Here is a 71,168-nt window from a genome sequence, read left to right on the forward strand (position 1 = left end):
CTAAATGCATGGTGGAAACTGATGTTATCTAGACTATGGGGAGAGTGTTGCGTGTGTGTGACTTGGGTGTGTGTAGGGTGAGGGTTGTGTCGACCAAGCTGGAGTATATGACGAGCCTGGGGCAAGTCTTGCCATGGGGTGCTACCTGGGCACACCTGGAATGGATACCTGTGGTGGGTAAATGGTATATGAGGTGGTCCTGGGTGTGAACCTATGATGAGAGGAGCCCGGGATGGAGGTGCTGTGGTGGCACGATAAATGGAAACCTTGATGGAGACATTCTAGCTTGGTCAACCCTAAGGACTTACTAGTACTTAGATTCACCGGGAAGCCTTACGTACCACTCGCCCTATATGGTGCGGGACGGCCAGACTACTTGGTAGGATATTTGCCACTACTGCTAGGTGGAGAGCGGATAGTGTAAGGAGGTACGGGGCACGGAGGATTCCCCCACACCCTTCTGAGACTTCATGGAGACCTTGTGGACCCGGCTCATGACTCACAGTTTTAGCCACCCCAAATTAGACTTGGGGTGTACCAGGGCTGAATGGTAGAGTGGCATATCCTAGGCTAGCAAGCGGACGGAATCAGCCCAGTTGACGACGGTCAGCGAAGAAGGTAGATCTTGTGGTTATGTAAAACCTCTGCAGAGTGTATGGTTGATCGATTGATACATGTGCCGACTTGTCAGCTATGGACCATTCCTGGGTTTCACTTAAACTAGATAATGAGATGAGTCCTTCTCTTCTTCGCCCGTGAGAGATTGCCGGACGTAGCTAGGGGCTACAGGCCTTGAGACAGTGCTGAGAGGGAGTTGGCCTGTCGACTGAGCGATGGTATGGTGATGGTGTGGATGGTGGTATATCGATCCTAGGATCGAAACCTGACTTTGGACGGGAATAGGGTGGAGTGTGTGTGGGAATGCTGTTAAAACTTGACCAACTATTATTATACACTTGATATGCTAAAATATAGGAAACCCCAGCCTTATAGGTTCCTTTTGATTATATCCAACTTGCATCCAATTTCCACAAAGCAATGCTCATAGGGTGGAAGTGGCCAGTACAAATCGTACTGATAAATTTTGGCACACAGCTTCTGCTGAGGAGTATAGCTCCGAGGAGTTTGACGGTTGAGGTGTTCGTTCCTACGCTCGAGTTTGGCGATCTTATCTTCAGGCTGTTCTGAATGAATGCTACTTTTGATTCCGCCAATGCGGCGATGTAATAAATTATGTAATTCCGCACTATTTGTACTCTGATATTATCGTTATATGGATGTGGTATTCGACTGGAAATTTGGGTAATATGATCTACAATGGTCTTATTACACTTCGACTCTGTAGATTTCCCTTCGCGGAAATCGGGTCGCTTCACCTCAGGGCCACGGAGCACATACTGGTAATTGTATCATGGTCCATGGCAGTTGGACCACCATGCTACTGTAGCATGTGAGCTCAACTGTTTTTTTTCAAAAAATAGTGTTTATAATCTGGTGCTTAGCAACAGACAAATTCGATGATGATGATTTTTCATCTTTGGAACCAACCGTCCATTAGGGGCATCAGATTATAGTTGCTATCACTGGACTATAAGCGTGAGTTTTAAAGTGCCCATTAGGGGCTCTAGACTAGCTGTTTAGAGACTGGCAGACCAACCGTCCCCCCCCTGTGGTTGGACCGCTAGGCACACAGAAAAGTGTTGGACGGGTTAACGGATCTATCTTCCCCCTCGCCAATCTATAAATGGTGCTTTGCTTGTGGGGACCCTTCTTGGCCATTTATTGAACTCCATACATCCCTCTAGAGTTGAGCAAACATCCCCACTCTCTCTCTCTTGACTTGCAAACACATTTGTGAGAGATTGGATAGCCTCTAGTGCATTACCTTTGAGAGTTGCATCTTTGTAGCACTAGTTGATTGTTGTAGCTTGGGTTTTCTTGATACTCTTGGTGGTTGCCACTACCTAGACGTATTGGAGATTAGATGATTATTGAAGGGGTTGGTGATTGTCTCCACCTCTAATCGTTTGATTTGTGAGAGGTCTTTGTTCCTAGCACTAGTTGATTGTTGAAGCTTGGGTGTTCTTGATACTCTTGGTGGTTGCTGCCACCTCGGCGGCTTGGAGCTTAGATGATTATTGAAGGGAGTTGGTGATTGCCTCCACCTTCTATCGATTGATATGTGAGAGTTCTTTGATCCCACGTCACGGGGTGCAAAGGGATACTCTAATGGATTGCTTGTGGCTAGTTGGAGTGATCTTGGGATTGATTCTTGTGCCACCTAAGTTGTGGGTATAGCTTGTCACACTAGTGAGCACACGAATCACTCACCTTGGGACTCGCCACAATAGGGATTAAGTTACCTACAAGCAACTGAACCTCAGGAGAAAAATCATTGTGTTCATCTCTCTTGCTATATTCGGTATAAGCTCAATACTTTTATTTACATTCATAATTTGCTTGTGTTGTGCTTGTTGATTATGTAGTCTTGTAGTTGTAGCTCTCTAGTTAGTGTTAGTTTTAGCTTTAGAGTAGCTAGATGTTCTTGTTAGTAGTAACTAGTTATAGTTTCTCTCTAGCTTAAGCTCTCTAGTGTGGTTGTGTAGCAGGCTTGCTTGTTTGAACTAGGGCCAGTGCTAGTAGTGGCTACTAGGATCATATTGTGCTCTAACCACTTGCTCTAGTACATGTGATTTGTAGAGAGAATTTTTATAGGCTATTCACCCCCTCCCCTCTAGCCATCTAGCTAGGTCCTTTTCTCCTGTAACCTATTGATTTCTTGAGGCGTTTCTTCTCAAACCCTAGGGACTCACAACTCATACGCTAGTGGGCTTGTAATAAGTACAATAAGACAATAGAGTGCTACGTCACCTATTGGATGCAAAACAATGGAAGAACTTCGACAAGTCTCCATATTTTCATGTGAATCTAAGAAATATAAGGTTTGCTTTGATTTTCGATGGAATGAATCCATTTGCTAAAAGGACCAACACACATAGCATATCGACAGTTATCCTAACAATTGACAATGACATCCCTATATATGGTTGTGTCAAAAGTGGAAGTACTTGTTGCTAAGTATTCTAATATAAGGGCCAAAATAACATAGCATTGACATAGATATTTTTCTCGAGCCTTTGCTGCAAGCAGCGGCGGATCCACAGGGGGGGGGGGGCTGGGGGGGCTCCAGCCCCCCCTAATTTCTTGATTTCAAGCCTAATTACTGTAGCAAAAGCTTGATTTCACCATTAAATCTTCATGCAAATCAACATCTCCATTGTTTTAGCCCCCCCTTATCCCGCATCGTGCATCCGCCACTGGCTGCAAGATATGAAAAAACTATGGAGGTATGGAGTCGATATAAGGGATGAGCTTACGCAGGGTGTCTTCAAATGCAGAGCAATTATTATTATTACCATTATTGACTACCCATAACTTTTTTCCTATTGGGACATATCAAAGGCTTCACGGGGTGCTCAGAATGCTTGAATGACACTACATTGAGATTGGCATTGAGATTTATTAACCTCAAAAGGTATAGTTATAGTTCCCTCACTGAAAATATATTATATACATTAGACTTACTTGGTGATATTGGCATGCTTGGGTGTCAGCTTGCATCGACGTCTATTGATCCAAACCACAAGTTTTATGTTGAATCAGATGATCTGGTGAATAAAGAGTCCTACCAAAGGCTTGTGGGAAAGCTTATCTACTTATGCCATACAAGACATGGCATTTCCTATGCAATGAGCCGGTATATGCACTATTCAAGAAGTGGGGCATTTCGATGTTGTTTATCAGATACTATGATATATGAAGAGTTAACCCTAGAAAGGGACTCAAGAGTCATGACCATCTAAACGTAGAAGGTTATTGTGATGCTGATTGGGCAAGCCATCTTAACTCAAGATGTCAAATAGCAGACTGTTTTACTAGGAATTTATGGAGTGTAGCAAGATGGGAACGATAGATGTTTATTATCCATCTTGGAGGCGGAGTGTTGGGCTATATGTAATATATGTGTGTGAATTGGGCCTGGCCCATGTATTGTCTCTATATGTATAGACCGAGAGATTGTGGTATATTTACTATTCTAGAAATTTCCCCACACATCGAATTCTCCTCACAAATTCAGTCTGATGAAACGATTAGATGAATTGCTCTCTTCACTTCAGTGATGCTGCTCCTCCTGCCATGCACCTCCTTCACCTGCAGCAGACAATCCAAGAACACTTCAGAGTTCAGAAGCACACCTGCGCGCAATCAAATCTGTCACTCAAAAAAACAAAAGGAAGGCAATTCTCATGATACTTCCATGGCGCTAACCTTTGCACGCAACTCTGCAAGTAGCACGTCACCTGCTGAGGAGGCCTGGACGGAGGTGACCTCCAGCCGGAGCTCCTGGTGCAGCGCCTGCATGACCCGGAGGAGGAGCCCCTCCCTGTACGGGCACCGGAGCTCCAGCAGCGCGTCGCTCCCGATGATGGACACCTGCACCTCCGTGTCGCCGGCCACCGCCGGAGGCTCCACGACGCTGCTGTTGCAGCAGCTGCCGCTCGCCTCCGCTGATATGCCTGCTCGCGCGAGGTAACCGCCGCCGGTGTGATGACCTCTCTTCGTCTCCATTGAGGCTGCCGGCGGCGGCTGCGCCGTCGCCGTCTTCGGCGCAGCCGCCGCCGTCTTCGGGTTGCTGTCAACCAGCCGAGCCCGTGACTCGAGCTCCTGGATGCGTCTCCGTAGCTCCTTCACGTACTCGATCGTGTCGCCCAGGATCGACGCCCTGTCCATCTGCCAACAGGAGAAAAAAAAGAGTTGCTTGCTGTAGCTGTAGGCTGTAACACGAGTACACGACTGTCTTGCTCTTGCATTGCTTCTCATTGTTAGATACGCACCTTTGTGACGAACGGCACCAAGGACCGAAGCATGACGAACCTCTCGTTGAGCTTCTCCCTCCGCCGCCGCTCCTTGAGAACATGGCTGGCACTCAGCTCTGCCTGGACAAGAACCGGCACCGGACCTCTCCGAGACCGGCTCGTGCCTTCGCCGTCGTCCCTCGGCTCAGGTGACTGGACGGCGTCTCCTCTGTAACTCCAGTGACTGCTGCTAGGGGCACCGAGCAGGATAATCTTGAGCATTCTCTGTGGGGTGCCTTCGTCAGGGATCAACATGCTCTGAAGATCATTGCTTGCTTTGTGGTTCCAACTGGTCCAACTTGAGAACGACGAGTTCTTGGAGACTGCCAGGTAGGCTTTGGTGTTTGAGGCTGCTTGCGTTTGCCGGCACGCATTGAACCGTAAGATTGTCAGGACCGTTTCGACGTAGTGTGCGTTTTCCGCTAGTACTGCTTGATCTTCTGCCGCTGAAAATAAAGAACGAATAGACGTAGAGGGTGAATAATAATGGAATGGAAGTACGTGGATTTCCGCCTTTTGTCTTCCTATATTGACCACACAATATTCAAGTTGTTTAATTTTCACATTACAAGACTAATATCATGACTTCGTGATGGATTAATAGGTCACCAGTTGGATGGTGTTTATTTCCTCTGTACAACTCTAAAATTTACTCTTTCTAGTTTCTTTGTCTCTTTAATGTCTCACCTTAATTAAGTGTTTTCAAGTTGTCAATAAACTATCGTACATTTTCAAGATCTGTTTGTTAGATTGATCTTCACCAGTTGGCCCAACGGCTAATTCGGTCATTGATCCGTGCCCTGATCGGGGGCGTCCAGCTGTTCTCCTGGCTGATGGGCCCCCGTCACGTAGCACTATAAAGAGTAAGGTGGGGCCGGGGCGCAAGGTATGAGGTTCACCACAGCAGCTAGCGCCCCACCGACGTTCTAACCCTAGTCCGATCGAGAGGGCGTGCTGTGAGCGACGGGAAGCGCCACTGCCTTCGCCGCCGCCACTGGACCGCACCTCCACTACTCCTTCGACACCGCCGCCGGACTCCACTGCCACCCCTTCACCGACACCGTCTATTGGGTTCATAAACCCGGGATCCCTAATGGACCCGCTTTTCTGCAAAACTCAGCCCAACAGGCGACGCAACGACCGCATGTGCCTGGGTCGGCCCAGATACACAATGACAGGTTAAGACCATGATCCGGTCCCTGACTGGCACCTCCGGCCGGAGATCTGATTGGAGGTGCGACCGGAAGGCCTAGCCGTGGTGGGACCGCAGTTGGACTCCGACCCCCTTTCTTTGACCAAGAATACGATAGGACCTCTACTCACTGCTCTTTTCCGACCGACACGGTCGGGGACGTCTGGGAATGACCGACCGGGGATGCCCGCTTAGTATGGGCCCGGGGAGCAGGCGGAGCAGATAAGGTAAGGCGCTCAAGTCAACCGCAATACCAAGGATCGTACCCTGCCATGCCCTACGCACCTGCAGGATGGTGCCGTCAGGGCATGTCAGGCGAACACGGTAGAACCTGCCAGGCGCGTTAGAGCATAAACAGTATTATGGGCACCGTCGTTTGCCGTACCTGGTGAACACGGTAGAGCCTGTCAGACACATATGAGCATAAACAGTATTGTGGGTGCCGCCATTTACCATACCAGGCGAACACTATGCAGCCTGCCAGATACAACAAAGCATGAACAGTAAGGTGGGCGATGATGACCCTCCTGTAAGCGATGGCGTAGGCTACAAGACTAGGCAGCGCCCGTATGCACTCTCTTTCTCTCTGACTTGTAAGGCCATCCCCTTCAATTATAAAAGGGGATGCGCTCTCTCCTACCAAGGGGGCTCGAAGACTCGAGGACTCGAGGGCAACAGCACAATGGCTCTAGAGCTCAACAGCTATATAGTCTACACGCTCTCAATAGCTAATAAGCTCGGTCACACACAGCATACACTCCAATACTTAGCGCATATTTTAGCATTTGTCACTCTCTTCCACTCGGTTCAGAGTCCGAGCAAGACCTCTAACACCCCCTTCTCATTCCTTACTCGTTTGTAACTCCACAACAAACTTCGAGCACCTGGGCATAGGGCCTATTGCCTGAACCAGTATAAATCCCGTGTCATTGAGTGTTAGGCCACATCCGATCATAACGCACGACAAAACTATAAATATTTACTTGTTGGTCATATTTCACACCAACAGTTGGCGCCGTCCATGGGGAGGATACCGTGCGTTCACGCTTTTGGTCATCGGATCACCCACATTTCCACCATCTTCGGCATGGTGGGCTCGAACGATACGATTCGCTTCGGCTCACTAGAGTTTCCCACACTCCCACTTGCTGGCATGTGGGTTCCTCCCATCTTTGTGCCACTCTAGACCTTCCTCTTTGAGAGTCTGGACTTCATCGCCGACTAGCTCAGCGTATTTTGCCTCTGCAAGAAGGCGCTTGCCCCGGTGCCCACTGGAGGAGGAGCGCCCTCTATCGGCCTCGGACCACTCGACGACCTCAACATCAAGACACTCGTACTTCGCCTCGAGCCCATGCTGGGCTCAAACCCCATGGTGAGTGATGTATATATTGTTCTTTACTCACTATTTAACACCTTCCACCGACTCTCCGGAGGGACCCCGTTGTCCGCACCGCGATCGCCGTGCAACCGGTTCCCCTACGGCTTCGCGCCCCTCATGGACACGTGCGCACAGGGACTCCGAAGGAGGCTGATGTCGCCCCCTCTCATGTCTAAATTCATGGGGATGGCGGGCTATGCTCCTGCCTCCTTCCATGACCTCATCGATGACAAGGTCGAAAGCGATGGCTCCAGCATCGATGACATCATGGCACCTGGCCACCCTCTATCCTAGGAGTGCGCTATGGTGGACACCCTGAGACAGCCACCGAAGGTAGTGGAGTCTCTACAGACTCACACCCCTCCGAACCCCCATGCACAGGCCCTGGCACGTGCGCAGCAGCACGGCAAGGAGTTACGTCAAAGGCGGTAGAGCTAAGCGCCACCTGCGCCGGAGCGCCTAGCGCATCACGCTACGCCACATGCATGTAACCTGATGAGCGGCGCTCGGGGTCATGCCCATCAGGTCTAGTGTAACATACTGGACGAAGGAAATGACCCCCTTAGTTTGCTTGGGCTGGCCAGAACATCCCTGCTGCGGCGATACTTCTGCGCGGCCTCCCCGGTCCTACCGACCCCTAGAAACAGGCAATCCACCGGAACCTCTGGGCGCTAGTGGAGACCACCACCATTCAATAGGCGAAGAGCTCCACGTCATGACACCAGCTCACGGCCTCTTGACTAACCAAGGGATCGGGGCCGCACCAGTCGAATTGCTTTGTCCACACACCACAGTAGTTGTCAGGCGTGGAGTAGGAAGTCGTGGCTACACCACAGCCCAACCTGGCGCTCGCTCCACATCGACCACATGTGCACAAATGGCTCAGGCCAAACCATGACGCTCGTAGCATCATCAACAATCGACGCCGCGGCCAGCACGATGATAACGCCCATCGAATGGCGGCGAGAGCAGGTGGCATAGGCCCCGGCCTGACCATCGAGGAGTGCGAGGACACGCACCCCAGGCATGGTGGCTGACCAAATGACTGGAGCCCCAGCCTAGACGGCCTAGGGCCATGGGCCTTTGGTCATCGCATCCAGAAAGCGTCGTTACCATAGCACTTCCGATCACCCACCAACATCACCAGGTACACTAGGGAGACGAACCCCGGTATATGGCTCGAAGACTTCTAGCTCGCCTGCCGAGCTGGAGGAGTGGATGATGACTACTTCATCATCCAGTACCTCCCCATCTATGTAGGGGAGCATGTTCGAGCATGGCTCAAATTCCTTTCGCTCGACAGCATCCACGACTGGCGGATCTCAAGAGGGTCTTCGTCAGAAATTTCTAAGGGACGTATGTCCGTCCTAGGAATTCTTAGGACCTCAAGAGCTGCCAGCAGGAGCCCAATGAGTCCCTGTAGGATTACATCCATAGGTTCTCAAAGCAGTGCAACTCTCTTCCTGATGTTGTCGATGCGGACATCATCAACGCATTCCTCTCTAGGATAACCTACAAGTCCTTGATCCACAAGCTCGGCTTTGTGAAGCCCCATACCACCCGCGACCTGCTCGACATCACCATGAATCACGCCTTCGGCGAGGAGGCTGTCGGGGTGGTCTTTAGCGATGGTCGGGATAGAGGCAAAGCCAAGCGCAAGGACCAAGGTGAGTGCCCCTCCACACAAAAGGGCAAGAAGAACAAGAAGGTTCGGCGCAGATCAGCCAACCTAGCTTTGGTCGCAACAGCTGACCGAGCGGGCAAGCAGCCCCAATAGGGCTAGCCTGGACACTTCGACAAGCTCATGGAGAGTCCATGCACCAACCAAGCCTATCCTATCAAACACCTCTACAAGGACTACGAGCTCCTCAAGCACTTCCTATGGCAAGCCGCCAAGCCAAAGGAAGGGAAAGGCAAGGAGGAGGAGGCCAAGAAAGGAGGCGTGATGGGCAAGGATGAAGACTGCTTCCATGACCCCGAGGAATGCCTCATGATCTTTGGGGGATCCAACGCTATCCACTCCAAGCACAAGCGCAAGGTACGCTACATAGATGCATGCGCCGCCGAATCAGCCATCCCTTCTTTCTTTAGCTGGTCAGACTCCCCGATCACTTTTGATCAGAGAGACCACCCTTCCCATGTCGCTCGACTGGGTCGCTACCAACTCATCATCGACCCCATTGTCCATAAGAAGCACCTCATCAAGGTGCTGATGGACGGTGGCACCAGCCTCAACATTCTCTACGTCGACACCCTCGACGCTATGCGCATCCCCCGATCAGAGCTCCGCCCAATGAGCTCTCCCTTCCATGGCATGATCCTAGGGACATAGGAGTACCCACTCGGGTAGATCTACCTGCCCTGTCATGTTTGGTGACCATGCCAACTTCTGCTCGGAGGTCCTAACCTTCAAGGTAGTGGACTTTTTGGGGTCCTACCACGCCATCTTAGGGCGGCCATGCTACGCCAAGTTCATGGCGATCCCCAACTACACCTACATCAAGCTAAAGATGCTAGGGCCGAACGGCATCATCACCGTAGGTAGCACCTTTTCGCACGCCTACATGTGCGACCGCAAGCATTACGAGCTCGCCACCACCGTCATCAACTCCACCGAGCTCCCAGAGCTCAGGAATTCAGTGACTCCGGTAGTCCCCGACCAAGATGGGCAGACCTCCTCGAGCACCTTCCATCCGATCGAGGAAACCAAGGTGGTGGGGATCGACCCCACTGACCCAACCAAGATGGTGCTCCCGGCCAAATAGGAAAGCAAGCTCGCTGACTTCCTATGCACAAATCACGATGTCTTCGCATGGAAACCTTTTGACATGCTGGGCATACCGAAGGAGGTTGTCGAGCACGCACTATGCATCGTCTTGGGCTCAAAGCCCGCTAAGCAACGCCTACGTCACTTTGACGACAAGAAGCGTAGGGCCATAGGCGAGGAGATCACCAAACTTCTGGTAGCTAGATTCATCAAAGAGGTATATCACTCCGACTGGCTAGCTAATCCTGTTCTCATGAAAAAGAAGAATGGAAAATGGAGAATGTGTGTTGATTATACTAGTCTCAATAAGGCATGCCCAAAGGACCACTTCCCTTTACCACGCCTAGATCAAATAGTCGACTCCACCTCAGGGTGCTAAATCCTATCCTTCCTGGATGCCTACTTAGGCTACCACCAGATCGCGATGAAAGAATCCAACTAGGGTGCGACTTCATTCATCACCCCATATGGTTCATACTGTTATGTAACCATGCCTTTCGGTCTGAAGAATGCTGGTGCCCCCTATCGACGGTGCATGCAGCGATGCTTCATCGACCAAATCGACCCGCCTGACCAACCTGACCAAGTCGAGTGGCCAAAACCAACAAACGTCGTCTATGTAGATGACATAGTAGTGAAAATGGCTCAAGCTAGCGATCTGATCGCAAACTTGGCCACAACATTTGCAAACCTCCAAAGGTTCAACATCAAATTGAATCCGAAAAATGTGTTTTTGGGGCTTCGAAGGGGAAGCTACTCGGATACATCGTGTTCGAGCATGACATCGAAGCCGACCCCAAAAAAATTGTGGCCATCTCCAACATGGTATCTATACACAATGTCAAGGGCATACAGAGGCTCACCGACAATTTGGCCACCCTAAGCCAGTTCATCTCATGACCTGGTCTATGGGGGATGACTCTCTACAAATTCTTAAGAAGACAAACGCATTTGTCTGGACAAAGGAGGCACAATAGACTTTGTAAAGCCTCAAAGCATCACTGACATTGGCCCCAATCCTCATCGCTCCTGAACGAGGAGAATCCCTCCTCCTCTACATCGCGGCAAGCAACCACATTATGAGCGCCACCCTCATCGTCGAGAGGGAGGAGCCGGGACACCCCCTAAAGGTCCAGCAACAGATATACTTCATCGGTGAGGTACTAACCGATGCCAAATTCACTATCCCTAGGTTTAGAAGCTTCTATACACCGTGCTGATGGTGACTCGGAAGCTCCTACACTACTTCATTGACCACAAGGTCACGATCATCACCTCATACCCACTCGGGGAGGTCGTCCGTAACCGCGATGCCACTGACCAAATCTCCAAGTGGGCTCTCGAGCTCATGGGCCATGACATCAGGTATGGGCCACGACGGAAGTCTAGCTCTCGACCCTAGACGTCACCCATGAGTACTGGACAATGTACTTCAATGGGTCGGTCATGGTGCCTGGCTTGGGGGCTGGAATGGTTCTGATCTCCCTGGATGGGAGCAGGCTCCGCTGTGATCCATCTCTATTTTTTAGCCTCGAACAACACCGCGGAGTACAAGGCCCTCATCAATAGATTGCGCATTACCGTCAAGCTCAGTGCCACACGGTTGTATGTATGTGGTGACTCAGAGTTGGTCATCGACCAAGTCATGAAGGACTCCTCCTACAAGAGGCCTCTCATGGTAGCATACTGCCAGGAGGTGCCAAGCTCGAGGACATGTTCCAAGGGATCAAACTGCACCATGTCCCTTGAAAGGACAATGATGCCAATGACTTCCTCACAAAATTGGCGGCTAGATGGGAACCACCCACTGAAGGGGTCTTTGTAAACAACCTCCACAAGCCATCTGCCCGTATCTGAGAGGATTTGACCTAGACGCGCTCCAACACCAATCTAGCACTTGGGGGCTCTGACCCCTCGACGTGCCATGACCCCGACCGAGCGCTTGGGGGTTCCAACCTTGGCGCCTCCATGGCAACATCATCGGGCGACATCGTCGTGATGGCACTTGATCCGGTCGACTGGAGAGCACTAATGCTCGCCTACCTCCTCGAGGAGGTTCTCCCACCAGAAAGACTGAGGCGCGATGAATCGCTCAACACACCAAGATGATCATTGCCATTAGTAACGAACTATACAAGCGAAGTCCGTCGAGAGTGCTCACGAAGTGCATCCTAGTCGACCAGGGAAAATAGCTTCTCCTCGAAATCCATGCTAGAATCTATGGACATCACGTGGCCCCAAGATCGCTGGTTGGGAAAGCCTTTCGCTAAGGTTTTTACAGGCCCACTATGCTATGAGATACAGAGGAGGTGGTCCGCAAGTGTGAAGGATGCTAGTTCTATGCTCGGCAAACTCACCTACCAGTGTAGGAGCTTTAGACCGTCCCCATCACCTAGCCATTCGTGGTCTGGGGCCTCGACATGGTTGGACCCCTCAAAAAGGCCCCGGGTGGATTCACTCGCCTACTCATGGTGGTGGACAAGTTCACCAAGTGGATAGAGGTGAAGCCCATCACCAATATCTGCTCAGAAGAGGCAGTCAAGCTCTTCCTCGAGATCATCTATTGGTTTGGTGTTCCTAACTATATCATCACCAACCATGGAACAAACTTCACCGAGAAGAAGTTCCTAGACTTTTGTGATGGATACAACATTAGGATCGATTGGGCCTTGGTCGAACACCCGCGTACTAATGGTCAGGTCGAACAGGCCAAAGGCATGGTCCTCCAAGGATTCAAAAAGTATGTTGGGTGTTGGGTTGTAGAGGTCCCAACGACCCTCTAGAGCCTAAGAACGACACCAAATCGATCCATGGGGTTCACCCCTTTCTTCCTAGCATACGGAGCTGAAGTAGTGTTGCCATCTGACCTTGATCACGGTGCCCCAAGAGTAAAGGCCTTCAACCGAGACCGAGCCATAGAGGCTCAGTAGGACACGGTTGACCTGCTTGAGGAGGCTCGTGAGACGACCGTCATTCGCTTAGCTTGTTACTAGCAAACTCTCCATAGGTACCATGAAAGAAAAATCAGGGGGAGGATCCTCAAGGTCGGTGATCTCGTACTCAGGATGACCTAGTTAACCAAGGACAAACATAAGCTCTCTCCACCATGGGAAGGACCGTACGTGGTTGCTGAGGTAATCCAACTGGGCGCCTACCGGTTAAAGGACAACAACGGCACCAATACATGGAACATCGAACAGTTACGTTGTTTCTTTCCCTAAAACTCAGTATTACCATTTGTTTCAATTCAATGCTTGCTCCTACAGTGCCCCAGCCCAAGCACTCTTGGCCTGGGTCGCTCGGGGGCTCCACGGGGTGCGATACCACCCTTCTTCATTTTTACTATCATATAGTAACACTTTTCACCCAAACAAAAGGGCGTCGCACAAACAAAAGGGCATTCTATTCCTTTGATTACAATACATAACTTGCGCTTTAACCTCCCGACCGATCACACCCTGCCATGACTTACGGTTATGAGCAGCTGAGCCTCGCAGGCCATGCCTGGGTTCTTAAGGTTGCAGCCTATGGGTCAATGGGCAGGTGCGAAAAAGAAAGGACAAAAGACAAAATTACGCAAGGATAAAAATAAGGGCGGACGGGACAAAGCTTCCCCTCACAAGTGATTTCATCCCAAAAATGAACTTAAAATATTCACGAATGTAAAACTGTTCACACGGGGGCTCCCCCATGAATTCATCTTTTACATAAACTGACTATTTCTACTCTAAACTCTATTGTGGCCCCCTAGCAGCGTCGGTTGATGGTGCGATTGGTGAGGACGAAGGTAGCTCGGTTGTGGTTGGGACGACGGTGCTCGTCTCGGCTGTGGTCGGGATGATGTTTGGCTCAATATGGGGCAGGACGACACTCGCCTCTGACCTAGCCTCTGCTGCCTCCACAGGCTAGACCACGTCTTCTCAACACACATTTGCGGCCATGGTCGAATGGTGAGCCTCCATCACCCACTGCGCGGTGACCTGCTCAGCGACCACCTATGCGTGCGGCACCAAACTTTCCCCAACGCATGGATCTTGTCTACGCTCCACTCATTGGCATATCCTCTATAGATGGCCGCAAAGTCTAGATCGGGGTAGTGGGTCACCACCAAGGTCAGGACCCCCGACGTCCCATAGAGCATGCCGTCGGAGATGAGCGCCCAAACTTCATTGGGGACCTCCGCTAGTTGAACGGTGGGCGTACTGGTGCTTGGTCCTGACCCGAACACCTTGGAGACCACCACCTACGTAATGTTGCGAATCTAGTTGAGCTCTCCCTTGAGAGCGTGTCGCTCCTCAAGGGACTAGGCTAGCACCTCTGTGTCCTGACCGACCGCTGCTTTGACCATCTCCAGCTCTTGCTCTAGAGAGCTGATCTTTCCACCCAGTTCTAGAAATAGACGACAAATTCAGGAGCAAGGAAAAGAAAAATTCAAGGCATCAACTGAGGGTAGAACATGTACATAGTGAGGTGGGCGCTTTTGAGAATGGAGAGCCCTTCCTCTTGCTGGGTCACCCACTCGAGCAGTCGAGTGTTCGACTCATCTACCCCGAGCATCTACCTCTGAAGCACGATGACCTCCCACTCGACGTCTGACCAGGCCTTCCACTCTACTTCTAGAGCCTCTAGGGACATCCTAAGCACTACCTCGGTCTCTGCCAAGTGGGCCTTCACTGCTCAAGTTTTTGCTCGGCAGCAGTCACCCACTCGACCACACGCATCTCCATCGCCCGTGCTCCCATTGCCTTGGCCACCCAGTCTTGGGACTCATAGTGGGTGGACTCTAGCTGGTGCCTGAGCTTGTCGACCTACCATGACACCATCACTTCTTGCTTTATCCAACCATGCTCCTCCCAGAGAAACTAGGACTTACAGATCGACATCATCTCTAGGTCCAGCATGACAAGAAGCAGGCATGCTGAGACAACTATTTAAATACCAAGGAATCAAAGACAACACTAGGAACATAGAAAACTTACCTCTATAATGCATGGTAGGTCCACCATCACGACCTGATGGAAGAGCTCAACCCTCTCCAAGGCCTCCTTGAGCCTCGCTTTGGTAAGGGCGAGATCAGACTCCATCGACAGTCCTCTCTCCCTGACCAGGTGCCAAAGCATCACCTCCTCCTCATCGTGAAGGATGAACCGGGCCTTTCTTGGCTCACCGAGGCAAGGCCACACCAGCTCGTGGGTCGCCCCTGACCTACTGGAAGATCCAGCCATCGTAGTATCAAGCGATGACTGGATCATCACCAACTCCTAGGATGGCAAGATGGCTGGCAGCTCCACCCCAATGACCTCCTTGCCATCGAAGGGATGTCCACCACCAGGACTCCATGGCTCACTGGCGGCTGCTCTACCTTTGGCTTGGCCATCGTTCCTCTGGACCCCTCCAGCTCTGACTAGGCAGGCAAACCATATGCTCCTCCACCGGGCGAGATAGGGAGCCTAGTTTCCCTCCTCTCCTCCTCCACGACTGGTAGGGGAGGGACCATGAGATCCACCTCCGACCCGGCCTTCGCCGTCACCACGGGGATCACCACCATCATAGTCATCCTCATGCTCATGACCAGTTGGGAAAACACAACCCCCTTTAAGGAAGGTCTACCACCACCAGCCTGCTTCCCCCTTCGCTCATCACAACCCACCATAGGCTGGGTCTCCACTCTTCTTGCACGAGAGGTGGGGAGATCCTTAGTCCTACCAGCTCTTGGCCGTTGCCAAAAAAACCAAGCGCAGGTTAGTCACACTCAAAAACTCAACTATGAGAACAAAGGGAAGCATGAATACAAACCCAGACGAAAGCGGCAGAACCTTGAAGCCCTGACCAGCTGATGATGAGCTGACCAAATGAGGATCGCTCGGGGGACATGACATGCACCCTCTCCCATCAACCGAGGGAGGGGGTGACCCGGTTAGTCCCTGATTGGCCCATGAATGGCTACGACCATAGCTCCTGGTGAAACCACCAGAGCAACTATTGGGGCATCTCCACATTAGGGTCGCACATGCGCATCGACCCTAAAAATGTAGGGGAATGATCACGTCCCCCCGACCAACCAGCGTGCTTCGCCACACTCAGAGCATGGGCTAAGAAGCCAACGGCGCCTCTAAAGGGCGTGGCGACCGTGCCCGCTTCGCCTCTCGTTCAAGGGTAGCGTCTTCACTCGCGGTGTGCTTCCTTGACTCAGGAACATCTCCGCACATCTCCATACCATGCCCGCCACCGACGGGCATGGCTGCGGGCTCACGGTGCTCCACCAAGGTCACGACAGCACCCCTATCTCCCTCGTCCTACAAGGTACTCATGTCATCACCCATCTTCATGGGCTCCTCTGACTCGAGTTCTACCTCCATGTCACTCTGGCTCTCGCCACCCTAGAGCCACCGGTTGATCTCCTTCTCCTTATCAAACCTCCTTCAGACCTTCTTAGCTTTCTTCTTCTTCTTAGCAAGCGCGGCTTCCCTCCATGCAGCTTGCCGAACTGTGCCTTCTGGCCTCTTAGAAGATGTGGCCGGGATTTATATCCCGTGAGTCCCATTGAAATGGGCAACTCAAAATCAATCAAAACATCAAAACAAGAAGAAAAAAGTCATGGGAAAAAAGCATACCAAATTGGATAGCTTCGTAGCATGAAGGGGTTCGGGCGTCCCATTGAGGGAGTCTTCATCCCTCAACTACAGTGCCCAACCAAGATAACTCTAGACTTCATCTTTCGATAACTCCTCCGACGATGCATGGTCAGGATCCGTTGGGCCAGAATATTCCCACATTGGCCATGTCCTTTCCCCTAGTGGGGCAACCCGATGGTGAAAGAAGGTGTGGAAGATCCACAACCCATCGAGGCCATTCCGCATGAACTTCTAAAGCTCCGGCTCGATGATCGCTAGCTTTTTCTGTTGATGGGAAGGACCCCACATCCAACTTTCCCTCTTCTCCGACCTCTCCCCGATAACCATTAGGAACGACGCCTCCACCGGGTTCCTAATATAGAACCACTCACCATGCCACCCCCAATTGGAGTCACTAGGGGAGTACGTGGGGTAGGGGACCGACGACTTTGGCCTCTTCTATAGGGCAAACCCCCCAACTAGTGCGGTTCAGGGCAGTTTCCCCTAGGTCAGGGCTCGCCCAATGAATACTCGCCAGAATAGATCCACATGTGGCTCCATCCTAAGAAAGGCCTCACATACGGTGACGAAGCCTGTGATGTGTAGCACCCTAGTTAGGTTGAGGTGCTGCAACTCCAGGCCCCACTCATTGAGGAGACCGCGTAGAAACCAAGGCGCGAGGTACCCAAGCCCACGCTCATGGAAGGCGAGGAAGTAGACAACCTCATTGGCCTAGGGTCGTAGAACAACCTCCCCTGGTGTAGGAGCCCTCTAGTGCACCACCTCCTCCAATGGAAGCATCCCCTTCATGGCAAAGTCGGCCAGCACGGCCTCATCCACATTGGAAGGCCTCTAGTTTGACACCGCACCTCGGATTTACGAACAAATCTATGAGTTTTTCCTCCCCCTCACTCTGCTCTCCTCTCTCCTAGAAACCGCCATGGCACACAAGCAGGCTTGGTCAAAAGGAGGAAGGAGAAATGGCAGTGGTTGAAGAATGGCAAAAGAACGAGAGGAAAACCCTCCTCCTTCCCCCTATTTAATGTGGAAAGGCGTGCAGCGAGACGTGACCTGGCTAACGGGACGCGGCCTGCCCGACGGAACGTCGCCTGGCTAACGGGACGTGGCCTAGGCGAGCCCACCACTACCACATCTCGAGCATGGGAAATGAGGTGCAACCACACACAAATGACCCTCCGCCTTTCTAGGCAGGGTTTGGATGGGCCCACCGATGAAATCTCCATCAAAGAGAGGCCAGCGGGTCACCCAAGTCGATCGGACGGCTCAGGTGGTTGCCAAGAGACAGGTAAGGAGCAGTAGCATGCCCCATGTGGGTTATGCTGACTCTATCATGAATGATAGACCTAGATTCCACTTGGACATATCTGATAGAAGCTTCCCAAACCCGTCACTCCAGCCATCGAGGTAACTTTACAGACCCCCATTTTACTTTTCTAGTACATGAGCATACATTCGTCCATTCTCATGCATGCATTCATACATTCAGTCATATATTCATCCCATACATCCAAACATTGCATATGAATTGATGCATCACAACACTTCACATCACGTCACGAAGCGGGAGTCGTGTCATTCGATATGAGCGGCGACCGATCAGGGTTCGAAGGCCGGCCCGCGAAGGGCTCGAGGCCACCTTACATCAAACAGAGTCAAGGAGAAAACATAGATGAGCCCTAGCAGCCCTTGCCCAACCCGCTCAAGAGCAGATAGGGTCATCTCAACCTTCTATGTTCGATCCTGACCTTGAGTTGTTCCCACAGAATCTCCATTGAGGGGAGGCCATCAGGCCACTTGAGTCGCTCTCCAGAATGACTCCAGCATCTACCGGGAGGCGGGTTAAGGAGAAGTGGAGTGCCACATGAGGGCTATGCCAACCCCATCATGAATGACGGATCTGGATTCCACTCGGACATACCCATTAGCTAGCAAGCTCCCCAAAGCTCATCACTCGAGCCATCGAGGCAAGTGGCATTAGCTCAACCCCTTTGGTTATAGAAACCATGGATGGGGTGATGTAGGAAATCATGCGACCGACCCCAACCGACCCCTAGTGGCTTAGGGGCTCAAGCCGCCAGGTCTCGACTCAGGAACCCGACCGACCGCATAGGTTGTGGTCAGAACGGACACGGGCAAACACCCCGACTGGAAGAGACACAAGAGTCCACAGCCTCAAAAAAGAGTACCAAGGTGCTCAGCCTCTAACCTACTCCCTAGTCGACCGCAGGCTCAGGGGCTACATCGCGCCAATATCCCTCCGGTGTGCCTTCGCAGCCTTCGCTAGTCCTCCCCACAAAGGTTGGGCACCCGTATTCACTCAGCCCACCTCCACAGCGCAATAGGCACAGGAATTACAAAGCAAATACAAGCTTTCATTAAGCTAAAGACACGAGCCCTAGGCTTTTACAATAACAAGCAAAGCGTGTGTGAACAGCCCTAGGACTGCTCTACACCTTGGGGCATGAAGAGGAACAAGGGAGCCAAGATCCTTATTCTCTTGCTACAATGCTCTCCTCCCTCTCTCCATTCTCTGATCCAGAATTCAGGACAGGGGACCTTTTGAGACGTACAATGCTCTCTTCTTACGAGAGATCTTCTAGCATCGTACTCCCGTGCACCCTCAAAAGCGGCAACACAATAGCCCCTTCATGGCTTCATAGAAGCCCTAAAGGGGCTCAGGGGCTCCTATCGGGTTCATAAACCAGGAGTCCCTAATGGACCCACTTCTGTGCAAAACTCAGCCCAACAGGCGGTGTAGCAACAGCACGTACCTGGGCCAGCCTAGATACACAATGACAGGTCAAGACCATGATTTGGTCCTTGACCGGCACCTCCGACCAAGAGATCTGATCAGAGGTGCAACCAGAAGGACTGGCCGTGGTGGGATCATAGTCTGACTTTGACCCCCTTTCTCCGACCAAGAATACGACAAGACCTCTGCCCGCTGCTCTTTCTCGACCAGCACGGTTAGGGATGATTGGGAACGACCGATCAAGGACGCCCGCTCAGTATGGGCCCAAGGAGTAGGATTAGCAGATAAGGTAAGGAGCTCAAGTCAACCACAACACTGAGGACCGTAACCTCCTATGCCCTGTGCACCTGTAGGATGGTGTCGTCGGGGCATGTTAGGCGAACATGGTAGAACCTACCAGGCGCGTCAGAGCATAAACATTATTGTGGGCACTGTCGTTTGCCATACCAGGCAAACATGATAGAGCCTGCCGGACACGTATGAGCATAAGCAGTATTGTGGGCGCCGTTGTTTGCCGTACCAGGCGAACACAGTGTAGCCTGCCAGATACAACAGAGCATGAATAGTAAGGTAGGCGATGACGATCCTCCTGTAAGCGATGGCATGGGCTACAAGACTAGGCAGCGCCCGTATGCACTCTCTCTTTCTCTCTGACTTGTAAGGCCATCCCCTTTAACTATAAAAGGGGATGCGCTCTCTCCTACCAAGGGGGATCGAAGACTCGAAGACTCGAGGACTCGAGGACAACAGCACAATGGCTCTAGAGCTCAATAGCTACATAGTCTACACGCTCTCAACAGCTGATAAGCTCGGTCACACATAGCATACACTCTAATACTCAGCGCATGTTTGAGCATCTATCACTCTCTTCCACTCGGTTCAGAGTCTGACCATACCTCTAACACCCCCTTCTCATTCCTTACTCGTTTGTAACCCCACAGCAAACTTCGAGCACCTGGGCTTAGGAATAAAGTCACCGACCAACCTCAACTGGACGTAGGGTGTGTTGCCTGAACCAATATAAATCCTGTGTCATTGAGTACAGGCCATATCTGATCACAACGCACGACAAAACTACAAATATTTACCTGTTGGTCACATTTCGCACCGACACCATCCATGGTGAGCTCCGCATCTACCAAGCCCGCTGGTCTAATCCCTCTATCCCCCCCCCCCCTCTCTCTCTAGTTCATGTCCTAGGATGAAGAACTCTCTGTTATACTTTTCTAGTTAAGTTGCACCCGCTGATCTACTCCTAGTTTATCTTAAAGGTATAACAATGGTATCAGAGCCATGGTCCTAGTGTGTAGATCTAGTAGATTGGGGTACAAAATAGAATAGAAATCAAGAATCAAGTGATTCAAATCGGATCGGAACCCAAACCCTAACCCTAACCCTAGAAGAGAGGTCGGTGAGGGGAGAGACCTACCCGGGTTTCTCCTCACCGCCGGTGGTACCGCCGTCGTGTGGGAAGACCACGCGTGCTAGAAGAGAGCCGCTGCCTCGCCGGCGCTCTACGGCGTCACGTACACATGCGCAGGGTGCAAAGAGCACCACCGTGGTGCCACTCGATGACGCCGCGCGCGGCTCTAGCCGCATGCGTGCACTGGCGAAAGGGCGCCACGGCGGCACCACCACCTCCTATGTCGCGTCTACCCTTCAGATCTCGGGTGTAGCAGCTATGGTGTGTGGCGAAGAGAGGGATAGAGCTAGGTTTAGCGCGTATGGGGGACTAGGGCACCGTCGCCTAGACCACTCGACGACGGCGCACTTAGCCTAGGGCGAGCGCGCACGTCGACGAGGGGACCGACAGCGGCACCGCTGCTCCTTTCGTTTCTGGCTGTGGCAGTGAAAAAGAAGAACAAAGGTAGAAATAAGTTAGGGTTAGGGCACACCGCCGAGGTGACCGGGTTTTGATCTTGCGAAAATGAAGGTTGGTCGTCGGATGAAGATGGACGGCTCAGAGAGATTCAGGCCGAAAGTGGCCCGGACGGGGTTGGAAAATCCCGACACAGGCCCAGATTGCGGCCTGGGCGCAGGGAGCGCGCGCGGGGGTGAAGCAGGCCGCTGGGTTGCCACTAAACCATGCACGCGGATGCGCAGAGAAATGGGCCGCGCACTATTTTCTTGGGCCGGGCCAAATGCACAATAATGAGTGTGAATTCGTTTATTATTTTCAGAAGCGAATTTTGATGAGTTTTTCATCTCTATTCAATTTTGAACCAACATGATAAATTATTTAGAGAGTACATAAGTACACAGTAAAATGCTTCTGAAAAGTAGATAAATTATTTTTTCATGTTTCCGCTGCAAAGTTTAATGCTGATTATCTTCTAATTAAATTAGAACCAATGGGAGAATTTAATTTGAAGAGCAGCTACTTTTAGTAAATTATGATTATATTTATCCTCTAATTAAATTAGAACCAATGGGAAAATTTAAATTAGAGGAGTAGTCCGATTTGTTTATGTTAAATTATGGTATTGTTATTTTCTTGCCGACGTTGATGATAACAATATTATAATGAGTTTAAGGTTAAAGTTTAAATCTCTGATAAATTTTACACCAACATGGTCAATTTTTTAGAGAGTAGATAAAGACCAAAAAATGCTCCTAAACTAATAGAATGTATTTTATTATCGTGTTTCGCTGCAATGATGTTGATTATCTTCTAATTAAATTCGAACCAACGGAAGAATTTAATTTTGAAGAGTAGGTATATGTCTTTCAAGTTAATTTATGAGTTTTATGCATTAATTCTATTTTCTGCCCAACGATGATGTAGAATTGATGCAAAAGCATCTTGTAAGTTTTATTTTTTAACCGACGAGATCACTCAGCTGCATGCCAACGGGCTGCAATGCTGGAGTATGTAAATGAAAATGCTTGAGTCAAGCCAATTCAGCATGCCAACGGGCTGCAATGCTAGGGTATGTAAATGAAAATGCTTGAGTCAAGCCAATTCAGGACAATTTTTTATTAGTTTACTAATTTTCTGATTAAATTGGAACCAACGAGAAGATTTAATTCAAAATGAAGTATAAGTGAATGTTTTAGTCATTATTACTAAATTTTTTATTACGGTAATTTGTATATAGGTTTATCCCGCATGGGGAGAAGTTTGGCACAGTACTTATGCTAGTCAATCCTGCATGACGGGAGAAGTTTTGTGATGACTCATATGTTTTTTTATCCTGCATAGCGAGAGAAGTTTGGGTAGCTCTTATGTTATCCTAGTATTGACCATAGCATAATAGAAATGCACCGTCATGGTCAATATTAATCAAAGGACAAGAAAAAGATGCAAGCGTGACATATAAAAGTACAGTTAATAAAAGACATCATCGAGTTCTTGAAGTGGAATTAAGAAAGTGTACTACTATACGGATCAAGAAATAACTTTATTTACATGGCATAATTATGCGAATGAAGTAAGTCATAAGTGTCTCCTCGTTCACAGTTTTCTGAATAGTTCTCGAAATTATGGCAGTATAGTTCATGCCATATTTCGAGGGAGAGAATTGTGAGATGAATTAAGAGTAAGAATTAAGATCAATTAAGAAACTACTCTTCATTAAGAGTGAGATAAAGATGTTGATGAATGTGTGCTCTTCATTAAGAGTGAGATACAGATTTTGTAAGAAACTGAGTGAGATAAAGATTGACAAGTTCTTTGTCTAAGTTAAGTTTCACCCACTAGATCTGCACATAGAGGTCCTATAAATTCTATCACTGTTAACCCCACCCCCACCCCTCCCCCCTTCTCCTTGATGGTAAATGTCATGGATGGCCAAGGAAGCATGGCACATTATTTTGTAGGGAACTTGATGTTTTTCTAAAGGTATCAGAAACAAAGTTGGGAAAATACCTTCAAACAAGTCGAAAGAGACCCAAGAGGGATGAAGGTTGAAGTAAGGACCAGACCACGAGGACAAGATAAGAGATTGGAGGAGGATACGAACTGTCAAGTGAGGGTCCCACATGCCATGGCGATGATCAAGACCTCTATATGGGTGAAATTCCCCAAATGCCTACCGATATACCTAGAATACCTAGAATATAGTAGTTGGCGTGGGGAGACTTGTAATTATTTTTCTACCCCTATGTTTACTTGGCATGAGGAGACTTGTAATTATGTTTCTACTCCTATGTACTTCCTATAAATACTCCCGAAGGGGCTCTATAGACATGACATGAGATAATGCAATATTACTGTTTTGTCTAATGCAACATTATTGGCATTTTTCACATCCTCGGGACTGCTCACCACCTGACTAGGTGAAGCTTCATTTGGCCTCGGCTTTACAGTAGTTATATAATTACTTTCTGCTCTAGTTCGTAGCAGGGACGTGCACGGGGTGTGCGGGCTGTGCGACGGTACGGGCCGGGGCTCCAAATTTTTAGGGGCCTCAAAACATCGATCAGTAATCAATATTCAATACTTTGTGCTAACTTTTCTGTGCAAAGTTCATGATGAGTGCCTATGCCAACTCTAGGAACCACACAACATTATTTCTTCTTATTTGGCACTATGTAGTTTCATCTTCCATCTGACTACTTCGTCCTGATCCAACTCGCCAAGTCACTTCTCCGTTTGGTTGCTAGAGAGAATCTCGAGTCTAGTACTTGACTGCTAACATTAAAGTGCAAACTGCAAAGTGTTGGCGAGGGACACTGGGAGAAGTGTATTGGCAAGTGCCAAACTATATATCATAGTGTCATGGATCCATCAAAAATTTGAGATGATTGGTAGTACTTGGAGGCTGTCACCCAGCAAGTAAGTAATTCTTAAACATACGTAGGTAATTGACTGTTGGTCTTGTATTACCATAGAAAACATTTTTTAATTACTCGATGTTATAGGTTGGTGTTATAGAATATTGTATATGATTATCATTCTATTTTTCTAGACTGCTACCTATTTTAGAGTTTATATTAGAACAAGGCCTTAACTTTTGCCGGCACGGGCCCTGGTTCCTACTAACCTTTGATCCACTTATTTCTATTGGACAGTGACCTGCACCTTTACTTTCATCCCGAATTGAAGTTATAAGTTGTAAAGCCGATATCCAAATATCAAGACACTTAGACACGTGATAACACAGAGTGTCGATTGTGTCGATTTAAATAAGTGTAACGCCTTGGGGTAAAGAAAATGAGAAATGAGATTGATGTGCACTACTTCGATTTAAGATGGCACATGTATTTTAATTTCAAAATTGAATTTTAAAGTACTTACTGCAAGATTAATGTGTCACGGGTCCAAAAAAAATTACCTGGGAATTGCAGGTATTTACTGCTCAGGTCTTCGTCGAGAAAAACATGCCATGGACCAAATTCATTCTGCGCTACCAGATTACCGTTGTTCTGGCAAACCATAAGCACTGGGATCTCTTCATCCTCTTGCTTTGAACAACCATCTCTTACCCTTTCCGACGTCCCAGTCAGCATCAGCTCACTGGTCCCTGCATTGAGCGTTCCCTGCTCATTGCCTACACCTACATTAGTGTCCTGTGGCGAATGCCGGCTTGGATCATTTCCGGTATTGATCTCTAATAAATCAATTCTGTCGTCGCCATCTTCCATTTCATTATTGTGCTCGTCTCCTGAATTGAGACTATTTTTCTGCACATTTATGTCACCGATGCAGTTTCCCATTTTTGTCTGGAGTGGCTGATGATTGATGTGTGTGGTTGGGGTGGTGGAAGTTGAATGGCCTGAGAGGGTAGGCATTATGTGGGCGCCAATTTGATCCATGAAGATGCTCCTAGCATATTGAATTAAACAAATGTCTTCTTCTACCTGAAATGTATCCATAGATTTGTTAGATCCTATTGTTTTCAGACGTCTCCATATAATTGATGCTTGGTTATTATTAATTTCATTATTGAAAATATTAATTGACCTTATGTAATTTGATCAGTTTGCAGAATATTAACAGTTAACGGCTGTAAATTTCTAAAATGCATAATTTAACTCACTGACCTTCTCTGTAGTCCCAATTTCCAGGACACCATCGTCAACTGGAATGCATGCTACTGTCTGCATTATTAAGAGATCGAAGTCAACGAATAAGCATTAATTGATCGTATGCCTGAGATTCAATATTTAGTGGAAGTCATGCAATTGCTGAAATATTGGAAACTTAATCGAAAATAGAATAAGTTCACTGCAAATAAAGACTTATTTGCTAAAACGTTGTTGTAAAACTAGAAGTGGTTTATTTTAGTATTGAATGGCAAAACATTGATAAGGCTTATACAATATTCAGTAGTTTCAGAGGCGAATGTTAATACCTGGATACCTGCACTCTGATTGCCACAAATATTTGTAACGCTCCACATGAAAAGAGTAATAAAATGAGAAATTAATTAGCACCTTCAATTCTCTATCATGAGGCAAAGAAGGAAAATAAGACTTTTGGATATCTATATACAATTTGAGCTTCATGCTCATATCTTGAAAGGAAAATAATGTTTTTAAGTTCAACTGCTATCGCAAGCTTAGCTTTTGTCATGCATCGCTTGACTGGTCTTTGTGATAACTACTCCCTCTATTCCAAATTATAAGTTGTTATGACTTTTATAGATACATAACTTTTATTATGTATCTAGACATATCGTTCTGGGTTTTCTAGGTACATTATTTTTACTATGTATCTAGATATAGACTATGTCTAGATAAATAATAAAAGTTATAACAACTTATAATTTGAAACGGAGGAAGTACATTTTAATTAAGAGTTTTTTAAAAAAAAATTAGCCTTTTTTTCCCAAACTCTCTATAGTTTTCACACACTGCAAACTACTCACTAGGGTCAAAAGTACTTTGACCTTGTTGATTTTTTGCATTGACTTCTGGGTGCAACAACTTTAACAAGTATTATTTTCTATTGAAATATAGTTGTGACATCTAAATGCATGAGTGTAACACCCCATCCAACAGATCTATTCCAACGAGGAATGAGCCTGCATATACATAACATCTCTATTATATTGCCTTTCTCATTTTTGTGTAACAGGGTTAGCCTAGAGGTGCTAATATTTCAAAAACGATAAGAAAACTAATTCTATTGGAACACAACACATGGTCCACAGCATGAGGAATTCAGAACACTAATGGACTGGAGTAGTACTACATCTCGCATCCTTTATTACCGTGACCATGCCATGTTGTCCCCTCCACTAGCGGGCATGCATGTACTCGTGTAGCGAGAGTACTGGCTCTGATTTAAGTAACACCCTGTTCAAAATCTTCTTATGGCCCAATTCCTACATGGAACGAGCCGACATACGTATAGTGTGTCTCTTGGACTTTTATCCTCGCTTTGTATAAAAGGGTTAATCCAGAGATGCTATGTTAGAAAACAAGAAGATTATAAGATGACCTAGACCTATTAAAACTAAACAACTAAGATGGGACCAATTCCACTAGAATAGAACACATGAGCCACAATGTTCAAACCATAACACTTATGAACCAGGGTATTACAATGAGATTACACATATCATTTAATGCTCCACACAAATTAGTTTGAAAAATGATAGCCAAATTAAGTTTCAAGCATAGAACTTGATCTTAGTGAAAGCGCCAAATATTTGCAACAAGAAGAGTACCAAACATTTTTTTTTTAAAACATGGAAAAGAAGGGAGATGGTATGTGTACCCTAGCGAGAATTGCTCTTGAGAACACTTTGCTGTCAACTTTGTTTGCCCCACATAGCCACACATGAACTCTCCTTACAAATGCCTCCCCAGGCAACCTGAAATTTGAAAGCACTACACATGTATATGACTTATATATGGAAGGTTTTCTTGTTACAATGAAAAAGTACATTATCTGTTTTATATGAAATGTTTGTGCTTGCCATTTGATAATTTATTGATACATGCAGCATCATAAGCTATATGATCCTGAAAAGAATGTCAAATTAAGAAACGAGTTCTAATAGTATATATGAAGAGATTAGAGTGAATAAAACTTTGGTTCGAAATGCAACTAAACAGGAACAGCTGTTTGAATGTCGTGTATGTATATAATAGTTCAAAAAATGTGAATATAATAATTAAGTTTTAGTACCAAAAATATGGGCAATGCTTTCTTGAAATTGTCTAGCACACTTTTTGTGAGTGTGTGAATCATAAATTGGTATCATTTAATTTGAAAAGAAATGAAAACAAAGTGCGAGGTGACATATATGATAATAAAGAATGTCACTCTTGAAGCATAGGTCAGTGGGTTTTTTTCCCTTGTAAATTAAAACATTTTTGCATTGCAAAGAAATTAAAACATATATTTCAGTAATTTACTATGATGGCCATAATAGTTTTGCTAGTAAGATTTATCTCGCCAGGACAGTAATGTTTAGAGGGTTTGTTATGGTGCTTGGAAGGAACCTTTGGTTCCTCCCATGTAAAACAACATGGACTGATTTAAAACATACTTAATTTCTAGCTTATAAATTATAAAGAGGAAAAATGTTTCTTAGTCTGACATCACTTACAACCGTGCGATGGTAAACCAACGGATCCAGTCTCTCTCGTGCTTGTACAAGTTAGAGTGATGTGTCCAAGCACGGTGCAGGTGCCGATTCCAAAATGAATTAGAATATGGAGTGTTTCCATTGTTTGCCACTCTCTCTTGTACTCGTATGTGTTAGAGCAGTATATGTCGATCGTCCAGGCACACTGCCTGTGGAGTTTGATTCCAAAACGAGTTCAAAAATGCATGGCATATGATCATCGAATAAATCTCTCATACGCAAATAGTCCAATGACCACGCCACACGTTGTATGTCCTGTTACAGTGCACGGGCATATTTTCATGGTTAATGAATTAATTGGTTCACCCGTCATGGTCACTCGTCTATGTCTTCATGGAACCGAAGACCATCTTGTCTTCTCAAAGGTGTGTGAGAGACACAAGGGCTGGCCAATGCCCTTACAATCTAGTAGGATGGGGTTCAAGACCTCTTAGAGTCCTCCGTTCGGCGCCAAGGGACGTCGCTCCTCCATTGCCCGCTTCCTTGATTCCACGGGCTGACAGCTCCCTTCAACGCCTCCAATCCTTTCTCAGTCCTCCGTTCGGCGCCAAGGGACGTCGCTCCTCCATTGCCCGCTTCCTTGATTCCACGGGCTGACAGCTCCCTTCAACGCCTCCAATCCTTTCTCGGGGGCCCTTGGGATGTGAGGTACGGTCAACCTCGGGTGTTAATTAATTATTACTTCATCCCTGTTTTAAATTATAAGATCGTTTGGTTTTTCGAAATACATTGCTTTTACTATACATCTAGAGTACTCCATCCCCGTTTTAAATTATAAGACCGTTTGGTTTTTCGAAATACATTGCTTTTACTATGCGTCCACTCGGCAAAGTTTTTTATTTTTTTCTTCTCCTACTTTTTTTTGCCGAGTGTTTTAGATCTGAGCACTCGGCAAAGTTTTTTTCATTTTTTTTTTCTTCTCCTTCTTTTTCAGAAAAAAAAATATTTTTATTTCTTTGCCGAGTGTATTTTTTAACACTCGGCAAACAACCTCTTTGCCGGGTGTTTTTGTTTTAACACTCGGCAAAACGCCCTGTTTGCCGAGTGTTTTTTTTTTTTTTTGCCGAGTGTTTTTTGCGCGGCACTCAGCAAAGAACTTATTCGCCGAGTGCCCGAGGAAATACACTCGGCAAACATAAAAACACTCGGCAAATTTGAGGATTCCGGTAGTGGTCTAGAGTTCTAGACATGGAGTATGTCTAATTATATAGCAAGCTATAAATCTAAAAAAAACTAAAATGTCTTATAATTTGGAACCAGGGAGTAGACGAAGTGATCAGTCGTCTGTGGGATTTAAGCGTTGGGTTGGGTTCACGCTGTTGTGCTTGTGCAGAGCGCCAGAGCCGGTCTGTTTCCATCTCACGCCGTTACACATCGACACCTTGAGTTCGTTCCTTGTGCTCTGCTGCTTCATTCTGCAGATGAGGTAGCATGCATGCAAACTGCAAATACATGTAGCTACTCATAATATAGGTTACCCGACGGCAGGAGGGAAGCAGTAGGAGGCGCACATGAGGTAGAACCACTCCGTCTCCGTGAGGTCCTCGGGCGCCAGCGCCGAGGTGGGCCGGCGATGCGGCAGCGGCACCACCTGCTGGTGCTGCCGCTGCGCGCCGTCCCTACCGCCGCCCGCTCCTCGACCGCCGTCTGCCGCCTCCCCCGCCAGCGAGTCATAGAGCTCCTTGAGCTGCCGGCTGCGGCGCAGCGCCACCCGGCCGGCCCCCGCCGCCGTCACCGTCTCCTCCCCCTCCTCGCCGGCGCCCTCCCGGCCCGGCTGATGCACTGTCGTCTTGCGCGTCCTGACGGCGCCGTTGTAGTGGCCCTCCGCCCACACCAGCGCGCTGCGCAGCGCCATGCATGCATGATCAGATCGATAAAAAAGGACGAGAGGAGGGACGGTCGAGCAAGAAGCAAGAAGAAGCGTACCCTTGGCGCGGGCAGAGGCGCCAGAGGAGGCTGTACGTCCACCCCGTGCTCTGCGCCACCGACTGCAGCGCCTTCTGCACGGCCTCGCTTCCGCCTCCGCCTCCGCCTCCGCCTCCGGCCGCCATGGCTGGGAGTGGGATGTGGCTACCCGACCTGCAGCTGTGTGCTGCTTCGTTCAGTGATCTGAGCTAGATCGATCGAGGGAGACTGCGATGTGAGTTGGTGAGGGTTTGAGGCTTTAATTTGAGGAGGGGAAGGGGAAGGCAGTGAGTGACGCAGCGTGTCGTTGACTGGTGGCTGGGTACCAGACGGCCGGCTCCGCGCGCGCGCGAACTCATACACCTGATCGCGAGGGCACGTGGGGTGGGGTGCAGCCTGTGGCGAATGAACCCTGGTGCACTGCTTAAGTAACTTACACAACTTTATTGAAACATATGGTGAAAATAAGGCGTTGTTGAATGGCAAAAAAAAAAAAAATTACCCTGGTGTCTGTGCACCAGGTAACTTCAACGTGGCTTCGCCCCTAGGTGCAGCCATTGTAGAGTTGTAGTTGTAGCAAAACGAGCGACCAACGATAGAGGAGTACATGTGACAGGATTTAGGAGTATTTGGTTGGGTCGGTTGTCTTGTTTATTAAAGGGTGTTTGGTTCTTTAGTCGCTTCTAAAATTTATATCACATCGAATGTTTAGATATTAATAAGGAGTATTAAATATAGATTAATTATAAAACTAATTATATAAATGGAGGCTAATTTGCGAGACGAATTTTTTAAACCTAATTAATCTATCATTAGCACATGTTACTGTAGTACCATGTTGTCAAATTGTAGACTAATTAGGTTTAAAAGATTCGTCTCGCAAATTAGTCACAAGTTATGCAATTAGTTTCGTAATTAATCTATATTTAATACTCCATACATGTATCAAACATTCAATGAGACAGGAATTTTAGGAGCTCGTACCAAACATGCCCTTAGACTTTCCCTCCTCGCATCCCCAAAAGTCCGTAGTCGGCATTCAATGCCCGCCCCTCCAAATGACCGTTCTAACCCCTAGTCTTTTCTGGGAATTCAAGAGACGGCTGCGACGATTGCGGCAAAAACAAGGGAGGGCGGCTGCCGGCCGAGCAACTTTGCTAGATCTCTTTTTCTTTTTAAAAAAAAATCTACTTCAGAAATACAGGAGACATGTGCTCCAACAAGGTCAGTTTGGCAGACCTTCCCAAGCAGCTTCGAGGCTAAAACTAGGAGAAGTTCTGTCAAAAAGCTTTTTACTTAGAGGTGATTATTTGTTAATTCTGTGAAGGGACTCTTCGAAATGAACTAAGGTCCCGTTCGCTGGTCTGAAACTTAGTTGAAACTGGCTGAAAAACACTGTTCTGGCTGAATTATTATGAGAGAAAAACACTGTTCCAACTAAAAAAAGAAGCCGAACAAGCCATTTTTAAGACAAGCGAACGGGGCTTAAGAGGTTAGCATCTTAAAATGTAGCTTATCCTGATTCGCTCCATGCCCAGAATCACTGTATACATGTGCTTATCCTAGAGAATCATATAGAATCAATTTCAGCTAGAAAATCACTTCTCATAGAAAATTAGCTTCCACATAAAATCTGGAGCAGGAGGGGCTATACCAAACTGGTCCGAACCTTCATCAGCCTATAGCCTGTTCACTTGGTTTTAAACGATCGTAAATTTCTAATCAGAACAATATTTTTCTCTCACACCAAACCAGCCAACAGTAATAATTCACGATCGTATACGATCATTTCAGCCCCAGCCGAATAGGCTGTTAATACTTAGGGTGTGTTTGGTTGAGCTGTGGTTGTGGAAAAAAGCTGTGATGGGATGTGAGCTGTGGGAAAGCTGTTGTGGGCTGTGAGCTGTAAAAAAGCTGAAAGCTGTTTGGTTAAACAAGTATAAAATATACCTTCTATCTTTATCTCTATTGAAACAACTATAGAAGAGCTTTTTATTCCACTAATTTTGAAAAGCAGAAAGTCAAAAGTCAAAAGCAGAGTCAAACCCGCTTTCAAAAATGTACTACGAAAAAGCAGCTGCTTCTGAAAAAGCAGCCTTCAAAAACAACTCCTTTAGTTAGGCTTTTGATTTTTAGACCAAAAGCCAAAGTTAAAAGCCAAAGCCAAAAGTCCAACAACCTTAAAGTTAAAAGCCAAAGCCAAAAGTCCAACAACCTTAAAATTCATCTGTTAGTGAGAAAAAAAAAATTCTCTTCTGCCCTTCGCTCCTTGCCTTCTCTTCTCACAATACTAGAGGAGTAGAGGGCATGCAGCGGCGGCAGCCTGCCCAGCGCAAAGCTATGGGCTATGGTAGCCTAACCGGCGTAGGGCTCGCCTGCCAAGCGCGGGATTGCAGGGACAGCTCAAAGCACGCTGGCGCGGACCTCACCGGCGTGGAGCTCGGTGCGACGGGGAGCAGCGCGACACTCGACGCGATGCAGTGCAACGTGGGGCCCATATGCCAGTGACAGAGAAGGTAAGGGAGGGGGTTGAGAAAAATTACTGTCCCTCTATTTGAGGAAAAGAGGATAGATTTTGAGGGATTGAGAAAATTTTTGGAAAAAGGAGATCTACTGGTACTGTGTTTTTGCACCTCAATCTCCTTTATGTAAGAATATAGGGAAAAGGATCTCTTTTCTCAATCTAGTGGAGTTGCTCGCAGGGGTCAAGTGGACAAACGAGAAGGGAACGAGGTAAAGCATATCGAACAGCCTCAATACCTCTTCATATCCTTATAACCAGGGATTATGGTACTTTTTCTTATTTTAGCAGTCTCTTAATATCTTTTCTTTTTTGTGGTCATCAATATTTGTTTTATCACCCCCTCAAATAAAGGGAGAGTTGTATCTCTCCCGATAAAGGCATCCTCAACGGGCTTTCCAAAACGCTAGCTGAGGTGGAGTGTAAAACGATTAAAAAACTAAGAAGTCGCGTAGGTCTCGTTTGGCTTACCCAGAAACTGTCTTATTCAGCTTGTTTTTTCAATTGGAATAGTATTTTTCTCTTACAACAGTTTAGTTAGAACAGTGTTTTCAGCTAGTTTCAGCCAAGTTTCAACAAGCCGAACGGGGTCACAGTGATAACTTTGTCCAAGACTTGAAATTTTTTGAGAAACGTGTGAGCTTAGCTCTTGCTACCTCGCTAGCGTTGTGGATTTTTTTGTTTCTCTTTCTTCGTGATTGGTCAGATGCTCTCTTAGCTAGCAAGCTGGACAATGTTGGGGACGCCCTAACATGAGGCACATCCCAACTATTACTTTTTAGTATTTTTTTATTATACATCTGTGTACCCATCTTTTGCATAGGTATTTGGCCTGTTCGCTGGTTGGTTTCTAGGCTGGTTTGGACTGGCTGGTACTGATTTATTGTGAGGGAAAAATACTGTTGGCTGGCTGGTTTGGGCTAGCTGAAACCAACAAGCGAACAGGCTGATTATCAGAGATACATTGGGGTACCGCTGAACCAACTCTTCTAATATTCACAAAAGCAATATTATTAAGCTACCCTAATATATAGATATTGGGGGAGTGACGACTTTTGAAACCGGTGGACATGCTCTAGAGGCAAAACAGAGGATCTTCTTCTATCGCCCAAAGTGGACATTCATTGGCAGACCTCAGAAGCATACGTCATACGTGGAAATCTGACTGACCTCCAAAGCATATATGGCTTCTGGAATAGCACTGGGCAGGGATGTTTGATGTTTCTTTGCAACAGTACGGATGTTTATCACTTTTATGGCCTTGTTTGTTTCTCTTATAATCCGTACTTTTTAGCTTATTTTTTTAGCCAGAACAGTATTTTTCTCTCCCAACAAATCAGCTGGAATAATGTTTCAGCTTGTTTTTTCAGCGAAGCGAACGGGGCCAGTAACCAACGCATGGTTCTGTTGTGGTGATATATCAACATTGCCCTGTTCGCTTGGCTGATAAGTCATGACTGAAAGTACTGTTAGCTGATTTATTATGAAAGAAAAATATTGTTCGTTAACTTAAAAAAAATACGGCTTATAAGTCAAGCAAACATAGCTCGTCTTGAGACACCTTTTGCAAGGTCTGGCATCGTTTTCTACTTTTCTTAACGATCTTGCTGGGAAAGCCATCTCCTACCATGACTACGTACTACCACGGTAGCTCCAACTACTTGCAGTGCCTTTCCCTTGAGAGGAAAGGAGATTGATGTGCACCACAGCAATATCTGGAACTGGGAACGAGCAAGGCCCTAATTCTGGGGCTGCACAAAGGAGTAAAAGGACCAGGACTAGCTTCCACCCCCTCATCCTTCCATCCTGGGATACAGGGGTGCACCACTAGATTCTACTACCCCTCCCCTTGGAAGCAGTTTAAGGGGCTGTTTGGTTCCTTCCCCACCTCCTAAAATTTCTGTCACATCGAATGTTTGGACACATGCATGGAGTATTAAATATAGACTAATTACGAAACTAATTGCATAACTTGCGACTAATTTGCGAGACGAATCTTTTAAGCCTAATTAGTCCATGATTTGACAACGTGGTGCTACAGTAAACATGTGCTAATGATAGATTAGTTAGGCTTAAAAAATTCGTCTCGGAAATTAGCCTCCATCTATATAATTAGTTTTATAATTAATTTATATTTAATACTCTTTATTAGCCTCTAAACATTCGATGTGACATAAATTTTAGGAGCGCCTAGAGAACCAAACACCCCCTAATTTCCACAGCATTCCATTTCTGTCAGGCAGGCAATTGGTGCCTTCTGAGCCCCAACCAACCTGTGCACAAACTGAAACCAAGCAACTGGACTGGATGCATTCCATTTCTGTCGTCAGGCAGTTTTTGCTTGCCTCCATCTTGCAGCTCGACTTCAATTTGGATGCACATTCTACAGCAAGGTAAAAGTGATGTCATATCATATCATATCATGCAGGTCAACAAAGCATTATTATCTGCTAGCTAGACTGGTTGGCATACAAGCTGGGTTTATTCCTTGTTATTATGGTTGCCTCCGAGTAGAAAGCATATGTATATTTATAGTAGATAGACTCTAAAAGCATGCACCAGATTACAACACGGGATGCGCTCTGCTCCTCTGCCAATTTACAGATGATTTCAGGGCGGTTCATGCGAACACATCACGTCTCACTAAAAAAACAGAACGGGTGGAGCAAAACTTGGAGCTATAAGCAGCCAGGAAGATGATTCATGGAAAGAAGGTGGTGGTCTCGAATCGGACATGTCATTTGGCGATACAAGGGTCTGTTCTCAGAATGTCAAAATCTACAAATATCATGGATGTGTTGTCCTTGGTTCGCAAATTCCTAGCTTCGTTCAATACACGGTTGGCTACTTTAGCCGCTGAGGTGCTGTCACCAGAGTTCCTCTCCTTTCCCTGCACATTGTGAAATGTGAAGGCAAGCAACGATAAATTCCACTGCAGCTGCAGAACAATGACAGGAAAAAACAGTTGTCAGATCTTTTACCTCAACAACAAGCTGTACCGCCTTTTTCGTGCTGATGACATCCCAGAGTCCATCACTGCGTACATACAAAAAAAAAAAAAGACTAGTCAGCAGATGGTTGTATTATATCGCTAGCATTACCTTGATAGCATTAGGAGAACAGAAGTTACCTAGCAATAACGGCGAAAGCTGTGCATGCTTTGGTGATACGAACAGCTTGGCTCACATATGGTTCTGAGCTGAAGCGTGAGTCTTGCTCCTTAAGAAACTTGTCTCCAAACATCCTAGCAAGATTTAGTCCTGTTGAAACAACAAACATTGATTATGCCTCCACCGTAAATGGGAAAAGAATTCAATGGAAACGGAGCAAAATATCATACCATTAAGACGAACTTCCCCATCTTTCAGGGGCTGCCCAGTTCTTGCTATCCTAGCTCTTTCAGTTGCACTAGCTACTCGATGATCTTCAGTCATATCAATTGTCTTTCCATTGACACTGAAAAATCTTAGGTTGTTATCGGACTCGGAAACATGTTACTAACAATGTTTTCTTTTTATGGATGTTAGCAACAATGTTTGCAATTCTACACCATACAGGATGTTAGCAGGAAAAACTAACATATCAGCTGGCTTGCTTATATTTAATAAAAAATCTCTGCATGGCTTCAAGGGGGGGGGGGGGGGGGGGGGGGGGGAAAGGCAAACCTCTTACCTCATTACACAAGCAGAATCACCAAGATTAGCACACTGGGCAAAACAATCTTTATTCTGATCAAACCAAATAAGAAGTGCTGTGCCTGTACATCCCTGAGAAGGGACAAATAAAAACCGTAAGCCTTAACAGTTTGTATCAAGGTAATTCAAGGGAAGAGTATGCAACTACTACTTGGCAAAGCAACACAAATGACTAACGCATATAAGAGGACTCCGATTAGACTACAAATTTTCAGAAGCAAACAACCATTGCTATTTCTGGGTAGGCATTCAGACCAAGGGAGGATTCTTACAATATATGCTTACATAATAAGATCTCAAATCTGGGAGCAAAACTACCTAGAAATCTGTATACTAGAGATGAATTCATTTCAGTAAAAAGATTGGAAACCAGAGAAACCATTTCAATTAGGACCAAAACAACTTAATAATGTGTACTCAAGAGATGGGATCAGCAATCAGACAAACTGTGTCATGACTTGTGACCCCAACAGAAAAATAATTGTTGACATCACTACAACAGTAAGATTTCTTGATAGGACTGATATATCAAACATGGAAATACATAACGTATATTAAGTCGAGAGGGGCAGCTCTAAAATACTAAATATCACAGCCTTGCAAGTTGTGAACATATAAACAAACCTTTCACAAAATATAAAATTCACTTGGGTAATAGGAAGATAAGTCTGAACTAAAACTTCAACAATAGCATCTGGCACATGACAACTAGATAAAGGGTGAACCTCGTACTGATGATCGATTGCGGCTTCTGTCAAAGTAAAAGCATATCTAAGAACATCAGAAGCATCAGAACATGATTGCACTCGTTCTTTTGTTTCAGGATGAGACAAAATGTATCCCAGATTTTCTGGAAGAATCCTACAAATTGAAAGGGAAAACATCAGTTTTGCATGGTGAGATTAAAATATCCAAATATTAAAAATAAAATATATGTGCTGGTTCATTTGGAGTTAATTAATACAAGAAAATCCCCAGATACTAGGATGAAGTGATAAACTGATGCCATGCAATGCATAGTCATGCATCAAAGAAGCACAAATGACTAACTTGCTGACAGCTTTGGCAGCTCCATCCCCACCATGTCCATCAAAAATTCCAAAGAGCCCAAACTGCAACAAAATCAGGCATAAGAAAAAAAAAAAGAATAAAGAATTTGGAAGAACTATCTGATTACTGACATGTTCAACACCCTGCAGAGGACACTGGCAAAAGCTTATGTCTTCCATTGGAAGTTTCCTTCCACTTCTACGTGCCACCATTGGATCAGATGCCATACCAACACCAGCAGGAACTCGTTGATTTTGCAGTGAAATTTGAACCTTCAGAGGTAGAAACACAATTGACTTTTTTTTTAAAAAAAAAAGAACTAACTATTAAAAAATTGCTATGATGCTCAAAGTAAGCTGAATGTTAAGCACCAGAAACTTTAAGACCAAAAAACATGTGTATACTTCAAATCATGAATTCGGACCAGATGAACAGAAATCATTGGACATTGTGGTGGTTGCAGTGTTTCAACCAGCCCTCAACAAAGTTAGCTGAATGAAGCAAGCATCCATACAAACAATGATGATCAAGCATCACTTAGCAAGTCCAGTAAGCCAGCAGCTAGCATTCATTCAATGTTCTAAAACAGTCGCCTAGACCCACACAGGTGCTAGGCTACACAATCCACCCACACCCATCCTAGTATCACGTGACAGCTTAAGTGGCACCATGCCTCCTGCAGAGTTTTTCAGAACACTAGCTTTAACAACTATTCAATTTGTAAACAATATTGTTGACACTTGACACTAGAAATAAACCATTCATTATGATTTCTCCAATAACAACACACTAGACGAACTTTTCCCCTACTTATGGTCAGATACTCAGATGTGTGGAAATTCAATGGGTAATATATGACAATAAGTGGTCTACAGAGCCACATATGGGCTTGCAACAGAAGGGAACACCAGAGTCATGATTTTGAGGACAAAACCATTCTTAGCAAAAATGAACTCATATGCATAGATTAAGCTTATATACCAAAACTAGCCACAAGAGATTTACGGCACATCATATGGAATGAAAGTGGAAGAGCACACCCAGAAGCATGAAAAGAAAATCTCAATAACTATATTCCATACATTCATCAGCTATACGTGTGCTTTAGGGAATAGGTTTTAGATCCCTCATGATATCACTATTTTGATGCTGTTTTTATTTTATTTTCTCTTTATTTTCCCTTCTTTTTGGTGAATCATGTTGGATTTGATCTCTAGCCTATCCCAAGTTGCTTGAAACTAAAAGGTTTTGCTCTTCTTCTTGTATGTTCCATACAATCGCATCTGGTGAATGGAGTTCAGTAGTTTATAATAAGCAGTAGGACACAGAGTCTGTAATTTAGTAATTTTTTATATTCAGTTTGAACTAAATGTATGAGATTATAATGGCCATGTAAACCTACAAAAGATGAAGTGTTTCAGATTAAGACTTGTGAAGATATCAAGCATAAGGATCAAGACTTAGGATTTGGTATGAGCATATGCAACCAATTCTAGAAACATATCAACTCTGATCAATTCCAAAGGATTCAGACTTCTATGAGACATACAATGCAAGTTCAGTAGACTGTATAGTTGAACTACTAAAAGATCCATAAAATATTTTACCAAATTTGGAAGAACTAGAGATGCTGGAAGTATATTATGAACTTACAGATAGTTTAGATGAAGTCCCTAGAGTTATAATATCACCATGTGCAAGTTCAGCAGGTTCACCCCAACGCCTAGACTGAGCATTTGGATGGTGAACCGACTGGGAGTTCAAGAAAGTTCCATTCAAGCTGCCCATGTCCACAAGTTCCCATTTTAATGTCTGCAATATACCAATTATCACTGTTTTGGAGGTAAGGAAGAATTTTAAATTGTACTGCAGCACATAAGTAACTAGATGAGCGAAAGCATCTCAAAGACTGTAACAAACTACAGATTTGGTCAATACAGTAGACAACCAGATAACATTTAGAGGCTCTACCCTACACAGTTTTCTAGTGAGCCAATTATCAAGCTTTATCCAGTATGTTTCTGCTCACAAATAAGCAGCTAATGATATGATGGTGCTGACAAAAGTAAGCATGACTAACCTTGCAAGAACAGTTTCTGCCATGGAATTTTAAATTATTAGGTTTGAAACATGTACCCGTAGCATCCACACTCACAATATTGAGTTTTTGAGTAACAATTTTGGACGAAACATACACCTAAATTTTGATGATCACAAACATACATAATGGTACTTCTAAGGTTGATCGATAGCATCACTTATTCAGTTTTCAAAGCTAAAAGTACAGAAATGCAAACATTTCAAATCACATTAAATTGAAAGTACAATAGAAACATAAATAGTTCTTGAACAACTTACCTTTGCATTCCAGTTTATCTGAGCATGTTTCCCTGATACTTCAGAGTCCTTGAACACTAAATCACTAGGGGGAACCCTTCCAAGAGTTATTGGGAGCATAGAAGGTCTACTTGACTGCCGACAACAGCTTATTCCATGAGATGGACCAGCTATGACCTCTAAATTCAGGATGCTATCTGCACTTCTAACAAAAGATTGGATGAAATGGGCATATAAATGCCAATCTTTGCAAGCAATGGACTATTAGAATGTCCAGGTCAAGTTTGAAGGATAGCTTACGATATGTATTATCCTTCAGAGAAACACTTCCATTATGATTATCCTCTCCAGAAATCCTTCTTCTGTGCTTCTGATCAGGTGTTGGCCATTTTGGTGGTGTACATTTTAGTGTGCTTCCTAATCGAAACTCTTCAGAAGTATCATTTTCAACATTGATTACATGAGTTTCTCCTACAAAATCAGTAGAGATTATCAGTAACTGGAAAATTGTTTTTGTAAATCCATAATTGGAGCAATCCAACAAAGACGAGAACATAGCTGATACTCCAACAAGGCTACTAAATGGTTGGATATGATTATGCATACCTTGTGTAGCATAACATTCAGCAGGATAAATCCTCCCTGTATCAGTAATTGCATGACTTCTAGGCGAAGTGTTACTCCTATTTGTTTGAATCTTCGAAGGTTCTCCTACAGAACTTCCGAGAAAACTATTACTCTGTCTAGAGTGATCGCCCCTATTTTCAGAAAGAAGAGGCCTATCTATATCCTCATCCTGCAAGTAGAGAGTGTAAAGCATTGAGACACCAATACAAGTATATCCACATTGCAATTAAAGAAAAGAAGAGCTTGATGTAGATCGTGTAGTGGAAATGCCTCAGTGCACAATTACATTTCGTTATAACTAGTTATCATAAGCATTCCATGAAAGGCAAAGGTCAATTGATGTGGCTACCACTCCACAGAAATTATTAAGGAAAGTGCCAAGTCTATGTCTAAGAACATGGATCATTGAATTAGTTTTTACAACCCTTATGTCATGACTTTCAACACAATTTTTTTTTCTTTTTCTTTTTACTTTTATGACTGATCTGCTTGTGTGAGGAAATGAGTTACTGACAATAACCAAAGCTCCTGCACAAAAACATTGGAATGAAGAAAGCCCAAATTTAATATTTCTTTCAGATTCCTTATAAAATTAAGTGTCATTGCCTAGGTCACAGCATCCAGCATGTTCCCGTGCATGTAACAGCTCTGAGAGAGAAAAAAATCAGCTCAGATTTCTTATCAGGGAGTAGATGTTTTTTGTCCGCTTGGGAGCTAGATACTCATTATTCATCATGGTCCATTAACTAAGGAAATAATAAGCAATCATTTGACATCATGATCACTGAACAACAAAATGTAACAACAATACTTTTCTCCCACTGCTGGCCAATTCATAGCAATTGATACCAACGTAAGCAGCAACGACAGCCTAATCAACCTTAAGCATGACTCAACAACTCCAGTGGCGCAAATCAAACAGCCTCAAAACATCAATGCAATACTATTTATCTACAAGACTACAAGAAACAAGCCAACGGCCAAGAACAACTAGAGATGGACCTCAACACCGTATGAATCAGAATCACCAACGTTTGAAGAAATCACACAAAGTAGAGAAAATGCGCCACAGGACAGGCCCAAGAATTCTCCGGTAATGGCGTGGCAGCAAGGACCCCCAATCCCCCAATCGACCGGCGATCCCTGTGTATATATATATTCTTCCAAGAAAATACTGGGACCAGCGATTCGCGTAAAAAACATCGAGGCTTCGCATCTTGGCGATTCGAGGCAACAAGAAGGGGACAAGAAAGCTTGGATCTTGACCTGGACAGCGACCGGGGTCGGGGCCGCCGCCGCGGTCTGGAGCGGGCGGCGCTGCCGCTGGCGCTGCCCACGCTGCCGCCACCATCGCCGGAAGGCGAAGACGACGAGGACGAGGATGGCGAGCGCGGCTATGGCAGCAGCGACGAACACCAGAGGAGGGGCGGCCATGGAGGGGGAGAGGGAGAGGGGAGGGGGGGCTAAGATGGCTGCATCGCCATCGCCATTTCTTCGCTGTACGCGTGCGCGTGTGTTGTTTGCTAATCTGTTGTCCGTGGGTTTCTTGGGGAGCCTATTTTTGGGAGCCAAAGCACATTTTGGGGGTTTTTTTCGGTTGCTGCACACATGAATCTTGAGCGCCCACACTTTTCTTGCGAGTTTTACTTCTCAGTTTCTAGTTTTTTTTTATTGATTGTTCTTATTTTCGGAACCGGTTTAATTTTGGTATCATTTTATATTTCAGAGCAAGTAGCATATAATTGCTTGTTAGTTTTAGTCTAAGTTTTTTCAAGTTAAGGAATATGGTTCCATAATATTGAGAAATGTGGTTTTTCTTTGCTCGCATACTCTTTAAATCCATTTTGTTGCATATACATTGCCTTTAGAGGACTGCATCATCTTTGATAAAAATATATGTCTCATATACATTGTGTTAGAATCCTCCATGTAGCATTTAATTGACCCATTTATTTATTTATCTATTTTTTATGTAGTATTCTCGGTCAAGATCTTTTTAAAAATTCTTTAACAACTAATAAAAGAGGCGAGACATAATTTTTTTTAGTGAGATGGATAATTTGATGAATTAAGGCATCAGAGACCAAGTTTAATAATGCATAAACCATGAACAAGAGGCTTGATATATAGACATAGAGCCATTATTATTTTAGTTGTACAATCTTCTTCAAGAGACTGTATTTTTTTATTTCCGTGCTCAGATTTGCCACTAAATATTGCATAACTTAAAATGGACTCACCTCACTTCCTTGACCATGCCTGGTGGAGGTATAAAGGGGAAAAATATTAACACCTTTCTAAAATGGGTCAGATCCTTTTAAAAGAAAAAAAAAGTTGGTCAACTCATCATCTAAGACAAGAGCTCATAGAGCAATGATAATAAGGGGGCTGTTAGTAGGTTGTATTCTGAGTGGAGAAGGGAGAGGAGATACAAGAGACGTCGTTTGTAAGCCAGCTAACATACATCAACCAAAAAACACACAATAAATCAGAGTGAAAAGCTAACTTGGCGGAAAATCGATAGGAATAGGACGGTGATACGCAGTCTGTTCGGCTGGTGCTGATACGATTGTATATGATTATGGATTATTACTGTTGGCTGATTTGGTATGAGAGAATAATACTGTTCTGGCCGAAAATTTTTGACCGTTTACGATCACACCTAACAGGCTGAAGACGCAGCACTTTCTGGTTGCATGCTAGTAGTACAGCCTGCAGGGCAGGTGTACAGGCGGCGAGCTGGCATTGGAAGCCTTTGCGTGGCCAGCACAAGTCAGCGAAATGACCTCACTCATAACCACCCTGATCTGAGGGTCGCCGCCGATTGGCCGGCCGGATCACGGCGTGGGTGTCCTGCGACTGCATGCCAGTACAATGATTAGCTTCATCCGTCGCTTTGGATTTGATCTGACCCAATCTAGTACTAGCGCACGCAAAACTGTGAGCTAGTAGTTCAACTCTGCTTGCAAAGGCACGGCCTGAAATGAACCATCGAATCTTTGGGGGACGATGCGGATGAACGTGAGCTGAGACAAGCAGAGGGGCGACACAGATAAGGCTAAGGCCGACAGATCAACTAGCAAGAAGCAAAGCAGAGCAAGCGGCCAGATGAGAAAACAATGCTTAGATTCTACTCCTACTGGAGCCGTCGATTAATTCGATTCAGCTCAACCACCCACCTCGGCTTTTATTTCTAGATCATGCACTGCTGCCACGAGTCTCTTTCCGCATTCATGCCGAAGCGTGACACATGAATGCCATCACAAATTTTCTAAGGAATTCATCAAAGATAGAATTCATAAGGCACTGAAAGGTAGTAGGTGCATTGGTAAGTCCAAAGGGAGTGACTGTGTACCGAACATGACCATTATGATTTTTAAATGTTGTTTTGGGTTCATCTACAGGGTCCTTTCTTATTTGGTGGAACCCAGACTTCATGTGTAGCTTAGCAAAGCACTTGGCCCCAGCTAAGCTCAAACAAGGTCTCATCTATAAGGGGCATAGGGAACTTGTTCTTTATAGTAAGTTCATTTAACTTCCTATAGTCCGCACATAAACACACTACAAGAAATCTTGGTTTCTGTGACAATAAGATTATGACGATGAAAGCCTGTTTCATGTCGCAGAATGCATTCTATGACACTGTAGTGACAATGTAACTGTCATCATAGAAGGTATGTCACTAACCAGCTTCTATGACCACCAGAGGACACTGTCATAGATATAGTGACAACAATTCTTCTGTCACTAACTAGTGACAGCAACATCTATCACTAAACTTGTCACAACATATGGTGACATGTCACAACATATACCATCCTTTTTTGAACAAGGATAGTTGGAAAGGCAAAAGGACTGATACTTCTAGAGATAATGCTTGTGGCCAACATGTTCATAACTTTTATTTCAATCTCATCCTTTAAAGTAAGGTTGTAGTGAGCATGGTCTCTTTGTCAAGCGATATAGTCAAAGTGTTTTTCTGTATTCTTCAACTATATGAGTTTGTCTCAGAGTCAATTGTAGTGAGGATGGCCCCCTTATCATGTCCTTAGTAGTTTTGGTGATTGAAATGACACAAATGAGCAATAGGACTAACATGTGTGCCAAAGTTTACTTAGATCCTAGGGGTGGAAGGAAAGAAGTGGTTCAAAGTCTAGAGAATAAACCGCAAATAAATCAACAAACAAAATATTATGAACACCTCACGATTTGGCGCACAAAAATAAACTCATCAGACTATTGGGCGTTCATCAGGTAATGCGCAGAGACAAGGCACGCACTATGTAGATTAACTTACTAGATAGTCTGGTGATGGGTCAACAAGGGTGTCTGATGATTGGTTGTTCGTTTGACAACTAATAGAGGCAAAAGGTTCTAGGGAATATTTGTGAACACCAAACCATCTGGTGAGTGCAATTTTTGTCAGCCTTTGCCAATGGATATATTTCAATGGAGATATATATACCTCATACGTCTAGTCATTTGGGGTGGTGGAGTACCTTGAGACTAAAGGAAACTAGTTCAAGGGTTAGAATACTCCATCCACCATATATGAGTGCTTGGTGATCATATATAAGGCTTGTAATATTTCTTAGGGATTTATTACAAGTGATTAGTCTTTAGCTTGAGAGCTAGAGTACATGAAACAGGGTGTGTGCCTTTGTAATCTTGGTATATTGGAACACTTGGTATTACTCTGGCAAAGTTGACGACCCTCCTAGATTTGTGTGGAGTGGTGGTGACTTCATGTGCAGGGGCAAATTAGACCCACCACTTAGTGGAGAAACCATAGTGGATGGTCGCACGATGTCTAAGAGAGTCAAGCAGCAATGGTAAGCCTAAGGGCCTGTTTGGTAAAGCTCCACTCCTAGATTTTCTGGCTTAGATCCTTAATTCTCTAGTGGAGTGATTCTACTTGGTTATGGTAGGGGAGCAAGGTGGGGAGCAGAGTGATTCTTGTGGACTTTGAACAGGGAATAGTGGAGAGCAGGTTTTTTTAACTCCCACCTTCCAGTATAATGGAGAAGTGATTCTTACCTGCTTCCCACCTGAATCTATGTGAGATTTAGCTGTTTGGCATGGGAGGTGTGATTCTCATGAAGAATTTGTTCCAAGGAGCCCTACCAAATGGCCCCTAAGTGGCTTACGACACTTGCCTTTGTTGGTAGGAGCCTTTATGGCAAGCCCAATATCATGGATGAGAAAAGGATCAGCATGAACTTACCTCAATTGAGCTCTAACGTGGTCCGAGGGTTGCATTTTGTCAACTAACATCACAGTATGCCTTGTCTTGACTTGCCTTGAGAGTTTAGACCTCCTTGTTTGAGCTCTTTACTTACCAAATTTATGTTTCTACACGTGCTTGATTGTGTGGCTTTACCTTTCCTATTAGCTTAGGTTTTTATAGTATTAGCTCTTTGTTACAAATCTTCTTGGGTTTAGGTAAGTAGAGAACATCAAATAAACCTAAGTACACATCTTTCTAGGTAGTTATTTTGGTTTATAAAGTAGAAATTTAAAGAGAACCCTAGGTTATGTTTTTAGTGACCCAATTCACCCCTCCATCTTGGGTCATCCACTCTAAGGTTCCTCTCATCAATAATTTTAACATCTTGCCCCTATGGGTGGTCACTTCAAATCCAGACAATATCACCTTCTGAAATTGCTCCCAACTCTGAAACCTTGACACAATCTTGTAAGACCGATACTATTTGGTAGCCCTATCTATCAAAGACATTGAGGTGGTTGTGACGTGAAATGCTTTAGGAATTTGATAAATTGTGAAATATGCATGATCCTTTACAACTAGATATGCACATCTGCCCCATCAAACTTCAAGAAATCCATTTTGGAAGCAAATTTATGAAGACTATTTTGAGAATCCAACAAAACCAAAACTAGCCCCCCTTGATCACCCGCATAATAAAAACCAAATCAGTTTCTTAAGATGAAGTGGGGAAATTCACCTGCATAGTATGGAATTGAGGAGGTGGTAGAGGTGGAAATTGAGGATGCGGTCTCATCAGCTGTGGACCATGGTGATCCAGAGGTCCCACTCTTAGAGTAGGAAACTCCTTGAGATCATGTGCGACATGAAGTTGTTCTTGCTGAGCATCTCCTAGAAAAGACATCGACGAATCCACCTTTTCTTGCACTTGGTCGACCCGAGTGGCCTGGTCGATGCACTTGGTGCCGAATAACTTCCTTGCAGTCATCGTGAGCTTGTCCTCAAACATTTTGCACAACCTCGCCTCTGCATCCTCCATGGCAGTGCAAATCTACCAAGTATGAGCCACTTACTAATTAGGAGCCATGGTAAATTCCTCTACTCCAAAATGAGTGAATTGCAGACCTAGAATAATTGCAGTGGCAATAGGGATATGTCTATATATTTGGGGAAGAACTTAGAAGAGATAGATAGAGATAAAGATAGAGATAGAGATGTAAGAAGCAGAGAGGAAAAATAGGAGAAACGGAATTGGGAAAGTGAATTCAGTTATTATTCATCATGTCCCCCATATGAGCAAAGTCCAATTCTAGGCCAAGACACTGATGTCTCATTCGGGATCACATGTATAAGTACCAGACTAATATTCCCATTGCTACATTCCCCTTTTTTCTTCTTGATAGTGCTAGCTCACTCCTATGCAGCGTCCAACCACGTGACATGACATACTAGTCCTCCTGACTTGGCCACTTCTACTTCTAACTACACACAGATTTATCTTCTCTACTTTGCTTAGTGTTTACTTTGTAAAACATACCTTTGGTTGTGTTGTAGTGGTTATTAGCATAGTCATAGTTGTATGCTTGTTAATTCGAGTAGTATCACACTCTTGCTCCCGATCACCGCCCTTAAACGGGTGCTCTAGTAGATTTGTGTGTGCACAATTAGAGTAGTGAGATATAGTGTAGAAATGGTGTCTAAACTATACTTTGCACATGGTTAATGCTTGCCCCATGGATTGTTTGTGGTAGTCAGTAGGTGGGATAACCCTATCTAATCTCCATATTCCACCACGTGGATCAAGCAAGTTATTAAAAAGTAGAACCAGCCATGTGGAGCAGTGGCACTGTTAAATCTGTTGCATTGGTCATCTAGACATCCCTATGTGCAATTGTGTGAACTGTATCTTGCTTGTTATAACATGTCTTGCTAAGTAGAACCACAGAAGTAGAGATAGATCTTAGGAAATCTTTGCTCACTTGTTGTCCTCCCACCTAGCTATACCTTATTTGTATCTTTGTGTGAGTTATCTCTATCTTTGATGTCATCATTACCCTATCTATTTATCAATTATGCCCACTATACTTTGATATCTAAGTTATGGCATAACTAAGATCTCTAATTTATTATTATTCATGGCCACTACTTTCTCTATGGATTAAATAAATAATGATACCTTGGAATACTCCTTGGTAAAGTACTACAACAATATTCTATGTGCTTGTAGAATATTCTATTTGGGCATAAGAAATACCAGCAATCATCAGAAACCTTCGGTGACCGTGACTCAATTGGAGAATTCAGTGACCGCGCCACATCTAGTAGTCATTGCCAACCGTTGGAGATCCCAAGCTTTAGTGGCAGATCTTTGGTGATCACCAGAGTTTTCAAGTGAGGCTAAAAACCTTCTGCGTAGCCTCTGTGTAGCACCTTTATTCTCTGGTGCCTAGCACCAAAAGGTTCCAGTGCCCTCTATCTTCTCCGTCACCTCTAGATCTGAACTCCGCATTGGTGTGGTCTTCGGTGACCACCAGAAGTAATGTGAGTTCTTCTCCTTTCCCTATTGATTGTGGAGCCACCTAAGCTCTGGTCACCTTGGCGATTTTCATACCGGTCTAATTGTATGTAGTGCCAAGCTATGCTTTGGTGCCTATCATAGAGATATCCGATGGTGCACTCTGGTGCCCACTGAGCTCCATTTTGCCATGTCTTTTTGTCTATGATTCTTTCACCTAATGACTTAGACTTCTTGCTTTGCTTCTAGGGTCTTCAACATAGCTTCTAAACCTTTGCTTGAGATGTTGATCACTTGGTATTCATTTTAGCCTTGTCCAATCCATCCTTGCATTCATAGCACTAAAACCTTGTATACTAGAAAACCACGTTGGTTTCAATGGCCATGTTGTCACTCAATCACTAAGGTAGCATTTGGTTGGGAGGCAAGGTGAAGTAGGACGGTCCCATCTTTGCTTTCTAGGACGAACGAGATGAGATGGCTCTATTTTCTATTTGGTTCACGAGGAACGGGATCGACCCATTTTATGTTTGGTTGAAGGGATAAATAGGACTGGGATGGATGGTGGATTTGACACTGTTAGCTACTGTAGTGAATCACATGCCAAATTATGTATTTATTGCATAGACCTTCTCATAAGGAGTTCAACAAAATTGGGTTTGCAATTTTAGAATGTTTCTACTAATTACTATGCATTTTAGAAATTTCACCCTATTTTCTGCATAAAAGAAAAAATAACAGAAAAATGGAACACCGGGGACCCTGGGGTTCTAAGGATTTACATCACTATTTTTATGCCTAAACGCTAAACGGTAAACAGTCGGTCACCTACCGTTTAGCGATTATTCGGGCAAAACGTCCCATTAAACGGGCTAAACGGCCAATTAAACGGGGTAAACGGGTGATTAAACGGAAACGGCGCACCACTGTGTAGCGTTTACACGGTGTTTAAACGGGCTAAACGACCGTTTAGGCGAACAGTGGGTTCTAGAGAAATCTTCAGAAGTTAGGTATATTTTTGTATCTTACCTTTGCAAGACTTATGCTTTAATATATTTATCTTCTCTATTCACTTTTATGCCTTTTATGTGTATGGTTAGTATAGTTATCATATCTTAGCATGGGATCTTTCCTTGCATCGAGTGTTCTAGTTATTATATGTGATTAGAGTAGTAATTAATAGTGTAGACGCGGTGTCTAGACTATGAGTTACCTGAGATTGCACCCAACCCCGCGGATAGTTGTGGTAGCCCTAGGTGGGGATAGCCCTGATGGCCGATGTAGTCCACCACGTTTGGGTTGGTGTTTGTAGGACCATAATCGAAGCTTCCTAGTCCCTTTCTCATCCTTTTTTGTGGCTAGTGTTTCGATGTCCCAAAGTGTTATTGTGTGTGATCACTATATCTACCCATGCTTTAGTTATACCCTCTAGTCTAAACTAGAATAAAACCGAAGTAATAGAGAAGTTTTTAGGAACCTTGAACTCAACCGTTGTCCTCTCAATTTAGCTAGACTGCTCATTTATATAATATGGAATTCTTCTATGTGTGTTATTATTCATAACTCTTATCATCATCAACACCTACTCCCACTTTAGTTCAGTTGGTATACTAGTTAGTAGATACATGATGGTGAACTATCAACTTCTTTAACCATTGTTTCCCTATGGATAAATACGATACCTTGGAATACTCTCGGGTGAAAGCTATAGCGGTATTCGTGCGCTTGCGGATTTATCTGTGTGCGTTTAAAAATACCAACACCGCCCCTAGGCGCATCCGTCGCCCACCCCTAGGTGCCGCTGTAGGCCGCCCCTAGGCACGTCCGCCGCTGCCCTACGTGTCTCATGGCTCCTCCCTGCCTAGCTGCCGGCACTGACGGCCTTAATCGAGGATGACCCCGTCCCCTCGATTTGGAGGGACGGGAGTCACACGGATATGCTCATCATATTCTGAGCTGGGACGTCCTTGTTCCATAGCGACTCTAAACCAAACGGCCTAACAAAGAGGTTCATCCCATCCTGTCCCACCAAATCCTAGCAACCAAACACTATCTAAAATCACTTAGTCCCAATGGGAGTATATGTGATCCAACCACCAAAATCACTTAGTCCAAATGAGGAGTATGTGTGTTCCAACCACATTTCTTGCTTTGACTTTCAAAGCATAGTTCAAACAAGTAAACTAATAAATGGTGAAGGAGTTATTGTTAGCTAGAAAAGGACACAAAGAGTGGGAGTGAGGCGATAGTGACACCACCGCTATCGGCAATGAAGATATAAGACGAGCAGTGCCAAGAGCATACTCCTTGGTCTCAGATCAAATCATTTCTTAGACTGAGAAATGTCCCTGGTTAAATCTACTTCCAAAGTGTGGTAGAACTTATTAGATTAATAAATAGCATTGTGATCTTTTTCTCTGTATCACTAATTTATCCTAAACTTGCTAGTATTAGTTGATTAAGACCTCATTTGGCATAGCTCCACTTTACTAGTGAAGCCTTTTTCTTCTTTAGCTCCACAGTAACTCTATCAGTAGCTGAATCTATTTTGGTGAATCGTTGGCAAGACTCTACATGTGAATCTCCTTAGAACGTACTCACAAAATTCCACACAGGGCCCATAAGAGCCGGTGGAAGCTAAGAGAAGCTATTCTTTTGAGCTACATCTCCTATCCACTCCTTGTGATAACACGTTTTAAGGAGCTCCACAGATACAGTTGCTTTATTTTACCCATTTGTCACAAAACAGATATGGACAGTAAGGAATGATCATATTTTCAAAGACATTCAGCCTAGTTTAACAAACTCCAGAAGTCTTCTCTTTAAAGACATAACGTTGCTATGACACAGGGTGAAGTCAAGTCTTGCACTACCTTTAGATCAATGGATACAAAATCTGGTGTAATCTGCAGGCTTAGCTTGTTTTTTTATTTGTTTCTTGATTTGTACTAACTTGTTAACACTTTAACCTATTTTGTTTTTTTCTCATATATTCTCTATCGATAATGATACCTATACGGCATCCATCCATCCGAACCCCGATCCGCCCCGCGCCGCCCACTCGACCCATTGGTTTGCACCTGCAAAATATCAGCGACCGCGCGCGCTCTCTCTCTCTCTCATGCCTCCTTGCCTCCGCTTTTCTCTCTCTGCGTGCCTCCAGTGCTCCCCCCTCCCTCTCCCTCTTCGGTACGGGTGAGCATCCCAGCGCGGCGGCTCCTCCCTGCCTCCGCTTTTATCTCTCTCGTGTGCCTCCAATGCTCCTCCCTCCCCCTCTCTATTTGTGGTGCGAGCGAGCATCCCGGCGCGGCAGCACAACGCCTCGCGCGTGGCCTCAGCACGAGTGGGCCACGACGTGGAGGCCCGAGCGGCCCTTGACACAGCATGCAATGGCTTTGACGACCCTAGTCACGGGCAGACCAGCGTGGCAGGGCCGTCATGAGTGGCTCCCCAGCGGATCTGGCTCCCTTGTCCTAGTTGTGCAACCACTGCCTCCCTGTTGCGCGCGTCACGTAGCCGCCGGCTCCAAGCGCCACTGGCCCGTTGCCTCTAGTGAACTCCACACGTCGATGAACCTCTATTCTCTCGGACAGCAAGGAGATGTTGCTCTGTGCTGAAAGAGCATGTTGCAAGCGTATGTTTTAATTGTTTCAGATGTTTCAGAGGTATGTTGTAAGTGCTTCATACGGATGTTGCAAAGTAGATCAGGATGTTGCACATGTTGCAAGTGTTTCAGATAAATGTTGCAAGTGTATTGTTCCAAATGTTTCAAATTTTTTAGACATATGTTGCACGTGTTTTATCTGGGTGTTGCATATGTTTTACGCATATGTTGCAAGTGTTTTATCCGAATGTTGCATATGTTTCACACATATGTTGCAAGTGTTTCATCTGCATGTTGCATAAGTTTTGCAATGGCTATACATGTGTTTTCATGGTGTTTCAGACGTATGTTGCAAGTGTTTCAATTTTTTAATGTATGTTGTAAGTGTTTTATCTAGATATTGTAAAAGTGGATCTGGTGTTGCACATGTGCAATGGAACCCATCTGCAACAACCACATGCTGCAGCTGTTGGGCCCGCCTGCATGTTCGTGGATATGGAGGGGGTGCCACGATGCAGATGTGGGACACGGAGCGGCGCGGGTCACGAAACACACGCGGGCCATGGTGTGGGCATAGGCCACGGAGTGTCGCAGGCCCCTAGATGAAGCAGGCGCAGTAGGCGCAAGCGTCCGGATGCTAGTCCCGTCCAGACGTACCGACACTAGACTGGCCCATTCTCTATAGACTTATAGTGGCCCCGGTTCCTCCATTTTTTTCTAAAAAAACAAAACAAAACAGCTCCAAGCAACTTGCGAAGCCGTCAGAAGACCTATGCCAAACGGATCCTAATTACCTTCGGGTGCTAGGGCGCTAGCATTACCCTTTTTTTTCGAACGGTTTTAGTTAATAAGTGCCCTGTTCGTTTGGTTGGCTAATAAGTCATGGCTGAAAGTATCATTGGCTGATTTGTTGTGAGAGAAAAATATTATTCGTTGGCTGAAAAAATACGGTATATAAACCAAGCGAATAGGGCGAAGGTGATTAGCTCAGAAACGGATAGATGAAGGTTAGCAGAGGCTAGTATTAGAGAGATCAAAACGTCTTCACAGTTTTACAGATAAAATCAATCCAATATACCCCGTGGAACATACACATGGTAAGATTATCAGATTATGTATATACGGCATCATCACTGACGAACAAGGTATGCCACGCGCGCGCATCGGCGTCACCACTCCCTGGCCAGATCATCTCGGCGGCCGTGCAAATAACCTCAGGCCCGGCGCGGCGGACCGGTATCAGTATCACCACTCCCTGCCCAGGATCATCTCGGCGGCCGTGCCCATAGCCTCGGGCCCGGCGCGGCGGAGGAGCGCCACCGCGAGCTCATCCTCGGCCCAGTGCCGGAGGCCGCTGCTCAGGCGCTTGAGCACCCTCAGGTCCACCTCCTGCACCCAGCACGGGGTGCACTCCACCACCAGCCCCAGGAACCCAGAGACGTAGGCACGCCACAGGGAGAGGTCGCAGCCCAGGGAAATCTTGCCGTCCAGCGCGCTGGCCAGGAACCCCAGGTGCGACCGCATGACCCTCTCGCGGCGCCGGGACACGGGCGTCGGGTCGATGCCCCAGGCGAACATCCCCGAGTACACCGCGAGGTAGGCCAGCGCGTGCCCGCCCAGCTTGTACACCATGCCTCCGCTGGCCCCGCCCTGGTCCAGGTTCTGCACGGCCAGGAACCAAGACGGCAGCATCTCCTGGATCAGGGACTGGACGAGAGCCGTGCCGCCGGATAGCCAGACGAGTGTCGCTCCCAGCGATGCCGCCACCTTCACCTGCGTCATTGCAGCGGAAAGAGATACCTGGCCATGCCTCATCCCGTACTTGGTCTTCTTTAGTTTGTCTGACCGATGTCTGGGCACAGTTGTTTCCGCGATATCCTTCACTGAAAGCATCAGAAGGGAGAGTATGTCCTCGGCCAGTATGGAGCAGTCCTTGATGCACCGGAATATCCGGAGGTAGAGTATTCCTGGTGCAACTGGTGAGAAACCACCAGGGCAGTACCCGTGGCCCAGAAGGCTGGCGACGCCTCCACAGCTGCATACTGATGTCGAAGACATGCCAAGGGTAGTGGCGAAGCAGCTTCGGAGGAGCTGGACGACTGCCTCGTTGTTGTGGTGGAACACCGTGCGCGAAGCTGAAAATATTAGGAAATCGGTCCATCGCTTCACCTTCTGGGTCCACAGTGCTGCAACGATTGCCATGCTTGGCCAAGGGCAGCTTGCAGCGAGGTTCTCTAGAGCTGGACCAGCAAGGTTGAGGAAACGCTCTGATGCCTTGTCAAGCTTGTATGTGATTGTGAGGCTCACGAAAGCAGCCAATGGCAACGGAAGTGTACCCGAAGAACTTCCTCCTGCAATACATGAGACCTGGATTAGAACTCTGCATGAAAATTGGCACGTTGGCTGTAGCAATGGCAGGAAATGAACAGGAACAAGCACCTGTAACTAGCCTTGGAACATCAACACCGGTAGCAGCTACGATTTTCTTGATGTGCTCATCAACCATGGATAGGTTCACAGAGGGGCTAGGCCAATCTGATCCATTCATGGATGCTGGCTTCCAGACACCCCGCGTTACCTCAGCTGAAAAGTAGCTTACTATTGTAGCAAGAGATGCAGGCAGGAAATCAGCCAGATCCTTCAAGCCTGAAAAATGAGAAGACGCGGATAAACACCTGACCCTGAATGAGCATGTTCTAACATAAAGGTTAGAAGCTACAGTTCAGTACTCGTTACACTTGATTCTCAAATAAAAGTAGCACTAGTTTCTGAAATTGCCTTAAACTGAACACAACCGACCTGTGGCCAGTTCACGTGGAAACAGTCTTCCATGGGAACAAGCAGTCAGAGCAGCATCAACCACAAATGGAACAGCCTCCAGTATCTCCCAAGCTGGCAACTGAGGCCAAAGCTGTGAATCGTCCACACCAGGACCGGAAGAATTACTTATGCTGCTACTTCCAGACAAAGAACCTATAGATGTGCCTCCTTTATTAGCCTTTCTGAACATCTGATTAAGAAGGCTGTCCACATTGTTACGTACAGGTGTCCCATGAGCAAGTCCAGAGAGAGTTGAGGCCAGACAAGCTTGGTGTTGCTGGTACCATAACTTCAACTTTGGAAACGAGTCCATAAAAATAGGATTCCCAGATGATGGGTGTGAAGTTGATACTTGTGATTGCCTTTGTCCGTTTCGTTGTCTTGCCAAACTGCTGGAAGATAGAACCTGGGAATTCCGCAACAGCAGAAGATACTCAGGAGTTAGCTGCGAGCCAACTGGAGCACCATCTCCCATTATGCAATACTCAAGTGGTGGATGGTTAAACTTCCAGAGTCTCAACAGAAGAATGAATGCATTCGAGAAGACTGTGTGAGCAGATATTTCCTCTCCAGTTCTCAGTGTCCAGGAAACACTTGGAGAAAGACACCCAAATACTTCACAGATTGCCATAAGAACAGCAGCCAGCTCTGGAATCTGGTGATACAGAGAGGAAAAAGTTCAGAATCCAAAGATAATATAGACTTCTGGGTTGAAGTCAATGTAGGTGGCTATGTTAACCATACCAGGCCATGGAATGAGAAGATTGGAGCATAGTCCACGGCCGATATTCCTGAAAGAATAACATTGAGCATTGGACCAAGCTTTATCAATTGGCTCTCCCTTCCAGAATAATCGATTGGATCAGATGGTGAGAGCAGTTTAACAACTAACCGAACTGTATGCTCCTACAAGGCAGGAAACCACAGCATTTGAATATGAATTACCTCAAGACAGCGAGATGTTACATTGGTTCTCAAATAAAACAAAAGGAGGCAATGTATGCTACCATGTACATAGTAATTTTTGAAATTAATCAGTGATAGGGTCAATATTAGTCATACTATGGACCTGAAAATTGCAGCCTACTAACCTGAAAATTCCAACCTCGTAAAAGGGTGGCTCCACATAAAACAGTGGCAGCAGAAATGCTGTCGTCATCTGATCCATCAATTGCAACATCAAATAACTTGTCGACCTCTGTCAAGCTTCCATCAAGTTTATGAGCTTCATTCAGTGTTTATTACCATAACGATGTATGAGAATTAACAAATACGATAATATTAAGATATATGGAGCTCAGCCCTAGTGTGATTTTTTTAATGTACACCATTGTACAGTGCAAGTTCTTATTTTGATTTTTTGTTTCTTTTTGGAGAAAACAAACATAACATTTACATGCTTTTTTTTTCCCCTTTTTTCAAACAATGCAGGAGAGCTGCATGCCTTTCTATTAAAGAAGAGGGGAAAAAAGGACCAATTACAATGCCATAAGGCAAGACTTATGCTTATTATGGTCAAACATTTTTTTTTTTTGAAACGAATCAGGGAAGAGAGCTGCTGTATATTAAAAGAAGGCCACACTGGGTAGCACACAGCACAGCTGAAGCAACCAAAACAACAAAGGCGGGTTGGAATTGTCAAACAATTTTTACTATTTAGGAATCATGAGTTTCTAGTAAATGGCAATTCCAAAGCTTGGCAAATTATGCAAAGATATCCATTTTCCCGTGCGCGGGTTGTACACACCTGGAAGCAGGAGTTGATACCAACATATTAACCAGTGGCTGAGTCAGTGGTGCACCATTCATGAAAGATGACCACCCAGCAAGTTGGCTAGGGAGTGTATGAGATGAAGAGTTGGCGTGATTACTGATATAACCAGGCCAATAGTAAGCTGATGTATCCAGCAACTGCCTTGAGATACATGACTCCATAATCAAATGTCGCATATTTCCGGCTGACAAAATTAAAACACGATTTATATTAAGACTACCTTACATCCATAACTAGAAGGTCAATCATATGTGTAATTCAAAAATAAAATATTTTAAGAGAAGCCACATACTATAGTTCATCCCATTGACATTATCCATGTAGCCATTGTTTATACTGATTCCCGAAATGAACATAGCAGCTTTAGTAGCAGCCAGATTAGCTGCTGGGATGACACATGAAGGAGGAACAAGCAAGCTTTCATAATCACCAAGTATCTGTAAGCTTAGCATCAATTCGTTGCGTAGATTACCAATTGCTTTCTTCCCATTCACATGACTGTTGAGTTCTGTTTCATTGCAAAGTGAATCTGCTTCCATGATTATATCAGCAATCGCAAGTGTTGTGATAGACAACAACATGCACAGCCGTGTGTCTAGGTGAGGTACAGGACCTTCAATTGGTTCTCTTTCCTGCTTGTTTCAAACGATCAAAGATTAGGATGTGAAACATTATAAGGTTGTCTCAAATCTGAATAACTGAGTGAAGATCGAATACTCACTCTTTGTACAAGGCGAAGTGAAGCTACCCAGAGGGCCAAGAAAGCATCATGCCAAGTCGACCTATTGACTGCTTGAAGAGCCTTGACCAAACCTGCAATTTCCAGTCATTTAGATTAGCAGCAGCCCAAAGCAAAAAAATAAGGAAATGGCTTCATCATTCAAGATAACCAAGGAGTTTGTTTCTATTGATGAATGAAATTACCACTTAAAATCTCAATGGAATTTGTTGCAGCGATTGAACCATCGAGACAATCCTCAAGATACATATCGATAGGAATCCATAGTGAAGAATAGTTAGCACCAAGGCATCGTCCATTTGGTGAAGCTAGAGGGTTAGAAGCCACTGTTGGGTGGAATCTTTTACGTATATTATGTTTAGTTTCTCCATATGCATTGCCATCACCTACAATCAAATGCTGAAATGGTTCCAAGGATATTGTTGAATTTTGCAAGGTAGATGAGTTTGTTGCAAGTAAGTGCAACCGGTTAGTAAATGCCCCCCAGTGAGATTGCCTGAAACAATTGAGATTGTTGACAATGTTATTAAATAAAAAGTGCGATATTTTGCATAAAAAAAGGAACTGCATGTATATTCCATTGTCGCATGTTCAGTGAGAATCTCCCTTCACCATCACTTCATTTATTAATATTAACAGAAAATGACTACTAGGTTTCAGTCATGAACTTCTAGTAAACTACTGCAGCACTTAATGTTTACATTCACCCATCAGTCCATCAGACCATCACAAAGCTTGAATCCCAATCCCATGGCTGCAGTTTTTATCAAAACTTTTCTTGGTTATTTAAGAAGTAAGGCAAATCAAATATCACTAGTGTAGTCAGTGTTACTTTTTCTTTTCCTTTGCATAACCCTAAGTGCTTCTAGAAAATTAGCTTCAATGTTTGCATTAGAGAAAAATACACAGAGAATATTCTACGATACATTGGTTATGTTACTGGAAAAATCTTGAGCAATTACTTGTACCTCCCCAAACCCAAAACCCACACAAACAGGTATAAACCAAGGCTTCGTCCATAAGCTTGAGTAAAGTTTATGAGGTCATGAGCCTATGAGATGAAGATCTAGTTTGTTATTTGATTAATTCATTTGAAAACAAATTACTAATGACCAATCAGCAAAAAGATGAATTCATCATTTCCAAATGATAAAAAATAAAGACCTGAAACAATTCAGTAAAAGAGTACTTCAAGTTGAAAAGCCATACATGTTTTCGCGTGCCAATGATAGGATACGAGTAATTACTTTATCACGAAGAAGATGCTCAATGAGCTCCATAGTTGTTACAGTGTTCATCTTCTGTAACTTTTCAATCTTCTCAGTTCTTAGTTCAGTAAAAGTTCCTTCAAATGTGCTCACATCTTCAGGCCTGGTTGGCCATTGAGTTTTCTTCTCTGGAGTTAACTCTAGCAGGCCCTCATCATCCAAAACAACATCAACCAACTGCCATATAATACAAAGAGTGAAATGCACAACAAAAACCCCTGGTTCACATGTAGAGATGCCAAATATCTTGGAAAGTTTAAGGTTCCCGTCTATTAAATCCATGATCCTGCAAACATAAGAGAGGCTTTAGCAAGGACCTCTTGTTGCTCCAGCAAATTTAACCGTGCAAGACAGACTCTTTTTACCATTGCAGTTGAGACTACTAGAGGGTTAGAGTGCATGAATAGAGAATGGTAGTTCGAAAGCCAGATATGACCACTAATCCACTACAGAGACATCACACAACAAGGTGGTATACTTGTGTAAACCTTATTATGACCACAAGCACCTGAAACTGAAATGTCCATTTTTAAGACTATTAGGAACTATGCTACATCACATCGAACACTGCAACTGTGACTCTGTTTCTTATTCCAAACTACTGACCGGAGCATAGTGTTATGAAGTACAGGGAGCAGTCAGAGAGGGAAATGCACACTTTCTGAAATTGGCCGCTTTCATCTGATGATGGAAGTTGAACCCATGTCTTTTCAAGAGCTCTAGGTAGAGTCTATACTCCATTGGCCTGGAAAACCGGTGAGGAATGACCCTGCAGGACCAGTAGAACACATAAAGTCCATGAGAATAAAATTGAGAAAAGTCATAACTCCAATCCACGCACATTGCACGACAGCAATAGCAGCCAGTGAAATAATTAGTACTAAGTGGGATTTCCCATGTGCTAATCTAACTACTTTTCCAGTTCCAGAATCAAACTAACTGCGTTGGCTATTACAAGACTCTGCCTCTGTAGAAAAACAGGACGAGGATTCCAGTGAAGACCTGATTAGCCTACCAACTGCTTATAATAGTCTGAAAACAGGCATTTCTCCCCTGTCGTGATCTATCTACATTGTCATTTGTCAATTACATTGACACTGTCACAAAGCATATTTCCCCCTCAAATTATCGGGGTGAAGCACGTCAGCTTCCTGGTAAAACTCGTGTACGGGCAACACCGGACACGTCGTCCGGTTCAAATCCTTCATACTAGGAGGAATTAAAAAATGCGTGCGTGCATTCGAGGTCCAACTGACCCGATCGAGATTCCCGACAGCTAAGCGCTGATCACGCGCGCATTCGCCACTCCGATCCCACTCCCACCACCCGCGACGGACCACACCAGAGACACAACACAAGCCGCCGCCGCCACGAAGCGCCGGACCGGACCGTACCTGGTGGAGAGGAGCGCGAGGAGGAGCGCCGGGGACGCGAGCCGCGCCGCGAGCGCGGCCTCCGCGTACTTCCAAGCGGCGGCGGCCGCCGGGGCAGCACCGCCGCCGGAGAGCAGCGCGCGCGCCAGCACCTCCGCGAGCCCCGCGGAGCAGGGCACGTCCCCGCTCTCGCCCGCGGCCGCGGCCGCCGCCACCCGCGCCGCCCACTCCGGCGGCGGGCGGGCCTCGGCTTGCGCCGCCTTGGTGTACTCCGCGGCCCACTCCAGCCACGCCGCGGAGGACGGCGGCGGCGCCGACATCGCCATGGCCCCGCGTGTGGCCCCCGCCGTCAAAGGCGGTGGGTGCTCCTGTCGCCGCGCTCGCCGTCGCGTGGAGTGCCCGGTGAGGGGAGAGCCGGAACCGGAAGTGTTGTCGGCTGCAGCCTGCAGGTGCAGGTGGGGTGTGTGCTGGGTTGGTGGGCCGAGGCTGATGGCGTCCCGTTGGTGTACCCACCGCACTACCTCGCCGTGGGGCCCCTCAGGATCTTCTGCGCCGTGCCGGCTAAGAGCCCGTTTGGCCGGGCTTCGAGCGGCTCCGGCTCCTCTCACTCCTCCCATGTTCATCTCTTGTAGCGACACTATTTACCAGAGCCGTTTTTCTCTCTCCTCCTTTCCTCTCTCACTGACAGCGCCGGAGCCGACGAAACTCATTTTTTTTCTCCTCCGGCTCTAGCTCCTGCACGCTACATATGCGCTACAGTGCTTAGGGCAATGTAATCCTACTCTTGAGATTGTAACTAATGCCTCTTGGCTACTAACAATGTAATTCCCTAATTTGTTGGGCCAACAAAGTCACAAAAGCAATAAATTTGTTGGTGGGGATCCTCTCCGCCGTAAGCATCTTATAAAAAAGTTCATGCAACTAAGCAAGAACCAATATAGTCTGACTAGAGAAATATAAACCAACCAAACAAAAAGATATTGCATCGTATGAGCCTAGACAACATGAGCTTGCATCCAAGATGCAAGTCAGGCTCATTAGGGAAGAGAACACACACCTTATCCTTATGTGATTGTCTAAACAATTGGCAGGATATATGATTCATTCAAACTGACTGGTATCGCTAGTGTAGTTTATCTAAATTATCGCCGCGATCTAGAAAACAATGTTCAAGACGATGTTTGCATTAGCAAGGAATGTCTATTGCTCATCTAATGATAGATGCTAGTTTTAGTGGATGGCTTTTTCTTGCCATTGTGACTCTGCACATTAATTGCCGCTGTTAGTGAAAAGTGGCCCCACGAGTGGATGATAGTGAAGGCATTACATTTTCTTCATATAAGAAACAAATGATTTATTTATTTTTTCACAATGTGGCGTATATAAAGCAATTTAACAGACTCATGGTGCACATATATACATCTATTGTAGCCGTAAATCGGTGAAGTTATATTACACTATTTGAAATAATATTTATGCATCACATCTAAACTGCAAACTTAGTGGATTTGCACGGTATTTGGTAGGACTAATATTTGACACATTGTAAACAAGATACCCTTCTAATGGCCATAATAAGCTATGAATAAAAGTTTCATGGTCCATAGTGCTATCTATCTTGTAAATTGGACATGCTACATGCCTACATTGCATTATTCTGGAATAAATTGTATGGCGATAGCTCAAGTATTAGACATGGCTGTATTAGATTATTATATGCCTGCTTGAAGAAATGGTTCAAGATATTTTTAGCATTGTATTGTATCTATAGATGTGGATAAAATTAGGGTTCGTTCGTTTAACCATCGTTCCAGCAGGTGATTAAATATAGTATAAATTAGCATAACATTTCTGATTGGAATAATTCCAGGGTTCAATCTGTAACAACCGAACAGGCCGTTAGGGGTGGATGTATGTACAATCAATCTTTGCTTTGATTGACGTGGTCCCGCCACGCTTGACCCCGGCGCTCGCGGTCGGCGAAAAAGTTGCTTTGCTGCTGCCCCGCCGACCAACCACACCGTCCGTCCGGTTCCGGCCACCCGACTAGCGGCGGGCGGGCCCCGCCGGCGATCGCAACTGCGCGGCCGCCTGGGCGTCGTCCTGTTCCGGGTTGGTTCTTGGCTCCTGTTCGACAGTACTGAAAAATACTATTCTAACTAATTATTGTGAAAAAAAAATATTGTTCTGGCAGGATATAAATAGTGATTTCGTGAGAGAGAAATCCAGCTAGCCAGCTGGCAATAAGCCAGCCGAACAGCCTCTTGGCTGGGGCCTTATTTAGATTGCAAGTTTTTTCACTTTTTTTTCATCACATTAAATTTTTGAACACATATATGGAGTATTAAATGTAGATAAAAAAATAACTAATTACACAGTTTGATTGTAAATTACGAGACGAATCTTTTAAGCCTAGTTAGGTTATAATTAGACAATAATTATTAAATACAAATAAAAGTGCTATAGTATCAAATACTAATTCCTAACCTCAATCTAAACGAGTCCTGAGTCCTGGGTGTGCGAGTGCGATGCGTTGCGTCAGGCTCAGGCTTTGGAGCGTCAGCTCACGCTCACCTACTACCGGCGGCCGTCAGTGAGTGAGTGGGAACTGACAGTGAGGTGAGGTGACAGGGATGAGTAGGAGGATCACCTACTAGTCCTGCATGCTCCTCCGTGCTTTCTCTCTCTTCCTACCAAACAAATCGTTTCTTTTTCTCTCTCTCTTTTCTGGTAGGAGCAGGAGGACTGGTGGGGGTAGGTAAGGTATATGCATGTGTTACCGTGAACAAACGGTAAACAAGTCAACAAGTTTACATGGCTTATGAGTCGGCTGGTGTTGTTTTGTTGTAAAAAAAAATACTGTATTATAACTTATAAGCATGCTGATACGATCACAGGAACAGGACGAGAATTTGGAACTTGATCAGCGTCATTTTCTCTACAGTGAAAATGCATGTTTTTATCGTAAGGGGTTCTCTCGAGCTCGGTTGTGTGCTAGTAATAATCTACTACAGCAATTATTCAATTATTGTACTGTATATAGCACGTAATCCGTACTAGGTGACACATGAATTTTCACCCCGAAATTTGTCTAAGGAATTGATCATTCACCGGCCAAGAGGTAGAAATATCGATCAAAGGACATGTCATCATAGATAATACGTGACAAATTAGCTAGCTCCAGGGCCATCCGTCTTGATTTGCACGGGACAGGCACGCACGTCCTGAGTACTGACGGACGCGAGAAACAGATGGTCTATACAAGCAGCGTCAATGTTGTATTAGCTCGTAGAAAATCGATTCAACCAGGACTAATTAACCGCAGTGTTGATCTCTCTTGTACAAATCAAATGATGAAAAATCCTCTGCTCCAACTCCAACAATTAGCGGACCCAAACTAAGGGGTGTTGTAGCATGTCATGCCAGTGACAGTGATTTAAATATTAGCATGTCCATGTAATACTCTTGGTGTTACGAGCTTGTTTAGCACCGCGATTTAGGCCTAAGAAAAATTTCCAAAACGAATTCTCGGGTTTTTAATTTAAAATGTACTTGGGGCGATAAGCGAATCTTATGTGACTTAGTTTCGCGGACTTGAATTAACGCCCAAGTTAAATTACTCAGTGCGTAAAGATATTCAGGAATATCGAACGATAATTCTAGCTAATCGATAGCGAACGGTTTGTTCTATTAGATTAAGCAGGAAAAGCAATTTTTATAAATAAAATAAAATCCATTAATAAATAGAACGATATACATATATATATATACCTTTTGAATCAAATTTAAATTCGAACTTTGCTGAAATTTTCCGCCTAGACGTTGCAAGTAAACCGAGTTATCGTCGTAACCAATAAAAAAGGGGCAAACGTACTCCTACGAGTAACTGTGGCGCTAGTGCAGCTGTAACACGTCCCTATCTGTCCTCTCCGTAAGACTGTGAAAGTTGACCAACTCTCCTCTCTTGCTTGCCTTTTCTTTTCTCCGCTCGTCTGCCTCTCCTGGTTACTGCTGCCGTGTACTGGTTCGATTGAAATTTCCCTCAGGATTGCACGTAAACGTGGCCCCGATCGCAGTGATGATGGGATGCATCGCTGCCTGGCCTAACCCTGCCGGCCATGTTGGGCCAGGACGTCCTGCCACGCCATGTTGATGAAGAAGATGACAGAGCCGCTGCTGTCTCCTTCCCACTGTTTTCTCCCCATCTCTGGCTTGCTGTCTTTCTTTCAATCATGTCGGTCTCTCTCGTGCTCCCGTCGTCGTGACTGAGTCTGTGGGGGAGGTGCTGTTGCTGCTCCTTTTTCTCCACCAGGCTACCGCTCCTCTCGTCCTGCAGCCGCTCCTCAGCCCTCGGTCACGCCGTTCCCCTCCTGTTGCGGCTGTCGCTGCCCCGCTACCGCCATGGCACACCTCGAGCGCGCTGCTCACAGCCACCTCCCGCCCACGGCATTGCTTTGCTCTTCTCTCCCTCTGCTATCAAACGCCGACGCTGCCGCTGTGTTGGTGCGTTGGGTACCCACCGCGGTCTCGCGCCGCATCGCCGAGGAGTCGTGCCTCGCCAGCCGGCTCACCCGCGCTCTTCCTCCCCGCACTCCGCAGCAGCCACAGTGCCCCGTCGGGGCCGTCTCGCTGTCGTCCGCGCTGCCCTGCGCCCGCCTCCCGATTCCCTGCTGCCCGCGCTGGTCCGTGCCTGCTCGGCACCCCAGAGTCAGCGCCGCTCCTCCCGTGCCACCGCACTGCTTTCCCTTTTCCCCGTGGTGGCCACGCCGCTAACAGTGCGCACCGCGAGACGCGCGCAAGTCCTCGCTGTCGTGCCGCATCCGGTCGCCCGCGCCCTTGTCCTCCTCGCCCGCGCCGGTGCCGTCCCTCCCCCGCGCAAATCCCCACGGCTGCTCGGGACTACTGCTCTGCCTGGGACCTGTGCCGCTCCACCGCAGAGCACCACGCCATGGCCGCGCTCGAGCCCTGCTACCTCCCGTGCGCCCGCAGCCGCCCAAGCCTGGAGCACCGCCGTGGCCGCGCTTCCATCGCCGGCCACCACGCACGCAAGCTCCATGACCCGCCCCGACCGTACGCCACCCTCTTAGGCGCCCCTTCGCCTTGGTCCGCGCCGTGGCCAGGCAAGCCGAGCCACGTTGCCACGCGCCATCGATGCCGCCGTGGAGCCGTCCTGCAGTGCCGTCCCTTGCCCCCTCTGCTCCTCTCTATGAAGAAGATGAAGTGAATGGGTATAAATCCAAGCTGAAGTATTATACAGGGTCTTTACTGCGAAGTATGTGACTCACGTAAATAGTATTTGTGTACTGCGGAGTGATTTGCTAGAAGCTCAGAGGCCGATTCACTAATGTGCCGCGCCACCTGCACGCGCTGGGGCGGCCTATGGTCGCCCGCCTGGGCTGCCTTGGCCGCGTGGGCCGTTTCATGGGCCGCTCGCACCGCGCGCTAGGCCGTCCACGCCGCTGCCCGCGCGCTGGGCCGTCCACGCCGCTGCCTACGCGCTGGGCCGTCAGTGCCGCTGCTTGAGTGCTTGGGCCGTCACATCTCGTTGGGCCAGCCGCTGCGCACGCAGCCGCATCTTTGTGGACCGGCCGTTCTGGCTGTTCGGCCACCGCGCGTCTGTGGACCGAGCTTGGCCGCCCAGGGCATGCCTTGTGGTGTTGTTTTGTTTTGATAATTCAGTGCCTTTCAAAATTTGAAAATAAAGTGTAGAAAAATCATAAAAATACGAAACCAATTTTGTTGAGTTTTTAAAATCATGATCTACCTGTTAGTATATTTTGTTCACATAGTTTGATAATATTCTTGGAAGCTATATAATTAATTTAAGGTACTTAATATTGTAAAATATACACTTGTAGGAATTTTTATGACAAATTGGTAATATTGTTGAATATGAAATGTGTACAGTAGGCTCCTAGCAATATTAGGTACTCACTGTAAATTTTGTAGCTCCAGAATAATTAGTTTGCCAAATAGATAATGATGCCCTATTTCGAATAAAGATTAAATGGATAAAATGGGATAAAAATAACTTGGGTTTATATAACTAAAATATATGTTGGGAAATAACGCCTTATTCAACAACATGGATATGTAGCCTAAGTACGGTCGTCGTTAGAACTAGCCGTTAACTTGAGAGGCGTACATCGTATTTTATGAGTTACGATTGCAGCCGATTAATTACGTCTTTACATTTGCATCAATGCATATCATATAGGTACGATGATGGATCAACGGATCAATTGAAGGATGATTAGGAATCCAAAGATGGTGTAACGGTATTCTCTCCAGGAGATGTTGCAATGGGCTTTCTATTCATTTGATGGTGGATGATCTGAAGATGCAAATACTAACTTTTGGTTATATCTTACCTAGCCAAGCCCCGGTGCATAACCCCTACTTTCTGCAATTTAAATTATATTTGTGCATTAAGTTTAAGGAGTTGAATGAAACCCACTTGCATATATATCTTTATCCTATGAGTCTTACTAGTACTATAGGATCGTGTAGAATGCTATGCTACAGAACTCCGGTAGAAGTCGGGTGATTGCATGTCACTCGCGAGAGATAGAAAATATATTACTGTATTATTATCACTTGGAAAATATAAATGGTGAAAAGGAAAAATGGTGACCGGGCAGGGATATGGTTTGGGTATTGGTGGGTGTAAGAGGTTGTGTCACCGTGGACGCGGGGCATGGCCTGGTTACACTGCTTTCCCTATCTGTATCGGTTAAGGACCGATCATTGCATAAGCCATCGAGGTAAGTCACATATTTATTATCCCGAGCACATACTTGTGTATGGGCACTTGGAAGACTTGTTACTCTCTTGTCGTGGGTTCTGACTCTTTTTGGACCGACTATTAGGGTTTCTTTTTTGTGGAGGAGGTCCTTGCACCGCACTGAGTCCGAGGCTCAGGGGCGGGTGCTTGGAGTCCTAGTTTAGACGGGGACCTAGGACCCCAGGACAGGAGGGTAATGGGTTGGTCCTGCTTGTGTCCAGGGTACAAGCGGGGCGTGTGTTTTTGGGTACCCAGCTGGGGATATTGGTTCGTGAATCACCGCCGAGTCGGTACGGCTTATCTTATGCCTAACACCGTAGTAAGAACTGAAAGATGAAAGATGGAATGGAAAAAGAAAATCTGATTGCTTACCACCTGCTCGAATGTAGTACAGGTGCTTACATAGAATGGTTAGTTAATGAACCAATGCGGCTATTAATAAAAATCAAATATAAAGATGCACGCTTAGTAATGCTTCCTGCAAATGCAATAAACCCATAAGCCAGACAACCTTGTATATCCTTGGAGTCTTTTCTTTCCTCCTGTCGGGTAAGTCTTGCTGAGTACAATTGAGTACTCAGGGTTTTATTCCTCCTATTGTAGGTGACAGGTGGATGCTAGAGCTGACCCTTGTGTGTGGATACCTCCTAGTGGGCTCAGCGAGGATTTCCTTACGCTGCGATCGTAGTTTTTATTTATAACTCTCACCAAATGTTTTATAAAACAGAAGTTCTATAATCTGTTGTCACAATTTATTTATCAATGCTTCATCATGCCATGAATAGCTATTTATTTTTCGCTGCAATTCTGATCACCTGTTTATATTCCGCTGTTCAATTAAATTATTCATAACTCTGATAATATGATTGCATTTCGCTATTATAATAATAAATATTATACTCTAATATTGTATTAAAAGTGATATAAGAAATAGTTAAGAATGATATAAGCTTTATTATCTCATTTGTGATCCTAATGGTAAAAATGTGGATTTTCAGGTTCTCCCCTGTGGTGTGCCTGACGGAACCGAGTAATTTGGTGTTCTCTCTTAAGTGCTTAGTGTCTAATGGAAGACGAGCACTCTTGGGAGGCATTAGATTAGGCGGTTCTACCACGGTCCATTTACTCACAGTAGTATTATAGACACACTCCCTCCAACTGCAGATATAAGTCTATTACAAAGGCAACATATAGTATCAATACAACACTTGGATCAACGATATCTAGAAAAACATATATATCTTAGAGCAACTCCAGCAGGGTCTCTACTGGAACCCCCATAGATAAATATGAGGGCTCAATAGGGCCCCCTACTTGAGCCCCCAATTTAGGGTGGGCACCCAAATCCACCCTCTAAACCCCATTCCTGGAGGAGAATGGGGGCTCACCCCTCGGCCCCCATCCGGCCGTTTCCCCCTCCCGCGCTCGCAGTGTTTTCCTAAACGCTAAACGGTAAACAGTCGGTCACCTACCGTTTAGCCATTATTCGGGCAAAACGTCCCATTAAACGGGCTAAACGGCCAATTAAACGGGATAAACGGGTGATTAAACGGAAACGGCGCACCACTGTGTAGCGTTTACATGGTGTGTAAACGGGCTAAACGACCGTTTAGGCGAACAGTGCGCGCTCGTACAGAACCGGTGCCGGCGGCCTCACTTGCTCCTCCCCTGGCACTGACTCCCTTTCTTCCCATCGACGTGCGGCTCCCTCTCTTTCCTTCCCCGCAAGCGTCGCCAGCTCTTTCTTCCCTAGCGGAGCTCCCTCCACGCCCGCACGTGATAAGCTTCCTCCTCCCCACAGCCGCGACGTGGATGGCCGGCGGCGGCACTTGCCCGACGGGATTTTCCCGCTCCGCTTGTCCCTGCCCTATGTGTGGAGAGAGGATGAGGAGAAGAAAGGTTTGACTCTATGACGCGTGGGTACCCTATGTCATTGTCTGCCGATATGGATTTGGGGGGAGTTGTTTTGAGTCTACTATTGGAGTGAAAGAAATTTGTTGGGCCAATAAAAATAGGGGTGAGCACCTAAATCCAAAATGGGAGCTCTGATTTGGGTACCCTTGCTGGAGTTGCTCTTATTGAAAGGAGGTGTATATTATAAAAATAGTTTTTCATGGATCTATGGAGTAATGATAAAGATCACGTGTTGTCAAACTATTTTAGATATTTATGGTCCGAAAGGATTTGACTTATATTTATGGTACTAGGAAGGTACTACCACCGAAAAGGATATAATTCTAGCTTTATCTTTGATAAAATCTTCTATAACTAGGTGAAGTTTACAAAAAAAATCAAAATTCTTTGGTCAGGGCGTCCGATCGTCCGGACGGTCGTGTTCGTGGGCCGCGACACCAGCCCAACGGCCCAACAACGTCTCTAACCTTATCCTGCTGCCTCCATTATCTAGACGGAAGGATAAGGTTCTCTCCACCGCACGCGACCAAGGCCGAGGGGCCACAGCCCGCCGCGACGATGCCGATATGCCATTCCCCATCCTGGCGGCGGCTGTGGTGTCCATTCATCTCCCGACGCCAACGCTCCCTCTCCTTCCCCTCCAGTGGCACTTCCTCCTCGCTTATGGATTCTAACGCGATTCTCTCCCTTCCTTCTCAATGGTGGCGGTGGCAGCAAGCCGCCTCCCCTCTCCCACCGATGGTGGAACCAGCGGGCACCCTCCCCCCGCGTGGATCCAGATCCAATTCTCATGGCGCCTCAAGGGGCCTGTGGCGGGGTGTAGAGCGTGGCTGTGATGCGCTTGACGGCATCACGTCTCCCCTGACTAGTCGCTCCGCGCCACCGGCTCTACACCAATGAACTTCAAATGTTGACGAGTCTCCATTTCTCCGAAGCAGCAAAAGAGATGTTGCGCCGAAAGCGCATGTTGCAAGTGTACATTTCAAATGTTTTATATATGTTTAAGAGGTATGTTAGAATTATTTCATGCGGATGTTGCAAAAGCATATCGAGATGTTGCATATGTTGCAGTAGCTGTACACGTATGTTGCAAGCTTTTGTTCCTATGTTTCGTCTGTTTTTTCAGACATATGTTGCAAGTGTGTTTATCTGGATGTTGCATCATTTCACACATATGTTGTAAGTGTTTTATCTAGATGTTGCGTATGTTTTGCAATAGTTTTTCAAGTGTTTTCCAGGTGCTTTTTGCAAGTGTTTCAGAAACATATTTCAAGTGTTTCATCTGTATTCAGTATGTTGCATCTTGATATTTCAAAAGTAGATCGGGTGTTGCATATGGGGACACGCGTGGGAAGCGGGAAGGGGCACGAGCGGTCCCCGCGCGCAGTATGGCGGCACATGCGACGTCTGGTGGCACGCTGGTGGAGACGTGCCGGCGCAAGAGAGTGCGGCGTGCGGGAGACAGAGTGCGGCGCGACGTTCGGATGTCCGGGCGCTAGCAGTTCCACAAAAAAATACCACTATTTATAACACAAAATCGATAGTAAGATGGCAATATATTTCATGATAAATCTAATGACACTTTAATATTAGCATGGTCAAATTCAAAATAGTTTGACTAGGTACTAAGCTAGAAGTATATTGAGGGAGTTAAAAAGAAACAAATTGGTGATATTTGGGGTTTTTTTAATTTATTAAAACCATCCTCAGTTGGTAGCTTCATTTTTTTAAAATCTAAAATAAAAAACTGTAAGTAGTACAGGTTAGACGCCTGTTGGTGTCGTCCTGCCAAACTCGTGCAAAAGTATGCAGCCATCCTAGTTTACCTGCTTGTGCAATCTTTAAGGTTTCCCTTTCTATATACAATATTCATTTATTTTATTGGACTTCTCTCCGTTACAGCATGCTGGCAACCTAATCGTAGCACGCAAGCAAACCCTCCATCCACACGTCGATGTCATGGCATCACTACACAGCGCACCTCTATTGTCCGGTGGTTAAAAACAGAATTGAGTATTCTCCGCGCAAGAGCTCCAAGTGACAAAGGATAAGACAAAGCTGGGCAGTTTCAAGTTGTACATACGAGTACGACGGTCTATATCAGGCTATTACTGAAAATCAAGAGTGCTCGATCGGCAACAGGCGTCATCCATGCCCAAACGAGCATAGGCTGTCCTTCAACTCAGTTGGACTAATAAATTCAGAACCTTTTGATAAAATGGGTCACTCCTGGGCCCTAAAATTAGCCTCGAGTCCATTGGGTCAGGTCACTCCTAACGGCCCAGCCCAATTGCTCAGCTTGTTTTCGTCCCAGCCAAATGAGAAAAATTAGCCTCGAGTCCATTGGGTCAGGTCACTCCTAACGACCCAGCCCAATTGCTCAGCTTGTTTTCGTCCCAGCCAAATGAGAAAAATGCATAGGCTGTCCTTCAACTTGGCAAGAGGTGCCATCTAGGTCCCTCTACTTTCAAAACAAAAATAATTTTGAGTTCATAAACTTGGCTTCAGGTGTCATCCATGCTCAAACGACCTCGGCTGAAGACAAACTTTATATCAAAATTATAGCCCTCAACCGGATCTACAACTTTGTAGTTGAAAAGTTTTTGATTTAAAATTGTTTAAGGTCCCAAAATACTGTTGTAAGTTTACAGATTTTGAAATTTAAAATTTAAAATTATAAAAAAATCTCGGATGTTGACATAGTCTATATGAAAGTTATATTTATCAATACAATCTACAACTTTGTAGTTGAAAAGTTTTTTATTTGAAGTTGTTTAGTATCTCAAATATGTGTTCTAAGTTTATTATTTCAAAATCTATAAAATTAGAACA

The 71,168-nt window shown here is 45.6% G+C and overlaps 3 protein-coding genes across 7 annotated transcripts; all 3 read right to left on the reverse strand.

Moving 5' to 3' along the window:
• Positions 1 to 3,823: 3,823 nt before the first annotated feature.
• Positions 3,824 to 30,306, reverse strand: LOC136545465 (basic helix-loop-helix protein A-like). 2 transcript variants are annotated; one of them, XM_066537481.1, is made up of 9 exons: positions 30,110 to 30,306; positions 29,662 to 30,024; positions 27,307 to 27,403; positions 25,937 to 25,951; positions 25,626 to 25,682; positions 24,917 to 25,442; positions 4,896 to 5,362; positions 4,362 to 4,791; positions 3,824 to 4,212 (listed from the first exon to the last, which is right to left on the reverse strand). In XM_066537481.1, the coding sequence occupies exons 1-9, from the start codon at positions 30,232 to 30,234 to the stop codon at positions 4,175 to 4,177; spliced, it is 2,118 nt and encodes a 705-aa protein (XP_066393578.1). In that variant the 5' UTR covers positions 30,235 to 30,306; the 3' UTR covers positions 3,824 to 4,174. The 2 variants fall into 2 exon arrangements, with proteins under 2 accessions (XP_066393578.1, XP_066393577.1); XM_066537480.1 differs by having other exon boundaries at positions 4,330 to 4,791.
• Positions 30,307 to 35,047: 4,741 nt separating this feature from the next.
• Positions 35,048 to 41,863, reverse strand: LOC136545466 (protein phosphatase 2C 70-like). 2 transcript variants are annotated; one of them, XM_066537482.1, is made up of 13 exons: positions 41,585 to 41,863; positions 40,298 to 40,487; positions 39,992 to 40,162; positions 39,713 to 39,888; positions 39,008 to 39,166; positions 37,486 to 37,626; positions 37,355 to 37,416; positions 37,030 to 37,165; positions 36,282 to 36,376; positions 35,950 to 36,074; positions 35,740 to 35,869; positions 35,591 to 35,645; positions 35,048 to 35,499 (listed from the first exon to the last, which is right to left on the reverse strand). In XM_066537482.1, the coding sequence occupies exons 1-13, from the start codon at positions 41,750 to 41,752 to the stop codon at positions 35,347 to 35,349; spliced, it is 1,761 nt and encodes a 586-aa protein (XP_066393579.1). In that variant the 5' UTR covers positions 41,753 to 41,863; the 3' UTR covers positions 35,048 to 35,346. The 2 variants fall into 2 exon arrangements, with proteins under 2 accessions (XP_066393579.1, XP_066393580.1); XM_066537483.1 differs by having other exon boundaries at positions 35,049 to 35,499; positions 35,950 to 36,065; positions 41,585 to 41,862.
• Positions 41,864 to 52,648: 10,785 nt separating this feature from the next.
• Positions 52,649 to 60,095, reverse strand: LOC136541574 (mediator of RNA polymerase II transcription subunit 33A-like). Of its 3 annotated transcripts, XM_066533508.1 has the most exons (12): positions 59,660 to 60,095; positions 58,924 to 59,034; positions 58,207 to 58,551; positions 57,183 to 57,493; positions 56,980 to 57,071; positions 56,551 to 56,890; positions 56,232 to 56,442; positions 55,576 to 55,690; positions 55,229 to 55,390; positions 54,464 to 55,139; positions 54,104 to 54,310; positions 52,649 to 54,015 (listed from the first exon to the last, which is right to left on the reverse strand). In XM_066533508.1, the coding sequence occupies exons 1-12, from the start codon at positions 59,962 to 59,964 to the stop codon at positions 52,910 to 52,912; spliced, it is 3,981 nt and encodes a 1,326-aa protein (XP_066389605.1). In that variant the 5' UTR covers positions 59,965 to 60,095; the 3' UTR covers positions 52,649 to 52,909. The 3 variants fall into 3 exon arrangements, with proteins under 3 accessions (XP_066389605.1, XP_066389606.1, XP_066389607.1); XM_066533509.1 differs by lacking the exon at positions 59,660 to 60,095 and having other exon boundaries at positions 58,872 to 58,992; XM_066533510.1 differs by lacking the exons at positions 58,924 to 59,034; positions 59,660 to 60,095 and adding an exon at positions 58,631 to 58,775.
• Positions 60,096 to 71,168: the final 11,073 nt, after the last annotated feature.

Source organism: Miscanthus floridulus, chromosome 3 (genome assembly GCF_019320115.1).
Source record: "Miscanthus floridulus cultivar M001 chromosome 3, ASM1932011v1, whole genome shotgun sequence".
NCBI lineage: Eukaryota > Viridiplantae > Streptophyta > Magnoliopsida > Poales > Poaceae > Miscanthus > Miscanthus floridulus.

What these genes read in the sequence shown, in the direction of transcription:
- LOC136545465 (XM_066537480.1), bottom strand. Translation starts at nt 30,234, where the DNA reads ATGGCGGCCGGAGGCGGAGGCGGAGGCGGAGGCGGAAGCGAGGCCGTG. An exon ending in TAAATACCTGCAATTCCCAG is followed by an intron (nt 5,363 to 24,916) that starts GTAATTTTTTTT and finishes CTTTATTTTCAG; the next exon opens with CGGCAGAAGATCAAGCAGTA. An exon ending in TTGCAGAGTTGCGTGCAAAG is followed by an intron (nt 4,213 to 4,329) that starts GTTAGCGCCATG and finishes TGTCTGCTGCAG; the next exon opens with GTGAAGGAGGTGCATGGCAG.
- LOC136545466 (XM_066537482.1), bottom strand. Translation starts at nt 41,752, where the DNA reads ATGGCCGCCCCTCCTCTGGTGTTCGTCGCTGCTGCCATAGCCGCGCTC. An exon ending in TGAATGTTATGCTACACAAG is followed by an intron (nt 40,163 to 40,297) that starts GTATGCATAATC and finishes CTGATTTTGTAG; the next exon opens with GAGAAACTCATGTAATCAAT. An exon ending in TGGGGAAGTTCGTCTTAATG is followed by an intron (nt 35,870 to 35,949) that starts GTATGATATTTT and finishes TTGTTTCAACAG; the next exon opens with GACTAAATCTTGCTAGGATG.
- LOC136541574 (XM_066533508.1), bottom strand. Translation starts at nt 59,964, where the DNA reads ATGGCGATGTCGGCGCCGCCGCCGTCCTCCGCGGCGTGGCTGGAGTGG. An exon ending in TTCCATTGAGATTTTAAGTG is followed by an intron (nt 57,072 to 57,182) that starts GTAATTTCATTC and finishes TGGAAATTGCAG; the next exon opens with GTTTGGTCAAGGCTCTTCAA. An exon ending in TCCACGTGAACTGGCCACAG is followed by an intron (nt 54,311 to 54,463) that starts GTCGGTTGTGTT and finishes CTCATTTTTCAG; the next exon opens with GCTTGAAGGATCTGGCTGAT.